Below are 72089 nucleotides of genomic sequence, written 5' to 3'. Positions count from 1 at the left end.
CTACATTGGCTAAGAGGTCATCACGGATTGAGATGTTTTGGCTCAACTTCTGGGGGGCTGTCATGCTGCTGTGTGCACATCCCGCAGTGGCAGCCTGTGAAAAACTTACCTAAATGTTACGGCTGCAGTCCGGATTAGAAGAGTATAGAGAGTATTATACAATATAGAGCAGACAGGCAAAACTAAATAAAATGTCTTGAGCAGAAGGCGAAGAGCTCATCCCTTCTGGGGACAATTTTAATTATATTTTGCTTCTGGGAGATTAGAACATTATTTTCAATTTTATTTTAACAGGAATTTAGCACAACATGGACGCTACACTGCAGATCACAATTACACAAAATAAAGGTTTTTGTTGAAGTGACTTGGTTATTTAAAAAAACATGCTAGTACAGCAGTGGTATAGCCACAGGATAGTCTATCAAATTCTGAACAATAAAAAATAACAGTATTTCAGAATAAATCCAGTATTTATCATTTGTTCTCCAGTGTAAAGCAGTGCTCTGTTTATTTAAATGTGAAAGTACAATAAAATGCTGCCTAGAATCAATAAATAATGGCGATAAATAATTGTGATCTCAACATTGATCAAAAATAATCCTGATTGCCATCATCTTGAAGCCCTATCTACACCCACGCCATGTTTTGCCAGTGTTCTCCTTTCAAACACTACACCATCCCTTCAATATGCAGCATCTCAGCCCCTGCAGGCCCCTCCCAGACGTGGTTCTGCCTTCGCCCCAGTGGAGAGGATCAGCAGATAGACAGACTTGTGTTGACATAAACCTCAGCTGAAAATACTAGGTAAAGTATGGAATCATAAAGCCACCAGGATCTGCCGTCTCTGCACAATGGTGACATTACGATAAGCATTAGCTCTGCAGCAGGCTAATACTGGGCTTAATGCTTGACTCTGCATAATCTATTCTCTACGGTTTAGCCTAGCAGTGGGAACTGGTACAACTCTAATGGGCTTATAAAGGTTCTTCTATTTGCCGTGATAGGCAGTGGTTAAACGGTGGCTACCAAATGTAAACGGTATACTTCTTTGCTGGCCAACTTGGCAAAGCTATGTTGGATCTGGCTGGCTTGCAGGCAGCCTGAATGCACAGCCCAAACATTAGCATGGTTTGTGGCAGAGGTCTCTGGCTTCATTAAATACATTAGTACCTTGAATTGCCACCAACAGCAGTGGCCGTCTGGAATACTGTAGGTCAGTAAAGCTAGAAACCTTTTTTCCCCAGCATATTATCAGCAAAACTGTTGTGCTTCTATAGAAAATAAACTCATTGCTTTAACATTCACATCCATGGCTCAGTATCCAGCCTCATCCATGTCTATCCCTCTAAGATAGAGACAGACTGAAGGCAGAACTCCAAGGACAAGCTTTATAATAGTAAAACAAAAAAGAATCCAATAGACACATGACCTCTGGCAAGTGCAAAAGGTCCCACGACACCACAGCTTGTGTCTGCCTTCACCTGAGCCCGAAAATGATTTCCTTTGCACTTTAAGAGACTGATGTGACTGTATCTGACAAGAAATTTCAAATATCAGCTTGGAGAAAAGAAACCTTCCAAAGGTCGTCGGATAAAAAAGGGAAACATGGCAGCAAAACAAAAAGACAGACAAGTTAAGGGCATCAATATTCTACACCTAACACATCTGAGAAGAAGCTGACAAACAAACAGGTTTAAAGAGCTGTTTACTATTCCACTGTTGAGCCACTTGCAACCATCCAAGTAATGGCCTCATTTAGAAACTCAACCCTGTTAAAAGGAATTATGTTGCTGCCTGACCTCAGCATTGCAACTTACCTGTCCATCTACGTGCCAACCCTTTTTTTGGCTTTTGCTCTTTCAAATTTCCTTTCATTCTTTCCCCGTCTTTCATATCCTTGGTTTCTGGTCCCCCTTTCCCCACTAGCTACTAGACTGTCCCTGGGTGAGAGGCAAGCAAGGGATGAAGAGGAGGGGAGGAAGATGGGAGGGAGAAATAGGTGAGGGAGAATGAAGGGATAGAGAGGGAAATGAATGTTGATGGATGGATGTTGACCGTCAGAGACTCCATTTGATCCCAGGAGTGTTTCAACATGTCTACCATGTACCCCCCCCAATTCTCATTTTGACCCTACACCCCTTTGCGCTTTTTCTTACCGTTTGTCTCCTCATTTACACTCCCTTTTCCTGAAACACATATGGACACAAATGCAAATAAACTGCATGCAGAAATATAATACACACATCTAGAAGCAATTATGTCTGCCTCTCACCAGAAATTAAAGCACAATATTTTCCGGCTGCAAAGCTTGCAACTGGTATTTTGCCAAAGGGATCGTAAAAGAGAGAGAAAAATAAATTAAAAGAAAAGAAAGGGAGAGAGAGAGGAAGAGAGAGAGAGAGAGAGAGAGAGAGAGAGAGAGAGAGAGACAGAAGGGAATAGAGAGAGCATCACATGAAGGAGTTGACCCACCCAATCATCTATTTGCAATACCATCCCCCAATTCACTCAGGGCAAAGCTGCTTCGTCCTCTCATTAAGCAACATTACATCCACCAGTTATTTTATTTGTCTCACTTATCTTTGTTTCTTCAAACACACAAAAACACACACACACACACGCGCACACACGCACGCACTCACGCACGCACACACACACACACTTTGGAGCGCTTCACTTCCTAGAGGTCTTCCATGTGGTTGACAGCGGCAGATGCAATCGCCACAAACACGCACACACACAAACTACACAGCACACACACAAACTACATAGCACAAAAATCTCCTTCACACACACACACACACACACACACACTCACACCCAACAGGCACCAGCACCACCTGCTTCACTGATGGTACTCTACACTAGCCCCCTCCCATCTCTTGCTGCTCCCACAAATGGTGCCTCCACCCAGTGTTTCCAGCACCTCGTCCTGGTATTTAACATTGCTGCAAGCCTCTCCCCGTGCCCCTCACTCCTAACCTAAAGCCCATTAACCGATGCTACCTTTACAGCATCACTCTGCTCAAGCGATGCCGCGCTCCACAAACCCTCAGCCCTACCCCCATCCCTTGCTTTCAGAGAGTGTAACAGGAGGACAGCCAGCTGGTTGGGTAGCGCAACACTCAGAATCAAACAGATACCTGCCACACAAGTATGGAAAGAGATAGGGTTGACATGCCTTGGGATGGTGCATTGCCCATGCTGCGACACGGACCGCTGCAGCTGAAAGTGATCGCGTTTCCTGTTCCCTCCTCTTTTTATCTCTCTCCTCCTCCCTCCTCCTGTCCCTCGCTTTCTGTTCTTCACAAAGCGCTGGGTCTCTCCTTCCTTGTGCCGGTCCCCGCACTCCTATTCGCTCCTCTCCTTCTTCCGTCCTCCTTCCCTTTGTCTCGCTCTCGCTCTGGCTTTCTCTTCCCTCCACTGGAACCTCCTTCGCGAGATGGCTGTGGACCAGCAGCGGAGCTCCTGACAGCACTGCGCGTGTGTGACTGCGAGCACGTGTGAGTGTGTGTGTGTGTGTGAATGAGGGAGTGAGGGAGAGGTTGAGTGGGAGAGCCTGAGTATGTGTGTGTGTGTGTGAGAGAGAGAGAGAGAGCGAGAAAGAGAGGGGCGTACTCTTCAGCAGTATTAGCCTTGGGAGACTGTGCATGCCGGTGCAGGGATGCTCAGCACACAGCTTAGAATGAAGCGCAAATTTTGCCCATGATAAATTCACACTCTCTCACCCACTCTCTCTCACTTGCTCGCTCCATGCCTTATTTCCTCCCCATTACACATGATATTCTCTCTCTCTTAAAGATACAGGCGGCACGCTGCATTGCTGTACGCCTAGGGCACATTTCCTGGTATGGTAATAAAGGGGAGTCCAGGGATATGGTCTTGTGTGGGGCTCAGGAGCTGAGCTAGCAGGGGGTGGGAAGAGAAATGCTTGAAGCATCTACTGTACCAGGAATGGGGGAGGATGGAGCCGGTGATGTGAGAAAGAGAGAGAGAGAGAGATAGCGAGCGAGAGAGAGAGAGTGGTAGGGAGAGACAAGAGTGAACACTTGAAATATTCCCTAGTGACAACAACAGCTAATGATGAAGCTGTGTTGAGCCCCAGGCTAGGTTGTAATGGATTGGCATGGCAACCGCGAGCACAGTGGCAGGTGAGAATGACGAGAAGGACACCACAGGAGGGCAACCTCAGCATCACTGTGGCCTGTGACTCTGCCCTGCTGGATGTTTGTTTGCAAGCATAAATTATTACTCTTGTGAATCCTGGCGACTATTACCTCCTCCACCAACAATCACAATCCAGAAGTGGGGCAGAGCCCAGCGTTATGTCAGCTGGTCAAGAATGCCCTTGAAACACAACAGGGGGGAAATCCATACTGAAATCAATCATGTACAAAACTGTATATAATAGAGAGGGGGGAAAGGGCTACAAGTGGGTAGCTAACGGATGGAGTGAAATCAAGGACGAACAGTGAGGATCATGGAAACAATGGGGTGTTGTGGGGTGTACGAGAGAGTATTGCTGTCAAACAGAGAGAGGTTACTCTTTGCTGTAGTAGCTAATGGGTGCTGATGAATTAAGGAAGTAAGAGGAGGAGGATGAGAGAGAGGGAGAGAGAGTAAAAATGCCAGGAGATGGAAAGATAAAAGAGGATGAAGGGCCTCTTCATGATGAGAGTGATGAATAATGTATGGTCAGGCTGCACATGACTTACACAGCACACTGGCCTGTCCGTCATGTCCAGCTGGCTCACAGGCTCAGGGAGAAGATACATCATCTTGTCAGCTGGCGCCTGTCCACTGGAGCTAAAAGCAAGCAGACAAAACCCTGCAACATTACAATCACACGTTATTTATTTTTAAAGTTAAGGTGAAGAAAGTTTAAAATACTCTTTTCCAGATGTCAGTGCCTAACCAAAAAGCTATAGAAATAGAAACACTGCATCCTAGGTAATAAAAACACATAAAACTCCTGCACAGACAACATGAACTTACACACCCCAATAACAATGGATGGCCAATCTGAATAAAACAGACATGGCTAGTAAAATAACAAGGTAATTCTGATTCTGCTCCAAGTATGTGTTCAGAGAGACGTAATATTAAATGTAAATCTAATGGAATAAAAGCACAAATGCATATTATTAATGTGTGGACGTGCTCGACACATTAATCTGCAGTGTGCTGAACTACATTGTACACTCTGGGTGCTGCACTGGTGCTGAAAATGATTTTGCCCAGCAGGGGTTGGTTACTATTTATAGTAAATTATGCCATATTGAGAATGGAACGTTTCTGAAATCAAATTATTTTAAAGTGGCAACAACTTGTAAGATTTCACTTCCTCTAAAGCCCAAAATGGCGCGTCAGCAGGGGGCTGATTCCATTAATAAATTACGTAAATCACAGGTGTAATTATTTTTAGCAGCTTATTCTGTACTCTCAATACACCAAAAAACTCTCATCATAGAAATTTCCTAACTGCGTCCTAGAGCCAGACTGATTTATTACTAAAAATAGTTCAATATTATTGCAATTGACTGATGCTGAACATGAGATTAATTAAGCTATATTTTTACCTCAGGTTTCCTTTCTATTATTAGTAATTAGTAGTATTAAATGATGTTATAAATTGTCTGTATAATGTACAATAATGTTAAATATTCTTTAGTAAAGTTGTGTGTTTAAGAAAGCAGCCTTCTGAGTACCTTTGCATAATAATCCACATCCACAAAAATTCCCTATACTGGTCGTCATATCGGTAATCTGTTCATTTTTCCTCTCAAATTGATATCAGCGTTAGTGTCCAAATTCACATATTGGTCTGGCACAGCTGCATTTATATCTGCACCCAAATATCTGTTCAGCAACCCAATATCCCATCATCATCATCAAAAAAAAAAATACTATTCATGTTATCTTGCATCAGCACTCCTGCACACTTGCAAGAATATGGCACTCAGGCTCAGTCACAGCTGAAGGAGCCATCAGCTTGGAGCTGCCTTGCTAACCCTTTAAAGCCTCTCACAGACAACAAATCCAATGATGCCTTCAGGTGATCCTGGTTAACTTGTACTGGAGTCTTCCCAGTTAAGTTTTCCTTCTGCTGATTTGATCGTTTTATATTTCATGCCTGTTGTTATACCCAAATTCAAACTGATATGACATTGAAATAACAGGTGTAGCCCAGTGACTTTGGCAAACTTCATTTTTTACAAGCCTCCCTCACAAATGACCGTTGGCAGACAACAGACTCCAGCTTGCACAGAGTACTTTAACCGAACAGCCCAATTTAATTTTGGCCCGTCATCAAGGAACCACTGTAGGCTGCAGGCTTACTATCTGTAAACTGTTGTAAAGGGGAGCAGTGCTACCTACAACTGTAGCATCCTTTAAAAAAAAACGTGTCGCCAGGATTCATTTAATAAGATTAATGAAAAATACAATACTAATTTCATTTATCTTTAATGTGCTGTTAGTATTAGCATAAGTAGGCAGCAAAGAACAAACATTTATTATATATTTGGGTACAACTGTTTACCTCCTGCATCCATGCCCATTCTAAATGTCATTACACCTTATATAGCATGCTATGTGGATATATTTCATGCTGCATATCTGTGTACAACTATGAGCAAACAAACATAACATGCTGCATTAGATCTAATAGATTATCAGCAGGACATTGTCATATTGAGATAATTGCTTTGATCTGCATCATTTGTGAAACAGCATAATGCTGCCTGATGCGTTGTGTAAGAAAACAATATTGGAGATTGTGTAGTGCTGTTGGCCTGTTTTGCCTGAAGGCTTCTATAGTTTACAGAGCACAAAGCTGCTCATTGCAGAGGCGCAACTTGCTGAGTAAGACGCTTTGTTGAGTTGATGAGCACACTCTGCCTCTGTTTTCTAATAAAATAACATCTGCTGTTTTATTGTTAGCTCTGGAACTGACCACATCACAGTGTGAATTATCAGGCTGCTCAATCTAAAAATGATTCAGGCTTTCTTTAGATTGAATTTACAAGTTTTTTGGTTTTTGTCCTGAAAGATGTGGTTTGGTTATCCCTAAGGAGTTAAAGGAACCCAGTTTGTCCTGCTTGTCCTCCTTTCTCTCCATCTCAGCTGTAAGAGCTCATCGACCCAGAAACACTTCGGCACATTCTGTGGCACAATAGATCTGCCCCCGCTTCAGTGGAAACTGGCCATCTGAGGTTATTAGAGGGGGGCTGGGGATGAATGTCAATGGCAGTCTGACGTGGATGCAGTACGACAAGACAACCTGGCTGAGGTGTTCTTAATATAGATGAGAGAGGGTAACTATCATAACACATCAATCATCTTTTAGCCTTCCCTTCACAAAATGCAGAATTAAACACGCACAAACACTAATAGACTTACATGCTCTAATGCTCACAGTTGCTTATGTCTCACTGTAACCTTCAGAGCACTACCCAATGACACTGTACGTTCAGAGCTAGTATGGCATGTAGGATCATCTGGGTACGATGAGAACAGGTAAGAAGTAATGTATAGGTCTAAATGTCCACAATGGACTAATACACGGTGAACCGAGACTGCTCCAATTACACGGCTAACATTTTTCATCAAAGCATTTTAAACTTTGCAGAAATCCGGCAGAGTTACTGCTACTAAAGCACGTATGCCCCTTTGTCCGGTGAAGACAATAGAGAAAAATGATAATGAGATTCAGTCAGCCAGATTCAGTCAGCCGGCTCACAAAGAGCGATATTAAATGTCGGCTATAAAACTGCATTAGACACAGAGCGCGGCACCAGCTATTATGTGGAATCTAGGCACCTCTTACCAGGAGGGTGGGGCTGGAGGGGTGTATACTTTGAGCACATTAGGAGTGGGCATCAGCTTCCCATTGAGATAGATGTGAATTCAGCAAACCACCTGAGGCACAGCAGCTATGCTAGTCAGTGGTATATGTACAGTATATACTACATGAATACTCATCTATATATAGGATATAGCCTGCTCAATATGCACATGTTAATAGTATGGCACATCTGCGTGCTAAACTGGAATATACAGTATATGGTTTGTAGTACATCTGATGTTTCATGGTTTTGTGAAATGAATGATTGCCCTGTTTATGGGTGTGACGGCATGTGGGATCAAACTGTTCTTGTGTCTGACTGTTTTGACATTAAGTGCTTAGTAGCACCTACCAGAGGAGAGAAATAGGTTGTGTCCAGGATGTGAGGTGTCTATGTATCTGTATGCAGCAGATAATTAAAACTCCAAAACTCCCAGCAGCAGATGTAAATCAGAATATGGATGCAAGCATAAACAACTGTACAGCTGTGGCACGAAGGTAAACAGGAATAAAAGAGAGAACGTTAACCTACAGAAACAATAAAATCAGTTGTGTGTAAGACAACAAACATGTTTACATCCCTAAAGCCAATACACATTATCACCTTCTAGAGACTACTGTTTGCCACTATCCAAGCCCAAGAAAACGGCAACAACCGGGAGGGAAATACACTTCAAAAGCAGTTAAGTCCATAACCAGTGGTGAGGTATAACTAGGTACATTTACTCAAGTGTTGTACTCTTAATATGTTTATGAAAGCTGTCCCATATCTGACCAGTTCTCAAGTGCCTTCAATTGAACAGCATAAAAGAAAAACATGGTGCAGGGATTGTTCACACTGACTGCATAAATATCTGTGAATTAGTAAATCAATGGATTGGACCAAAAAAAAGACAAGTCTGTATTGTTACTGGGTAACATGTTAAAATAAAATTTAAAAAAACTTGAATGACAAAACATAGGTAGGCTACCTGTAGTTTACAAAGGTATTTTCATTTTATGCCAAGCCTGTACAAAGTGTAGGGGAGTGAGCTAAAGCTTTTACTGCATCTACATCTTGTATCTGTTACTTTATTGTTTAGGCTACAAAATAGATTTCACAGTAAACAAAAACTTTCAAAATGCGTATGTGTGTATGTGGATGACATCAGCTGGCAGGAAGTTATCAGGGACCCAAGCTGTTGCCTAGCAATGGTATCCCATTGAAAAGGTGTAAAAGTTCCTGATTGCAGATTTAGATTTGTTTATCAAATTTAATCCCTTTGTTGAAGATCTAACTGCCTAACAATATAGAAATTGAAATGGAATCCACCTTGACAAGTAACATTAAGTAGCTATAGGTTTATGCATCAGTTAATGCATTTTATTACTTCAATGCTATGATATAATAGAACTCTGTCAAGGGCAAGTATGCTGTATAATGAGCACTTTTAACGTCACTTTTGATATTGCAGAGATTTCACTTGTGATGGACTATTTTATACTTGTGTGTTGTTACTCTTCATGCATGTGCCATAAAACACTGAAAAACCAGCAGAGCAACTACAAGAAGTTCATTCGCAATTGATACAAACGCATAAGGTGGATACGACAGAGACAAGATCATAAGCCGCCTGCAGGCAGCGTCATATTAGCCTCATAGCTCAACGTCGCCAAGCGCCAAGACACTCATGCACAAATACTTACCATATCCTGGACCTGGAGGGCCACTGTCCTGCATGTTTTAGGTTTCTCCCTGCTCTAACAGCTTGAGTCTAACAATTTCCAAACCTGTGACAAGCTTCAGCTGCTTGATAACGAGCACATCATTAGATTCAGGTGTGTTGGAGCAGAGATAAACCTAAAACATGCAGGACAGTGGTTGGGCAGCCCTGCCATAGGCCATGAGTACTCTGTCAGTTGACCCGAAGTGGGTTTGATTCTGAAAGTGTTGCTTAACGTGTGGAGCATCTGAACTACACCGCCTTATCTCAGAGGGTGCGTTGGATTGTATGGATACACGTCACAGCGTGGACTAAATGTCAGGTGTTCTTCCCTCGGTCACATAAGTAATATCTGCTACACACCATTTAACATAAACTATAAACGTGTTACATGTGTCACAGCTTTCTTTTTCCTGTTGCAGTGCATGGAGAAAATAAACGTTCACATTTTCCCTGGTGTTTTCCTTGTTGCAGTGTATGTGGATGACATCAGCTGACAGGAAGTTAACAAGGACCCAGGCTGTTGCCTAGCAATGGAAGTCTACTCTGTTACAAGTTATAGTCCTGCATTCAATATTTTCCTCCTAAGTAAAAGTGCATTTGCATCACTACTCAAGGTACCAAAATAAAAAATGACTCATTCCCAAGTGAAAAAAATGAACTTTGTATTTCAAGTATATTTATATTTCTGATAATATGTTGAAAATGTCCATACACAAATTGTACTTTTTGTAAATATGTAAAGCTCATACTAGCATTACGCTTTCATGCTAACACTTTTAACACACTTTAAAATAATTTTACTATATTACACTTTATATAAATACATTATACTAAAATACACTTTGAGTAAAAGTTATGTGCACTTACTGAAGTGAACTAATTTTTACACATATTTTGGATATATTTTCAATTGTATGCTCAAAAGTGTTATTGTAACACACACTGAAAGTGTATTTTATAAGTACACATTTGAATATCAACACTGTAATACTAAGTTTGAGTATATTTTAAGTTACATTTGAGTCTAATTACGAAGTGAATTTATTCATGCTAGTACTTTATTTTTATATTGGATTACTGTATGGACAGATTCATGTTTAAGCATATTTAATGTTGCAGCTGGTAAAGGTGGGGCTGATTACAACTATTTTATATATTGCTGCTGGGTAGCTTAATCTAGGCTATATATCATTTAAATCTGCAAAGTAGATAAATGCAGTTGAGGAAAAACTACAGTATCTAACTCCAAAATGTAGTGGAGGAGTAGAAGTAAAGGAGCTTGAAATGTAATAAAGTAAAGTACAATTACTGCAATATTGTAGTAGCCTATAGAGCAACTGTGCTTTGTTACTCCAGCACTGCTGATGGCAACGGCTCATTGGGGGCAATTTGGGGTTTAATGTCTTCCTCAAGGACACATTGACATGTGAGCAGGAGGCGGAGATCCAACCACCAATTCTTCTATAAATGGGTGAGCTTCTGTGCACTCCTAATTTGAATCGGTATTATTGCTCATATGTGAAATCTCAAACTGAGGTAAAAGGGTATAACATTGAATTTACATATTTCACACACACTTGGTAATACATTTAAAAGAGTCCAAACTAATACAATGCGATGGTGACTACATTTATTGGCAAATATTTATTCATATTAAATAATCTAGCATCTTTCTTCAACCAAGACTACAAATTCAGCTGCGTTATGAAATCAAAGAGTTCCTGGCCTCATCGTTCGGCCACTGCCAGTCAGCTGGACAAATCCTGTGTTTCCATGGCGATGTGAAAGGCTGGAGATGACTTGTCTTTATAGAAAGGTGCAGTCACTGGTGAACTATTGCTGTTTCCTTTGCTGTGTGTGGGTGGATGGACAGGGTTTAAAATACCAGCCCAGCCACAGGCGCACTGCTGAGCACCTTCTGTGACTTCTGTACGCCAAGAAACGCAAGTGACCATTAATGTCACACATGCATGCATTGAGCTTGTAGACAGAAAATGTTGTAGTGGACAGCAAATATTCCTGCAGTAAACATGACCAGATTTGTAGATAAATAAAATACATGTACAGATAGATCTACAACAACTGTCTACACCTTGTTTTAGTTGTTTCCTGCCAACATTCCCAGCAGACAAAGATAAAATTAAAAAAAACCTGATAAGAGATGCTGGATGTATATGTGCCTTTTTGTCTACTCCCTCCTACCCTTAGCAATTCATTACCAATATGCTGTGATTGATCGTAAAGGGTGGATCATTGATACAGCTGGTCGATGGCAAACAATGGTGCAGTGCCTCGGCCCCCCTGGGAGGGTGGTCATCAGTGGTGGAGGATGTACGCTTACTTACTTAAGTAAAAGGAGAATTAAGATAATGTCAACACATTCCACTACAAGTTAAAATAGATAGAGATTACATTATTAGATTGTTAAGACCAATACATCACTGCTTAAGCAGCATTTTTTGTAGTAGCTGGTTGGAACTATTGGGCCCTCCAAAGGGTCATAAGATAAAACTGGGGCGTTGTGAGATGATTAATGTGTTTGGAAACAAGAAGAACCAAAATTCTGCCACAAATATGTGTTCTTTTTTTTTTGTTTTTTTAATTTTCTTTAATCTTTGCTTTTTTTGTGAAGTATTGGATGATTGGATTAAGATGCCCTGACCACTGTTTATGTGTGAGGGGTACCAAGTCAAAAAGATAGGAACCTCTGGTCTAATCTTTAAAATTGCATTCAGTTTTGTACAAGCTTATCTAATATTTTAAATCTATAAATCTTAAAGGTCTCATATTTAGTCATTTTCAGGTTCATACGTATTTGGGGTTTCTACTAGAACATGTTTATATTTCAACACTTTGTCACAACCCTCGGCTCGCTTCAAATAAACACATTAATCTTCTTATACCTGTACTCACCCTCTGTTTGAAATGCTCAGTTTTAGCTATTTTAGTCTCTTTTAGCCCCCCATCATATAGTTTTTGGAGTGTCACAGCCCCCACAAAATGACTTGTGTTAATATCAGAATTGATCCATTCAGTCTGATAACATTTTAAAGGTCTAGAAGTAGAAGACAAATTATTTAATCGCTAATGGAAGCCATCCACAGGCTTCTCTCTTGCGTCTGCTCTGTGGGGTCACACGACACAGAAGCAGTGCCGAGCATCCGTGTATTTTTAGATGTGGCAGTTGAACTTGTTTTGGCTTCATGTAGCCCTGAGCCACTTTCATAAAAACAAACGCTTTATACAATTCTCTTAACACATGCTCTGCACTAATCAATGCGTTCAGGGAACTGCACTGTAGCACTTTCTACACAGTATAGTTATAGTTGTGACATCACAACTTTATAGAAGTCCTAAAGGCTCGTTTTAAGACACAGTTTCTGAATATGGGCATTGTGCATTTCTCTGTGGATTGAGGGTTTTGATATTTTCACAGTATATAACACCTCAACCTGCTTTATAATCAAAAGAAGACATGGAAATCAAGTAGCATAACATGGACATAGTCAACCTCAAAACTGCACTTCAGTATATTTCTTGAGTAAATGTACTTAAAGGTAACGCTCCACCACAGGAGGTCAAGGAAAAGACACAATGTTATTGCAAAGAGAGACAATGAAAAGTCGACATCATGGTGGGGTGAGCGAAGGGTTAATGTGCTGTGAAGTCATACATCAAGGTGAGATTTGTGGTTCTGCAGAAAGCACCTGCCAAAGGTTAAGTGTATGGATGAGGGTGTGTGATTCTACATATCGTATTAGAATTATTACAGGTAATTTCATCTTTACTTGACAGTCAGAGCATGTGAGAGACGGAAGAAGGGAAGATGGCAGGAAAGATGTGATGCAGATGGCAGATCGACCTCAATTACAGAGCATCATCTTTGAAATAGAAATATTACTGGAGCAGGTCATCGAGGATCTTGTAATTTCAATATAAAGGGCAACCGGCAGCTGCTGCAAGGTCAAGTCAAGTTTATTTATATAGCCCCAAATCGCCTTAGGTGAGAGTTATGTGTCTACAAGGATGTGATCATATACCCTCTGCTCAATAAAAGTAGCAAGGTGAGACCAAACTGATCTTGCGAGCTCCATTGTATTTTACTCGCAGGTCAGTCTGATAATGTGCGACGGAGAAAATTTGGAGTCGTTTGCCAAGCGAACGTCCAATCAGTGTTGGTTTTGAGGCGGGTTTAAGTGTGACGCAACGGGAAGCTACCATTCATTGTAAAGAAAATGGCGACTTCCAAGGATGAGATGAGCGCAGCTATCGAGCAAGCTACTCGCTAACACTTTTTTCTCTTGGATCCTTCTGTTGGAAATATGGACCGGGCACCTGATATTGTGTCTTTTATCCGTATCTTCACGTTACACAAACGGCAAATATCCTTTCCCGACATGTTGTTTACGTTCTGAGCTTTGCCTCGACACTGTTGGGGGTTCAGTGGTAGAACTCTTGCCTGCCACACGGGAGGCCCGGGTCTGAGTCCCGGCCAATGCGTTGTTTCAACAATTTCCCTCGGGATAAATAAAGCTTCTTGAATCTTGAATATGCTTCGTTGATCTGATTGGTTGATTTGGCCTGTATGTTGTTGATAGACAGATGCTTTATCCAATCAGCAACCAGTATTTTCACCCCTTCCCAAAAGACCTCCAAACTAGAATTCCCAGATGGATATGCAGAGCAAATGCGAATCATGCAGATCAAACCATCTGGCGGAGCCTGGTTACAATTAAAGAGTCTTAGCAAAAAAAAAAGTATAACTACCCTCTGTACCCTAGCGTGTGTGCTCCATGCTAAAAAAAAACAACCTGTATTACAGTACTGTTCCTCCTTCTCCGTTGTCTACTCAGTTGCTCTCTATAAATACATAAGGTGCTGTTTCCAAGGTAACAATTCTATGGAGAATTGGCCACCTGAAATCTAGATATGGTGGAAAAGAGGGGGTAACAGTGCAGGCTCTTTGATTTACAGGAAAAGACCCTTGTCTTCACTGCGTCACCGTCTCATCCAGCTCTGTCCTGCAGTGTGACCCTTGGGATTATCAGTCTTCATCCACCCAATATGTCATCCTAGCTACACCTTGTTCAATTCATTAGATTTTCTATTACTAATAATAAATAAACAACAGTAACACTCACAATAATTGTATCAATAAAGAGCTGTTATCTGGAGTGGAGATCACTCCACCTGTTGAAGATGTTCATACCGCCGTCAAGGCAGAGAGAGTATACTAACACTTCTGGTAAATACTTTTTCCTCTATTGATTATTGGTTTTATTTTCAAAGTATTTACAGGAAGTGTCAGTGTTAGCGTCCTCGCCTCTCAGTGGTTAGTGACAATCACAAGTCTTCACTGCCCTCAAGTGGTTACAGTCAGGAAATGCAACATTACATTACATTTAAAATGATGTCCTGTATATTTCTGTATCTAATTGCTTATGACATTTTTATTTATGTTTGTTGTCTAGACGAATAGCTTGAGTGAAGAAATGATTGTTCATTGTTTTCTAGTTCTCAGAGTTAAAGTCTACAACTCCAATTTCTTCAGTGTAAATGAACCAGATAATTATACTATTGTTGTTCTTTAGAGGCATTGATAACAGTTGCATCCCTGAGGACGTCGAAAACATAAAGAAACTCGGATTATCACCTTGCAGTTGTATACCTCTGCCAACCAGTCAAGCTGCTGTTTACAAAGACGTTGAAGGAATTTAACAAAATCATCACGTGTATTTTGCTTCACACACATCTTCAACCTGGCAGCAAACTGATTTCAAGCGGGGCATCTAAGATTAATGTCACCAATTCAGTGTCACACCAAATGTTTCCCTGTGCGTTCCCAAATTATGGCATTGAATAATGGTCAGAACTATTGTTTTTTTGCAGAATATTGTGATTTCACAGTGAGCTGACCTTTTACCTTTTGGGTATAACATTTCATTTCTGCATCATTTGATCCTTTAACACATTTGTGGGAAATTTTTGTCATATTTAGCATAGGAAGCATTAGCATTTTCCTTTCACCACCAAAATGTAGTCAGTCAGCGAGGAGGCATAAAAGAGTGGATTTCAAAAACCTACTCTATATGTAAAGTACCTTGAGATCACTTTTTTAAAATTATTTTGCACAAGAAATAGAATTGAACTGAATTGAAAAAATGGATGACTCAAAAACATTAATTCATAATGTACTGACCCCCAATTCAATATCTCACCATTAACCACTGTCATATTCTTTACATGAACTTTACTTTGTCTAACTATAGAGATGTATAATAGATATCTCTTTATTGTAGACAATTTATCAGATGTTGGAAGATGAGCGATGACAATAAGGTATCACAGACATACATATGTGACAGACATAGTACTGTGTCATTTGTACAAAACTATTAAAAAATGAAAGCTTTACATCTGAAAAAGGGTTGGTGATGATGTCAAATTAAAAATATATTTTCTTACAAAACATACATTTGTATTTCTTGCTGTATACCAGATAACATGACGTATCATATGAACTTCAAGATACAGTATACCCCAATGTAAAGACAAAGAAAACCCAAAAGAATAGTCTATCGACTCAAACAATCACCAATAGAAAAACAAAAGGGAAAATATTATGACCTTAGAGTCATGTCCACTCTAACAGTTGTGTACAATTCACAATTGTTTTCCTATTAATCGCAGGAGCCTTTGGCATCAGTGTGGAAACTATTCTCTTACTGGGTCAACTGGTGCAACTGACGTACAAGTTATAACTGTGCAGGTGTAGAACTATGGGAAGGGTTGTTGTCTATGGGGCTATTGCAAATTCTGATGGATAAACCACCAATGCCTGTGTTGTGCAGGTTTTTGAGGTTGTGCAAAAAGGCGTCAGAGGGCCATAATGTAAATAACTCCAGGGGAAGTGCCCTGGCTACATACGGGGAAAACCCCATAAAGCCTGAGCCTGGTTAATACAGCGGTCCAGAGCAGGCACTTCTAATTCAACTGTACCATCAGTCACAGCGCTGACAACGTGATTTGGTCAAGAGCATGCATGTCCTCAAGAAAATACAGGAAGGGGCGATCTACGCTCTGCAGGCAAATCGAAAACTGAGCCAAACACAATAAGCCTTTTATAAATCAAACCAATGGGTCCCAAGAGCATTTTACTCAATGACTGCACACATGGCACATCAGCTCCTGCTAAAATAAACCAGGTTGTGTGTGCTTCGCCAGTAACAGCACAATAGAAAATAAAACTGCCAGTAAATAAAAAGACAAGTGGAAGACTCTAAAAAAAAGGCTGTTCCAACAACTGGATGTTGCTGAAACCCCCACACTGCACCACAAAGATGCACACATCCTCCAACAAGTCAGTAGCTAAGCCCAACACACCTCACGTACACATCTGATCAATCTGTCTGAAGTCAGCTGTTGTGAACAAAAAATGTTGAGATATATATATATAGGAATATAGATCCATTACATGGCGTTAAAATAACAACCAGACAAGATCCCAGGATTGTTTAGCTCTTGAGGTTCCTAAAGTCAAAACCGAACTGGAAATAAGTGTTTTTAATTATTGTGCACCCAGAGCCTGGAATACATTTCATGAGACAACAAAGTTGTAGTCCTCCTTCAAAGTTTTGTTAAATGAATTGGATGTTGAAGACTATTAAATGCTTTACATAGTATTACCCTAATGTGTTTTTAGTGTGAATGTGTCATTATCAATACAGTATGTTGTGTGTATGTTAGTGTTTTGTATTATTGTAGAGCCATACCCCTCTGCATCCAATGCAATTTGGATTTTGGACAAACCACTCCTGCCAACTGCTGCTTTCTTGAAACCATTGAATCATAATTAGATGAAGGTGGAGAAAAATGCGTAGTTTTGGGGGATTTAAAGAAGGCTGGGAGCATGACAACTTTGGGCCCTTTCACTAAAAGTTTGAATAGTTTGCAGTTGTTTGAAATGTGAAACTGATATGTTGATTAATGTGCACTGTCCCCGGTAAATAAATGAATGAATAGAATGTTTATATTGAATCCACTAGATGGGGCTACATCCATGGTTGGTTTTTCTCTGAAGATCCAATGAAGTTTGAAAGTACATGGAGTGTTTGCTTGGAACAGGCTCCTTTAATAATACACTGTATTTCTGTCTCCTTTAATCTCTGGCTTCATGGATCATTTATTTCTCATCCACAGGCGTCTCTTGAATGCTGTACTTTAATTTGTTTGCAAGATTGGTGGATTTAGCTGCATAATTGCAATGATTATAATGTAATCACTTACGTGTCTAAAGTGGGGGGAATTCTCATGTTGCGTTCTCCATGGTCAAGGACACTTCAGGATGGATGGATGCTGTCTTTGTGGGTTAAACTTGGGGTCTGGGTTCTGTGAAACCATCATGCTGCTTTAAAAGATACTAGAAGACTGCTGATCAACAGAATGACAATTTATGCAACAGATTAACAGACTGGCTGACCTCAAAGAAACCTCTGACACACAAAAAGATTTGTCAAAATACACCCTGACTATAAAGAAAAATCTCGAGTTGAGGTTGTGATTCTAGTGCGTAACCAGGACGGCAAAAGATGTAAACATTGGTACCCAGGTGCGTTCGAGTTTTCTACATCACAGCAGGTGAACACGGTCATTTCGCAGCCCCGTCCGCCTGGGTGGCGTTACAGTGGGAGGGAACATACAGTAACAATATTGAGGGAATCCAATGAGGGTGCGGGAGGATGATGCCCCCCTCTCTTTCCCAAAGGGCCCTGCCTCCCAGCGGACCACTGGGTCTGGCGGATCGGATTGAAAGTCTGTGTGCATGTGGGGGCGCTTAAAGAGGTGCGCCGACCAGACGGCACAGACTTTCTCCGTTGAAGAATCAGCGAGATGAAGAGCAGCGCCAACCCGGCACCATGCGCTCCAGGCTCCCACGGACCGCCTGCCTATTGCGACTCGTTGCACTCTGCATCCTTCTCTCGCACACTGCAGCTTATTTTGGGTCAGCCGAATTCCTTTTTTTCACATTCATTAATTGCCTCTGCTTTTAACCCTTAGAGGAGATCAAAACATCACAAACTTTAGCCGAATTACGCACGCCTATGTTGTGCGCAAACGGATGAGCTGCATTTGTTATTGTGTTGTTGCGAAACTGCTACAGTTTTGCAAATTGTAATGCTAATTCGTTGCAATAAAACACAACCATCGTAATTTAAGACGTATTTCAACCAAATTAATCAGAATGAATCTATTTTTATGCGTTTTATTCCAGGATCTATTGAATTGGCGTTCTTGTTTTTACAGATTGGTATTAATCAGGAAAACTAAAAGAATACATCTGATTTTTTTCAGATGGCAAGACTGAGAAACAGCGTAAAACAGCAAATAATTCACCGTGATCGCATAGTCCCGCAATTTTTGTAAAAGTTTGAAAAACGCTTTGCATTTGTCAAACGTTTACTTACAACTGCAACTCGCAAAATGTATAATCTCTAACGTGTTGTTTTTATTATTATTTCCACTCCCAGGCTGACAGGTCGAGAACCCTTGGTGTTTTTACCAGGTCCGTTTTCTAATGAATCACCGACAGGCAAGGCCCACCTGAAGCAGTGTGAGCAGATGACTCTGACCCGGCGGCAGAAGAGGCTGTGTCGCAGGGAGCCTGGTCTGGCCGAGACGCTGCGGGAGTCGGTGCGCCTCAGCCTCCTGGAGTGTCGGTATCAGTTCAGGAACGAGCGCTGGAACTGCAGTCTGGATGGCCGGGGAAGCCTTCTGAAAAGAGGTAAGAAGAACATTTCAACACGCTGTACAGTATTTAGTTGAACCGCCTTCCGGGGAGTGCTGGGTTCGAACCTCACACCTTCGAGTTGCGCAGTCTCTACTATGTGTTTTATCTTTATTTCGGTCAAGTGAGACAGGTGCATAACAGATTTTTTTTTTTTTTTTAAATCTCCATCACTGCCTTAGACGACATGCAGTATGTTTTCTATGTGTCCTGCTAAAGTGTCTCTGCAGGACACCGAACTGGGGTCGAATGTAAACATCTAAAACATGTATTTTCATATAAAATCATGTTGATTATCACAGAAAATAGTATTAGAATATTACATTATGTCTGTCTCTTTAAGGATAAAATGAAAAACAAAATCGTTTTTAAAGTATCTGTTCTGACTTATTTTCTTACTCTGTCACTTCTTTTACAACATAGAAAATAGCTTTAACTACTCATGTAGTAATCTTTTTAGCAGCTGGAGGGATTGCTAGTATACGTTTTCCAGTTGTGACACAGCAGCTGTATGTTATTTAAGGTTACAGATACTTTGAGCAAGTGTTGGACCAAAGTATTTGTGACAATGACACCAGGTGACACCTTTAAATCCTTTTAATTTCTGTTCCTTAAGATTTTCTGCACAGTCCCTTGACTCGATACAACGCCTGAAAAAAGTTTTCCAAAAGTTGTGTACTTGAATACCGGTTTCCATGACCTGAAACAACCATTGATTAGCTAAACTGGAAAAAAAAAAAAAAAGATATGCCCATACCAAATCACCATATTGGATATAACTCAAGTCCCCTGAAGGTCTGCTGTGCACAGAGACTGCCTTATACATATGGATATCAGCGTGTGGGAGAACACGAACAGGTCAGCATGGAGGTAATGAGGGAGTAGAAAGCCAAGAAATGTGGTGCGGTGCAGAGTGCTCAAGCCCTGTGGTTATTTTTATCTCGGGAAAGCGCCCATTCCCAGAGGAAAAGGGTGGCATGATTACTAACTTTCATCTGGGAAAATCCTTCCTAGTCAAAATAATAATTAATTGGATCAAAATATACCCTGGTGACGGCTCTGGGTGAAGCAAATAACAGTGCGTAACCAAAATGAAAAGGTCAGAAGAGGAATTATGACACAAGAAAACTTGCAGAATAATGCTGAGGTTGGAGTAAACCCTGACAACGTAGTGAGCTCTTTGTAAACATGTTGGCTTAAAGGCTGTACTCAGTGGCACAAAAGACATTTTGATCATGATTGTAAACTAAGAATGGATCCCTTAAACTATACACAGTTCGGGCTCAGAACACATGTTTTAATTGCCACTCTTGGATTCAAAGCTCTGTATATTTATCTCTTTAAATGTGCCCTAAACACACTGATGCACATTTTAATTTTTTTTTTTACACAAAATGAATCCACCTCCTCTGACGTCTTTTACCAGCATTCAAGGAGACTGCCATCCTACTGGCAGTGTCCTCCGCGGCATTGACCCATGCATTAGCCAAAGCGTGCAGCTCGGGCCGAATGGAGAGGTGCACATGTGACGACTCCCCCGGCATCCAGCATCGAGAAGCGTGGCAGTGGGGGGTCTGCGGGGACAACCTGAAATACAGCACCAAGTTTCTCAAGAAGTTTCTCGGCCAAAAGAGGGTCAGCAAAGACCTGAGGGCTCAAGTCGACACCCACAACATCAACGTTGGAATTCGGGTGAGTGTGAATAAAATTCATCCAAAGGAGTTGAAATATTACATCAAATGTGCTTCAGTGGAAAACAGCCTCCACTTCCCTTTATGGAGAAGTTGCCTCCCGAGCCCCAGGCATCCCAAACATAACGTATACCTGAGCCACACTTAGCTCAATTAGTTGGGCTGCAATTTAACATTACAATTATACCTCTGGCACACTCCAGCGCCATCAGAGGATACAGAAATGTAATCCTCACCTGTATATTTTTCACAGTGCCAGCCAGACAAACGCCGCCTTTATTTGCTGCCGTCATTGGCCTTGGTGGATAATACAGAGGGTGAGGCAGTGTAGCAGGGAGACAAGACGGCTGTGGGATCGTTGGAGCCAGGTGTTCTCAGACATGATAAAGCTTGCTGTGCGGGCCTAAAGAAAATTAAAGGTCTCATGTCGGAGAGAACGATTATAACCGTGGCCTCTTTTTAATATACGAGCAAGCATTTTTTTCCACTTACTGGATCACTGTGCTCTTCATAAATCCACCTAATGTTCATAACCACCACTGTGTAGCTCTGAAATGGCAGGCCCCAGGGTCCTTCTCCTGCAGCTCACACCTAGGTAGAGTGCGTGGAGACAAAAAGAAAAAAACAACAGGAAGAACTTAGGTTCTTATCTCATCTATACTGAGTTAAATGTTTTCCTCACTTTACACCAATGTGGCCGAGAAGAGACCACGAGCCATGTTAACAAAAACATGAAGTGGTTACCCCCCCCCCCCCACCCCCCCTCATCTCTCAGTAATGGTGCTCTGCAGCCCCTGAGGGGTTCATACCTGCAAAGGGAGGAACTGAGCAGTACTTTTCAACCCTAGAAGTACCCTCTGGCTCCCTCTGTATGACCTGTCTCTGGCCCCCTCCAAGACAGCAGCTCTCAGGCTGAGTGATCGCGCTCTCATCCCTGACCATCAAGCTCAGTGAACTATTAACCTACATTAGGGTAAACCGTCGCAGACCACTGCTGCGTTTTTTTGGCACTTCTTGCACAGAAATTCTTATCAATGTTTTCCATGAGCAGGCATGTACAAAGAACAGGGTGGAGAGATTCCACTGTCTGCACTGTTTGTCACCTCTGCCTCGGGCTTTAGGGAAAAGAGACAGGAGAGAAGCAGACTGAGCTAGTTTCAACACATGTGAAAAAAAAAATTGCAAGAGCTGTCCAAATGAGAAATGTGAGGTAAATGAAATACAGCATTCTGAACAGTCCCCCTCAATCCATTATGTCAAAAGTTTTGACTGAGGTGGGCTATAGGCGCATTATCCACAGACTGCAACGCCAAACCCCCTACCCAACCTTCAGGAAACTGTCTCACTCTGTCCAGATAGACCTCCCAGATAAGAGGCAAAGTAATGAATCAAACTCAAAGAAGTGACATCTCTGCTTTTTTCCCCCTCCCTTTCTTTTTTTCCTCCTATCTCAGGCAGTGAAGAGTGGGCTGAAAACAACGTGTAAGTGCCACGGTGTCTCTGGCTCGTGTGCCGTACGGACTTGCTGGAAGCAGCTGTCTCCGTTCCACGACACCGGACGGCTGCTGAAGTACAGGTATGACACTGCAGTGCGAGTGCTGAGTGTCACCAACGCAGCCACCGGGGAGACAGAGCTCGCCGGGCCCCGTCGCCAGAGCCTTCGCACTACTGACCTGGTCTACCTAGAAGACTCCCCCAGCTTCTGCAGACCCTCGCGATACTCCCCGGGTACGGGTGGCCGGTCGTGTGCCAAAGACACCAGTTGTCAGAGTCTGTGCTGCGGACGCGGTTACAACACAGCCATGCGCCTCACCAGCCTTTCCTGCCACTGCCAGGTGCGCTGGTGCTGCCACGTGGAGTGTCAGACATGTGTGAGAGAGGAGGAGGTGTACACCTGCAAAAACACATAAAAGATGATGAGATAGAAGAAATGTAGGCCGTATGCAAAGACTTGCAAAAGAACGATCCATTGGAAAACAAGTGAGAGACACCTGGCAGAAGCTCCTATACACTCTGAGACACTGAGGGATCTCACATCAGAGCAGGTCTTTGCAGATCTCCATCCTGACATGCATGTTATATGGGGAGGAATACACATTAGTAACTTTAGAATATTGCTGGTTATTTGCTAATCACCACCGATTTCATACGCAGCAGCTTACTGTAGGTGCGTTTTCAAACTACACTGCTTTTCTCTCGTTGGATGCACTGAAACTCCTCCACTCCTCTGGGACGGAGGGAAATGAGCTCTTAAAACAGGTACTGGACTGGACTGGACGTCACCAGCAGTACGTCACACCCCATCTAAAGGGAAGCTCTGACAGTGACTTTGTATTGTAACCGCATCGGCCCCCTTCCACTTGACTATTTATTGTATCAGTCATTGTCTGTTGTACTGCTGCTTCACACTTTAACCTTTTTGTTGTGTTGCAACTAAGGCTAAAACAGCCGTAAAAAGGAATCCACCTGTCTGTCTTTCTGTCTGCTGTGGAGAAATTTAAGGAGTTCATTCCCGATTAAAAAAAAAAAAGAAGCACTTACTCTTGCTACATATGATACAAAGTGTATAATCATAGACGTTAGAATAAATGTTAAAGGTCTACATATGCGTTTTAACAGAATCACTGGAAGCTACTGGAGGGTGATATGCATCGTAACATGCATTAACCGAGGTTATTATGTAAAGAAACAAGCTGGGTTTCAGTTGCTCTTATGGAAATGTCTATGGAAATCTCTACATGTAGCCTAATGTGTGCTCAACAGAACAAAGGGAAATACCCCGGGTAATAGTGAGGGAAACACCAAACACTTCTTTGAAAAACAAAAGAGTGAAAAACACTTAATTTCCGAACATACCATTCATCCTCTCGTATTTCTTCTATTTTTAGAAACACCCTCGTGCTATACTTTCAAGTTTAAAATTGCCCGACTGAACTATTTGGTCTTCAAAGTCTCATTTAGCCACATCTTTGTTTCTAAATGCCTTTGAAGTGGGCTAATCATGCTCCTTATTTTCCCAAATTGCTAATCAAAGAAAAATCCCCATGTTTACTCACTTATCCTTGCATCCAAGACAACTCTCATGTGTCCATGTGTGCAGGTCAAAAGTACGCGTTGCACCCAAAAGGTTTATTTTAATCGGCCAGTTTATGTTTCTTTGAGTGATTCTAAACTGTATATATGATATGACTATAACTCATATCAGGGCTCCAGGCGTATGACAATGTGGAATTGTAATTTTCTACCTCACTTCATCTTTTGGCAAATATCAGTAAGATTTATGAGCTATGCAGAGTCCTGTCCATTACATTTGTTTTTATCATTTTAGGTATTTGTACAGTTCTTTTTGAATTTGGTAACACATATCTCCAGATTTCAAATGTTTTTTTTTGCATTATATTCTTATTTAAAAAATAAATAAGATTAATAAATGGACATAAATTTGTAAGAGCTGTGTGTTTGTTGTGTCTTGTTCAGTTGCCGCAGGCGGTCGACCTCAACCGTGCCTTCACACACTCATGCACGCACACTCCACACGTAACAGGCAGGCGAGTGCCATACACCTGCCTGAAACTCCGCGCCCTGCATCAGTTGAGCAAAACCACTTCCTGCTGATACTGCCCAGCCCTCCTTTTCATCTGAAAGGACTGTGGTCTCGCTGCATCACCTTCAACCGCCCCGTAAAAAGGAGAGGAGCGTGAGTGGGTGGAGGGCACGCATACAGGTGTTGTGCCTCTAGCCGGCACACACAACCATGATGATAATCATAATGACGATGATGACAAAGGTGATGACTCAGAAGAATGCGAGCGTTTGACCCCCGGTTCACCAGTAGAAAGTAACGTCGTGCTGCCCCCAGAATGACGATGAGAGCAGTTTACGTGCTATTATCCGTGAATCATAACTTTCCACTCATTTGCAGGGCATCAAACTGCAGCATACAGTGGGCTATTGTATGAGGCATTAATCGTGTGTGTGTGTGTGTATGTGTGTGTGTGCTCTGGTGCTTTTGATGTTGCTCTCTAATTACTATGATTACACATTATTATTCCTTATTAGAACATCAACCAGAGACCCCAAGTATTGCAGTGAATTATAGGATGATTTCAAAAGTTTTTCTCACAGGTTCAATGACCTCAAAAATCCTTAGAATGGATATACAGTATATTATATTGTTGGAGCCAATTATATCTCTCAGTATGATGAGTATACTGCATGTCTTAGGGGCAAGAATATGCCACTTTTGTGTAAGAAAAAAGGGATACAAATATGAGATGAGCCACTCAATTTGGGGTTAGTAAGAAAGGCTGAAATGTTTTCCTCGTCAAAAAGGAAACATGTTAGAGAAAGTGTTTTTAAAGTTACTTTTTTAAGATTCCTAAATTGTGATGATTGCTTAAAGCTTGAGCACTAAAAGCTTTATCTGTCCAATGAAAACCATGCATCTACAATTCTGGCAGTTCTTTAACTTTTCAGATAAATAGACGGATTAAGTGTAAATTTATGGGTCGAGAAACTCTCACACTTCCAAAGTTAAATACACCATGTTAAAACCCACTGGACTGGCTGACAAATACATGGTCACAAAGCTGAAGACGAGGCTATTTTTCTAAGCTTACGAAAAGTTTTCATTTTTGAGGTACGTAGACAGCAACAATATGTTTTGTTTGTCTATCTAATAACAGTATTTTATTACCAATATAAACCTATGCCTCAATATTAATTTCCCCTCTTCGACAATAAAGTTGAAAAAACTTCATTTCAGTGATACATAAACGCGTCAGCCGTCAGGTCAGACGAGTTCATATGCTGAGACTCTACTGACTCACTATATTAACCGGTCATATTATAATATTGCGGATCAATATTTAACTTCATTTAACCGTGCATTTTCAAAACGCTGTGTTCTTCTCAGCAGAGCTGTGGGATAAGAGAGCGGAGTGTGTCGCAGAGAGCAGGGTGGACCAGGGTTGAGATATTGAGGGACATAAAGGAGAAAGATGAGGATGGAGGGATGAGAAGGGATAGTTTGTGGCCCCAGGAGGCCTATCCCCTGCTGCTGCTGTTGTTGTTTTATAATGAACTCCTAAAGCCTTCATTTCCCTCACTACTCTGAGTGGAGGGGGTTCAGCGATGGGGGCTGCTGAGTCCACAGCCGGATTCGCACGCACAAGCCCTGAGGGTGGCTGCTTTGAGCGGGGTGGGGGGTTGGACCGAGCAGGGGTGCAATATGCAAGCATGTGTGTGTTTGAAACAGTCCTGACAGCAGACAGGTGAGGGCAGAAAGGTTTTTGCATATGTGTGTGTGCATACTTGCCATGTGCACACCTGTGGTCACTTCAACAGGAGTGATATGTGAGTGTGTGTTTGCAGTTGGGTTTTCCTGTGCGGGCCGTCTGGCCTGCTGTCTGCTGGAGCTTCTCTCTCTGTCACCCTGAGACTCTGAATGACATAGACAATGTAGGGTGACGCTGGTGGTAACACTATCTCTTGTGTCTGCCTAGGCCTGGTTCAGGTAAAGGTTACTATGCTGGGCTGTGCTGCAGCAGTAAACTGCACTCTGATGGATGAAGATGAATTGGCACACCATCCAGGGGCTGAGGCATTTTTTCGAGATATGTATTAGATTTGCTTGACTTGGCATAAAAAAAAAAAGATATTATCCAAAGCAAGATACATAGCTTTCGGGTTTATACATCACTCATTTGTGTAAGAACAGTAGATGTTAACCGAAGCGTTGAAGGCTTGGTAGATACTTTGCTCAAGGACACAAAGCGCAGTCTCGTCCTGTAATCGGAACCTCTGAGCCTCAGGTCAAACATCTAAACTGGACGAGACTTCCGCCTTCTGAAGAGAAGGTGCTTAGATAGCATCAGTGCTGGGCCTAATCCCCACAAACACCCTGACATGGCACATAAGAGTCAAAATAATGATGAAGAGGATGAGGAGGAGGAAGAAAGTGGATTTGGTGCAGAAAAAGAGAGAGATAGAGTTGTGAATACAGCATGGGGTAGGAATTTGGAATGTGAAATGACTAATGCAATTGCTCAACCCACAACAAGAACATGCACTGCCTAGAGCTATGACAAGGCTGAGTGCATACCTCTATGGGGGGGGTCTAACGCAGAGGCTGGGGTGGACTGGTGGATGGTGGCTGAGCTCCTTACAATGGATGATGAGACACACGGGTGTAGAGGTGGTGTATACATGCATGATGGTCAATTGAGCAAGCAGCAGGGTTGAAATGATGGATTTTCACCTGACGACAGAGAAAAAGAAATATCAGAGCAGAATAGATCTGTATTATAGTATGCATAGGAATAAAATGTAATACACCTAATGTAAACAGACAGTTCACTAGTTCCAGAGTCTAGCCTGTAAACCCGGAGTCTTCCTCCTCAAACAATGATTAGGCAGACAGAAAATTCCTCAGCGTGTATTTTGATAAATACATGTATTTTATCCATATGCAATATAATTATTTTAGTTTAACTGACGTGATATTTAGAATATTTCCACAGCTTTACCTTGCCCTTCAGACAGTCCTGTTTACGTTTATGCTGGGGGAACTGAAGATGCTCTCCTCAAAGCCACCAGACTCCATTGACAAGAACAGTCATTGAACCTTGCAGAACACAGGAGTTGCTGGTCTACCGCTCCCTCAATCATTTAAGTGTCTGAATGTTATTGTGAATGTGGTGTTTTAAAGGGTTAGGACTAAGAAAACGAAACAAACAAACTAACCGGTGAAAATATTCCGAACATAGCTTACACTTTAAGTGTTTTTGATAAAAAAAAATTTGAGGTGGCTAAAATACGGGTAGCTGCTGCCCCCATCCACCGCAGTACATTGCTTAGCTTTCATGCCAGTTCTCCTGTCTAGTACCTAACAACCCCACTTTTAAAAACATTTTAAGTCTTTATTTATTATAGTATTATTTGATTCACAAATCGTTTGCTTTCAGCTTTACAAAAATTATATAAATATTGGCAGGTTTTCTATCTTTCTATGACATTCAAGAAATATCTTTGGGTTCTGGATTGCAAACACCTCCCACCCACTTCTGGGAAACTCCTGGGGGAGGCTGTTCCCATGCGGCTCCACAGAAACACCTGCAGCGCAAACGGCGGGGTTTACATTGCAGCTGCTGTGATAGGACATGATAACACCTCATGCACCTTCATAACTGACTCCCCATGCTCAATATATGGTACTCCTCTGCCTTTCTCTCAGCTGCAACACACACACACACACACACTGACCTCCATTACAACCGAAACAATGCTTTCTCAGATCAACAATATCCAACTGAGAAAAACACAGATAAAGGGAAGAGCTATGTGTTCTCTCAACCAGCAACATTTCTAGAAAATCAGTCTGGAATGCCGTCTGTGATTATTTGTAATATTTACATCCGCACACATGTGTGCTGTCTTTATGTCCAAGAGTGCTCTTGCTCATTAAATCATTACTGTCATTTAAAGGTTTCTGATTCACAATAATGTGCAATCAAAATGTATTACCTTTTGAGCTCTGCAAACCGCACACTCCGGCTAACTGACACATGTGACTTGATCACGCATTGTGGTTGTGAGTGGGTGCATGATGCATGACTATGGGTAGGAAGCTGTCAGGCAGGGGAAGCCCAGCGTTAAGCTCCGTGCCATGTTGCTGTTTGTGTTCCAATCCTGGCTGAGCTGTCATCCAACCACAGGTGGACGGCATCTCTCATCCTCAGAGGTCTGGATGTCACAGGTGGTATGGCCACAGGGCTGTATGCGTGTGTGAGTGTCTGACAGCTGTATGATCACTGCATGCTCTTTGAGATCAGACAAAATAAAGCCGGGGGGGGGGGGACAAGAGCGGGAAACAATGATGCTGATCACCTTCTCTCACTGGGAAAGGTAGCCTACCCTTTTCTCTACTCAATAAACACAATCGCAATGAATGCCAAATAAACGACTTTAAATATTATAACATTAAACAATATCAGTCAATAGCGATTTAATCCAAATAACACACAGACAGGGACAGATTATAACACAACAGGTAACATAAGTGTCACATCTCTCTGTGATTCTTTATGGTCATTTTGCGTTTTGTTTCTGCCGTTTTGCGTCTCTGCGGTTGTTTTACGTCTCTTTGTAGTCATCCTGTGGCTCTTTTGAGCTGTTTGGCAATTTTTGTTTGTGGTTGTTTTGCATTTCCTCAGTTGTTTTTTGTGTCTTTGTAGTTATTTTGCTTCACTTTGCTGCTGCTTTGCAGTCATTTTGTGTCTCTTTTTAGCTATTTTGCATCTCTTTGGGGTTGTTTTGAGCCCTATGTAGTATTTTTGTCTCTTTGTAGTCATTTTGTGTCTCTGCAGCCATTTTGCATTTTTGTCTGTTGTTTTTTTCATCTCTTAGTAGCTATGTGTCTCTGTAGTTGTTTCGCTTTTGTTTTAGTAGTATGTCTCTCTGTAGTTGTTTTGCATGTCAAAGTTTGTCTCCTTTTAGTCATTTTGTGTCTATTTGTGATTCCACTTCATAAAAAGGTCCTCATACGAACAAGCCAAAAACCTATCACCTTCTTACTCCGGTAGAATCAGATCCCAGGGGGGGCTGTGGTACCCCTGTGGCCCCGCCTCTGGCCCCTGTTCCCACCAGAACCCACTGAGACACTGGGAGCTTATGAGTTCCCCCTGTCATCTCTGACAGGCCCTCATTTGCTTTCATTCAGCGTCTCATCACGGCTTCAAAGACGAGTGGATCATCTCCCTCGGGGGGAGTGAGAAGATCAGTGTGCCTTCAAAAAATGACTGGTATCCAAAAATTGTTGACCCAAGGCGATTTTGCTCCTCATAATTGGCTTCTTCACTTTGTCTGTCTTGGGCAATCATAGGAGAATTATGATGTTTTATATTGCCTGGAAAACATCATTAAGTATGTCGTGTAGAAGTGATTCAATAACACATCATTTTCTCTTGATGATCAAAACAGTGTAATTGAGGGGCGTAGTTATGGAGTACACAGAGTGCTTTCTTCCTCTACCAAACAACAACTCTGCTGCCATGTTGTCTAACCAGGACAGGGAGACTGAGCCAGCGCTAAATTTTGTTTGGTTCCAGCTGGAGCCCCCAAAAGAGCAAAGCCTCGCACCAGGAAATAGCATTATTTAACGATCCAGTGAGGCGACCACACACACACACACACACACGCGCGCACACGCACGCACACACGCAAACACACACACGCACGCACACACACATATATACAAATATACTTCCCTTAATATTTTGTGCTCACATAAATCTCATTCCAAGGCTTTAAATTAGTCTAGATCTGGATCCACGTCTGCATTAAAATACACATTAAGCTTCACAATCATGGAATTCACATGTTTCTTTTTATGTCTTTCTTCATTCAAATTAGAGTGCCTATGGTAGAATGTTACTCAAAAAAAGCACTTCAGTATAATTTTGATGTTCTTGTACTTTACATTTCCATTCTACAATACTTTATATATCAACTCTACTACATAAGGGATATTTTATACTTTTTTACTCCACTACTTTTGTTTTAGTTACTTTTCAGATCACGATTTTCTATGTAAATATGTGAACCGTTTCTAAAATATACTTTATAGATTAAACTAACAAATAAATACTATAGAAAGCTAGTTCTCCCAACATTATATTTATAACAGGCCTATATGATAATTCCAATACTCTAAACGGGTATGCTTTAAATAAACGTTGCTGATAATACTCATGTACTTTTACTAAAGTAAGATTTTGAATGCCGGGCTTTTATTTGTAATAGAGTATTTTAACAGAGTGGTATCGCTACTTTTACTTAAGCAAAAGATCTCAATACTTTTCAACCATTAAATCTTCTTCTACTGGATCTTAACCAAAAACTAATATCTAACTCTACATCTTCCTTGGTAGAGGTAAGAACTGGAAAGACCCATAACTTGCATATGCGTGAAACTATGGCGGTGACAAACTAGGTGGAACCACGTGTGCTTTCTCGGTCAGTCGGAGTGGCGTGACCGCGCTCCACACCTGGAGTCTGGATTCCAGTTTGTGCCCGTGGTGCTCAGGTGTGGAGAAAACCCAGTAAGCTCATCTCATCCTTTCCTCAGGGCTGAAAGATAAAGGACAGACAGAGAGAACCCCACGACCTTGAGAGAGTGAGAAAGACGGAGAGAGAGAGAGAGAGACAGACAGACAGGGAGAGTAAATGTGCCTTATGTTCTGCTTGGAAATAGTTTGAAGGGGGGGGGGGCATTTCTCCCTTGCTCTACTACGTTCCTCCTCTGAGCAACTGGTTAAAGCTGTGCACATCCAACCACTGCCCTGGGGAAGTGTTATGACAACCGAAAACGGTGAACAGCGAGAGCAAGAAGTGGCATGAACAGATCTCAAGGTTTCTGACATGTGGGGGTGGGTGAAAAGGACCTCTGTTGAGAAGTCTCTAGCCTGGAGATACAACCATCAACTCAAGTACCATCAGGCAGCCACGGAAAACTGTCCGCACTGAAGTAAACACTGGCAAACAGGAGCTTGTAATAGTTCACTGCACTAATTAGGTTAAAGGATGCTTGAATTTGCTTTGCTTGCTCCTGTTCTAATTGATTCTCCACTCCCATATTAGTAGCAGACAGTGAGGTGATGGAGGGTTGGAGCGAGGTGATTGAGATGTGGTTTTGTGAAAGTGCCAGGCAGCGCCCCAGGATGATTCTCTTCCCACTAAATCACCAAGGAACTATTGTGAAACTTTCACAGCTTCTTCTGGGAAATCCAATCATGCAGCATTCACACAGTACTCACAACTTCCCAAACAAACCTGTCTCCTTTCCTCAGACACGGTGATCTGTGACTTACTGAAAAGTTCGATATCATTAGTTTTGGTGTCTCTGACCGCAGGCAAAGAAGGAAGCCTGTGGACGGACAGACTGGAATATTCCGACACCTATCTGTGGAAAAAAAGGATATACTTATTAGACTGAATCAGGGTGAGCTGACAAAAGCTAGCCCCAGGACATGTTTCACAGAGTCTTTCCTGCCACATGTCTACTTGTCAACAGATTATACTATGCTCTCTTTGGGTAGGGGAAAGGATCTCTGCCATCACACCTGTCAGCTACTACGTTTGAGAGAATATCAAATATAATGGAAAATATAGCCCGCAGCCTAGATTTAAATTTGAGAAGTTTAACATCATTTGAATAACCTGTTGAACGACATGTTGACTTGTCCACAATGGGGTGTTGTTGTGGGCCACCATACCTTCAGTGTGTGCATGTCATTCAGTGCTAACATTTGGTGTCATGTTTCTTGGTGATGTTTCACAGCATTTAGGATTTAAAGCCAAAAAGAACAGTTGATAAAGTTAAATAAAATGGAATTTGGATGTGGTTTCTCACCGATTGTCTGCGGTGTTGACACCATGGTTTCTTCAGCAGTTTGTTCGTGCCAAAGATCGTTTATTCAAAAACAAATCATATGACACGCGTGCGATTAAAATGTGGGTACTAATTATGGCATTTGTGAGGGGTAATATACCTTAGAGATGGTTTTACTTCACAAAAATGTAAAAGAAATAGTCGCTAGCGGAGCAAAAGTTCAATTGCAGATATGCAACAATATTTTCAGTCTCCAAAACTCGAGGCGGAGTGAGTACTCTTCGTTTATTTCTCCCTCTCTCTTTCAGGTGACGCAGCAGATCTTCCGCTTTCCTATTATTATTTTTTATTTTTTATTTTTAGCATTATCATTATCATTTTACTGTACATGTGGTAATACTACCCTCGTACCCCCTTGTATTGTCTATGTGTACGTCTTATTATGATTGTAATTTTTGATGAAAAAAAATAACCAACTGACTTCCGCTTTCCTATTTTTTTTCTTTATTTAAATATTCAATTTTTACAGAAAGTGTCAAACATACAACAGAACACATGAGAGCTTTTCACATTAAAAAAAACAATGAATAGAAAAAATACACAATACAGCAAGGATCTAATATAAATTTAAAGTAAATAAATAAATAAACATCGTCATGTCAATACATAGATGTATGTAATAATCTTTGTTCTCATAAATTACATATCAAATCATATAAAAATACATTTTCATAGTTGTCTAAAAATGCTGCATTCTTTTTGACGAAAGCTAGGGACCTATAAAGTGAATTTAATTGAATTTTAAAAATGAGAAAAGGTTGGTTTGGAGGCTGAAAAGTTTTGCTTGTGAATAAAATATTTAACAAATCAAATGAAAAAAAGAACTAAATACTGAAGGCACTTGTCCTTATTTTTCATAATAACATATAACATATGTAAGGTAAAAGCAGTATGATATGTTGACATGGGGGAAGAAATAAAAACACAAGCGCTGTCCACATCCATAAACTTTGAAATGAGGGAGTTAACAGGATATATTTTGTGAAGAATTTTGAAATGAGTTTTTTTTCTTTGTTATGAATACAGTGTTTTGTCAGATCTGTTTTGCTTTTGAATGGTATCAACATGGGCGAGAAATGTAAAAATAAACATATAAGACAATTTTTTTTTCAAGACAAAAAGAGATTTTCTCCACAAGGAAAGTTTTATTGGCACAAACACTGCGTTCATAACAAAGAAAAAGAAACTCATTTCAAAATTCTGCACAAAATATATCCTGTGAACTCCTTCATTTCAAAGTTTATGGATGTGGACAGCTCTTGTGTTTTTTAGGGGCATGGATATATTTTTTTTAATGTAATGTCACAACGCAATTTTGGTCGGACTTGTGTTTTTATTTCTTCCCCCTTGTCAACATATCACACTGCTTTTCCCTTAAAGATGTTATATGTTATTATGAAAATAAGAACAAGTGTCTTCAGTATTTCGTTTTTTTTTTAATTTGGTACATATTTTATTCACAAGCCTCCAAACCAACCTTCTCTCATTTTTAAATTGAATTAAATTCACTTCTAAATCCCGAGCCTTAGTCAAAAACAAAAAGAATACCACTTCCGCTTTCCTATTTCCGTACACAAAGGCTCTGCTGATGACGTGTACACTCCACTCCCGTTAGCTAGCTAGCTGGCTAGCTGAGCCACCTGTGCGCATAACGGTGTTGTAAATAAAGCGACGTTACAACGCAAAGTGAAACACAGCGCCTGAACTAACCGCAGAATATGGAGACGCTTTACCATCAGACGAACAAGTAAGTGTGTTAGTCTTCTGTGGGGAACTGTGTACACTTTTAGCTTAGCTGACGAGCATTATTTCCCTGTGATTTAACTTCAGCTTCAGTTAACTGCACAACACTTAAATCATCACAGTGGGGCTCATTGAATAATAAAAGGTCCAGTCAGCTAATCGTTGAAGTTCCCTAAATGTTTACCGGTGTCGGTGTTGTGCCGTATTCAGCACCCCTGCCGTGAAATGCACCCCCTGGCATTATAGGTGATATTCTGGATCAGAAGGCTGTTGTTTCCACCTATAGGAGTAGTTTATATACAGGTAACCACATTAAAAGCACACTTATGAACCTATGAATCGCAAGAAAAGCTGGGATTATATTCAGGAAACGCTGAATCAAATATATTCAACTTGCTCAAAAGATCCATTTCATTCATTTTGTAATTATGGCTGGGGTATATTTCCACAGAACATACAAAAAGGTGTTGTTTTGTGTTCGCTATTATCCAAGTTTGTGATTTTAAACTCTTTAAAATAGTTTAAAGACTGTAAGTAACCAATGTTCTGACCGTTGTGGGTTACCTGTATATAAACTACTCCTATAGGTGGAAACAACAGCCTTCTGATCCAGAATATCACCTCTAAATATCACCTATAATGCATTTCAGGGGTGCTGAATACGGCACAACAACATTATAAACAGCTTCTTTCCCTCTGCCATCTCACTACTGAATAGCTGATCTGTTGTACTACCTCCTGCATTTAGTATGTTCGTTCTGTACATTTGTTTTATATGTGTATAATTGTATTTAAGACCCTACTTCATATTACATATATGTATATTGTATATATACCCATAACTTACTGCATGTGCCTGTCTATTTATTTCCACATTACATACATGCAGTATTTTATTCTACAACTCCTCACTCGGGGGGAGGAGGAAATAAAGAGGACAGAAGGGGAGGAGTGGTGCATTCATCTACTCATATATACCTGGACACTTTTCTTCTTTTTTTGGGCAACAATTAATCCACCACTTAGGTGCAATAATGTAATCTTACTGCTCATTTCTGCCATATACAGTCATATATATGTTATCTTATACGTCTCTCTACACATATCTGATGACATTTTCTACTTAATATATATTAAACTAACAGTTTATTCTTTACTGTCTGTTGTTTAACTTATATATTTAACTAAGTGTTTATTATTTAACTTACTACGTGTCCCAATTTATTTATTTTTACTTATGTGTACTCAGTGTCTATATTGTATATGTCTACCTGTCTGAGAGCGTGAACACCTACAAAAGTAAAATTCCATGTATGTGTGCATACTTGGCTGTTATAGCTGATTCTGATTAACGTTGTGTTTTATTCTGGATCAGGCAAATCCAGGAGGTGCAGTCTCTTATGGGAAACCTGGAGAAGACGGATCGTCAGTCAGTACACTGTGAGTATCAATCACATTCAGCTCTCCCTCTGTTATCATGCTACTAACCATCAGTGTGTTACTGGCACCTATGGCAGGCGGTTTTAACATTTGATAGAATCGCTACACGGTTGTGTAGTGGTTAGCACTGTCGCCTCACAGCGATGGTTCGCATCCCGGCTGGGGCCTTTCTGTGTGGAGTCTGCATGTTCTCCCCGGGTCTGCGTGGGTTTTCTCCGGGTTCTCCGGTTTCCTCCCACAGTCCAAAGACATGCACGTGTTAGGTTAATTGATGAGTCTAAATTGCCCGTAGGTGTGAATGGTTGTCTGTCTCTGTGCGTCTCTGTGCCCTGCGATAGACAGGCGCCCTGTCCAGTGTGTATCGCGCCTCACGCCCGAACTCAGCTGGGATCGGCTCCACGACCCCGACCCTGACAGGGACAAGCGGTTGAAGATGAATGAATGAATGAATGAATATCCATTATACCATTTCTCCTAGTCAAAATTCTTATTAGTCAGAATGATGATTTCAAATATCCACAATGACATTCTTCCTATCTACAATTGTCATTTTAGATATCCACAGCGTCATTCATACTCATGTATATTGGGCTTTCGATTCTAGATATTTACAGTTACATATTAGAAATCTAGGATGAACATTCTGGATATCTGTAATGTAATTCTTACGAGTAAAATTGCAGTTGTACATATCCGTAATGACAATTTTTACTAGTCAGAATATATTTTGGATAGTTAAAATTAAACTATGGACATCTTGAATGGTTTTTCATTTGGGATATCAGAAATTAAAATTATGACTAGTAACTATTGGATTGCAGATATCTAAAATGGGAGTTTTTCCTAGTAAGAATTACATTACAGAAATCCAGAATGTTCATTCTAGATACAATTACATTGTAGATATCTAGAATTGAAAGCCCAATACATGTGAATGGCAAAAGTCATTTTTCCGTGTGAGAATGATGTGGATATCTGAAAGGGCAATTGCAGATAGGAAGACTGTCATTGTGGATATATGAAATGTTCTTTTTGACCAGGAAGAACTGAATAACAGATATGTGCAGTTCACATCCAGTCTAGCTATCAAATGTTAAATCCGCGTCCATTGAACTGCTTCTTTAGAACTATTCGGCACATAATTCTTGTTATGGCTGCCACTTTGATATAATGAAAGGAGGGGAGGTGGTGTCTCAGTGGCTGATTGTTTTCTTTGGTCAGTGCCTGCTCAATCAGTCATGATCCATGCTGGTGCCAGGACAGGAAGAAGCAGTGGTGGGTGCAGTGACAGAAGCTGGGAGGGCTTCTTCCAGATAATGGTGGGAGCCAGGCAGTAGACAACCCTCCCCCTCCTCTCCTGCCCTTCCCAAAATGATGCATTAAATTGTGTTTCAACCCAGAGGAGGGTATATACTAAGCCTATTCTCTTACTAATGAGAGAGGGTCATTCCTTTTTGGTCACACTGGAATAAACCGGTATCCACAGTCTCAGCAACATTAAAAGTGAATGAAATTTGAAAGTACTAAATCCCAGTTTCAAACATTTAACAAGTTTGCGTGGTCATGCTGTCTTCCTTCCTACAATCATACCAATTATCTCTTTTTCTTTTCTTTTATCATTCAAGTGTTAGAGAATGAACTGCAGGCTAGAACCGACCAGATCTTCAATCACTTAGAACGCCTCGAGATCCTGGCCAGCAAGGAACCACCAAATCGCCGCCAGAACGCCAAATTGTGAGTTTGGATAGACTCCGCTGATGGTGACGCCTTAAACCCCTCTGCGCTGACAGGGATGAGCCGTGTGTCATAAAGTCACAGGTCAGGGTAGAAGATGAGACGAGCAGCTCTGTCCTACCCTGCGGCGACGTGGCTCTATAAAAACATTTCCTCAGCGGCCTCGTCATCACCAGCATTCCTGCTGCATTGGGCAAAGACTCATTTCTGAGCTGGGTAAACAGGCCTTAGGGGACACGGTACACCCCATCCCACATCACATCTCTTAGTAGAGCTATAGTGGGGTCTGAGTGAAGCTAAGGAGAGGAGACTGTGAGAAAATCTTCATTCCAACCACATGAGATTTGAGAGGAAAAAAAGGGTTATCATCAGCCAGAACACTTACAAATACTTTGAACAGAAAGTGTCATTTAATAAATACAGGAGGGGAGCGAGAGAATATTTTGTGTTGTTTTAGAGATTCCTTTTGTCCACTTGATATTAAATTTAAATCAACTGTATTATTTTCCTTCCCTCAGGCGAGTGGACCAGCTTAAGTATGACGTTCAACACCTTCGGAGCGCCCTGCAGAATTTCCAGCACCGACGCTACGCCAGAGAGTCCCAGGACAGAGAGAGGGAGGAGCTCATGAGCCGTACCTTCACAACTAACGTAAGTCAAGTACTTTAAACAGGGTTGGAAGTAAACTGCGTCATACTGTTGCTACAGAGCTCAGGTTGGGCCTAATGAAGTTCACTTTATTGGGCATGAATCCAGCATTCAGAGGTCCAAGTCTTCTGATAAAAATGATAGTGATAGTGCTCCGTAAACTTTGACTCTTTGTCTGTTTATCACAAGATACTTTCCTCAGTGACACAAAAAAATGTCTCAAGCTGATTAATGAAGGATTAAAAAGAAGTTTGTTTTTGTTCAATAGGACGCAGATACCTCCATCCCCATTGATGAGACCCTACAGTTAAACAGCAACTTGCACAACGCGCACAGAGGCATGGATGACCTCCTGGGGAGCGGCAGTGGCATCCTCAACGGTCTCAGAGATCAAAGATCTACACTGAAGGTACGTGCATATGATTTAATACGAGAAAATATCGAACTTTTTTGTATCGATAAAGGAATCCGTGCAGAAGGTACATTCCCTGGATAGCTAGAAGTTAAATGTATGTTCCCTGACCCAGTTCCTGGTTCCCACATCACAATAGCCTTATTGTTAGTGTGTATTATGCTCAGCTAGAGGGTGAGTCCTTGTTTCCAGGGAGGAGATGGTCTTCCTGGTTTTGCTTCAGGCCTCCTCTTATCAGGGTGTGTCTGTTGATCAGCACTCATAGCCTGGTTGTCTAGCCATGAGAAACTTCTGACGGAGTGGCGCGTCAGGGAGGGCGTTGGCACTCCAACGTCTCCCTAAGTCAGTCAAATTAGTTTCGATAATTACAATGCTGTTATAACATAATCTAACACACATGATCACTACTGTTTATATGACTTTATTTCCGCTCTCCGCAGGGGACCCATAAGAAGATGCTGGACGTGGCCAACATGTTGGGGCTGTCTAACACAGTGATGAGACTGATAGAAAGGCGAGCCACCCAAGATAAGTTCATCATGATCGGGGGCATGCTGTTGACCTGCGTCTTCATGTTCCTGGTGATCAGATACCTGGCCTGACAACCTTGTATCCACACCTGAAGGTTTTGATCAGTCATGGACACTTCTGCACCTCATCATCCCTCGTTATATGAAAAGTGGCAATTTAATTTTTTAACATCAGATTTGAGTTTTTTTTTTAACTGTGCCATCATAGTTTATATTCGACCAATTAAATTATTTTGGGTACCTGCAAAATGTTAAGGTTGAAGACCTTAATTACTTTCAGTATTTTTTTTCCCACTTGCCGCTCCAGAACTTCGCAATAGGTCTGCTGTTTTCCTCAATTACTGCCACAAATCCATAATCTATTTTTATTTTATTCAAACCACTCTGAAACTGTAAATCACTTGTGAACTTACTTGCTTTTGTTTTGTTTCTGAATCTCAGTAATGTCAGCATAATTCTGCCTTGTTGGTTCATAGAGAAATAGAAATACTCACAATGTTCCATGTTTAATTCCTTTGAAACTCAAGAATACTCCCTGAAGAACCTTTTGTTTATTGATGTACATAAGCAACAAGCATCTGTTCAGAGAGACAATGGAAGCAGCAACTGTTTGTATAACTTCTCTTGGATTTTAGCTTGGGTCTAGTCTCACTATGTGAGTGATTTAATTCTCTTAATAAACACGTTTCATGTCCTCATCAAATGACTCTGCTGGTGACAGGGACAAGGTTCAGTTAATACTAAGGAGTGTTGACTCTGCCATTGATATGCTTTTTGTGGATTTATTGCTTTCACAGGTCCATTCGAGGCAACTACGGCGCCATCTAGTGTTTCATTTTCAACACTGACCCCCTGTGGGGATTGCTTGACTGTTCCAAAGTGAAGTTGGCGTTTCTATTCTTGTGACTGCTGATGAGTGGTTAGAAGACCCAATATTCAAATGGAAGTTTAATTAACCCCGCATATTATTGAAAAACACACATGAACTCAAGATTTTATTTGCTGTAACAGTGAGTTTTTAAAAAATACAGGGTTGCTACTGTTGACAGATCACCATCCTTTGCCATCCCAGCCCATGTTAACCGGGCTAATTTAGAAACAAGCTTGATAAAATACATACATGTTCCATCTTCCATCCATCTGGTCATTCTGCTTTTACCAAACCTCTAAACTGTTAATAGGTTAATCTACAGCAGTTTTATTTACAAAATTACACAAAAAGCAAAAACAGCCCTTCTTTTGAAGAGCATTTTGGAAATAATTTAAAAACAGAAAAATACAATTATTGCAGTATACTACAATCTTATTGTTACATGATGCAAACGCACCATCTCGATGTACAGATTTTCAGTGCAATTTATTCAGGTGCCACAGGGAACATGAGCTTTGCCTCAGAGCATCAGGGAGGTTTAAGCCCCTACATCGCATCTCCCCTCACTCAGAGAAGGGGGTTCTTATGGGACAATGCCATACCGATTTACACCATAGCTGTATGGTGGTCATGGTCATCATTGATGGGATTTTTCACATTACACACTGATATATGTACACGTTACTGCATTACAAATTGTTTGAGACCAAGGATCCAATACAGAGCAAGTAGTCATATGAGAAGATAACCAATATCAGTAAATATGAAGTAGTTCTTCTCTGAAGGGTACATTACAGAGTCAAAGCTATTTGCTTACCACATACTCCTCCTCCTAACATGATTCTGCTCATAGCTTTAGCCTTTATGTCTGTATTTGGCTGCAAAAATGAACTATGAATAATAGGTTTATGTGGGGGAAAAAACTCCAGTGGTTTCTCTGATAATTCAAAAACAAATAGGTGGTGTTGATGTACCTTAAGCTGGAATATAAACCGGTGCTGAGGAAGTCTCTTTAAATGTATGCCGTTTTTTAAATTCTGGACAAAACTTGAAAAAGTACAACTCACAAGCCAGAGGGAAATGTTAATGTCAATTATGAACCCAACAAAGGCAGAACCACTTTGTGGCTACACCGTCTGCACTGTGTTTGTCAGTAAAAGGAAGTAGTAGTTTATTGACAGCTTCCTGTCTCACTGCCTGCATGATGCTGCAAAGACTTCATTTTAAAATCCTGAACCAAGCTGGTTCAGGTAAAGTCTTTCTTCAGTAACGCTGGGTGCTGGGACTATACTCCTTCATTTGTATCAATACTCAAGAGCCATGGTTAGGTGGGTGCTGGAGGTCCTGTCCTGAGAAGATTGGGTGTAGCAGAGGGTGGAGTTGGAGAGCTGCTGCTGCAGCAGCCTGTGAGGGCCGTTGTGTGAAAAGGGTAGGGTAGAGGGCTGCATGGGGTACATGGTGGAAAGATAAGGGCGTGTGGTGAAGTGCAGAAGCAGGGATAATATGTATAGGCTGACCAGAGAGGAAGGCTGTGTGGTGAGCAGGAATTAGCCCAGCATGTCCTAGTGAGTGTCCCAGAGAATGGCCAAGGGAGTGGCCCAAAGGAGAAAGGGAGATGGGTGTAAGGTGGTGCTGGGGAATGTGGTGTACCTGGGCCAACTGGGCATGTGCAGGGTGTGGGTGGTGGGCATGGTGTGGGTGGATGCCCATGGCTGCAGCAGTGGCAGCATGGTGCTGCAAGATGGCATGTTGCACCGTGGTGATTGATGTGCCGGAGGCCATAGACACAGTGGGCTGCTGGATGTGGATCTGTTGTAGGGCTGGGGGAGGGGGAGCTGGGGCTAAGTTGGCAGCTGCTGCAGCAGCAGCGGCAGCTGCATGTGCAGCAGCAGAGGGAAATGTCTTGACCTGCTTGGCCATAAGCTGCTGCTGGATGTGCTGCTGTGCAGCCTGTTGTAGCTTGCTGTATTTCTCCATTTCCTCTGGTGTAAACGTAATGGGCTGACTCTCTAAAGGAGCCAGTCCATCCTCCTCTGCTTCCATGCCATCCTCCTCCAGGTTGGGTGGTGGGTAAGCTGGGTAGGCATGCATTGGAGGCTGCTGCTGCATTTCTGGCATGAGAGACTCCATCATGGGGTTCTGAGAAGGGTCCTGTCCCGGTTCTCCTTGGTAATGGGGCATCGTCATGGAAGGCTCCTGTTCAAACAAGGAACGGGCTTCTTGGTGCACTGGGGCTTCAGTAGTGGGATGCTGTGTCTCCTCCTGCACCACTGTGATCTGTGGGGCCTCCTCAACCTTCTGGATCGGCGGAGCTGGAGGTGGAGGGGGGAACTCTCTTATAGGTTCTACCAGGATAACCTCTGGCTCAGAGCACTTCCCTGCTCCTGATTTCTCACCCTCATCAGGTCTTGTAAGAGGAAACATTGGTTTCTTCCCTGCCTGCAGTTTACCAAAAAGCGGCAGCATGGCTTTGTTTCCCAGGGTCGGGGGTAGTTTGGGACCAAAGTATCCCTGTGGTGGGTCCTTAATCTTAATTCCAGATTTTGTTCCTGTGGCAGAATCATCAGAGCTTTTTTTAGACTGAACCCTCTCCAGCAGCTGGCGTGCAGTAAGGGTGTTTTTCTGTTCCCCTGCGTCTCGGGAAACCCCTGACCTTATAGACTGCGAGCTGGATGAATGGGTGTTGCGGTTAAGGCCTCGCGTTGAAGATGAACGTGGAGACTGTGAGCGGTAGATGCAAGAGCGATTGAAGTCTCTGCGTTGTGCGTCACTGTCCACTCGAGCCCTGGGGCCTCGACGGCGAGGAGAGCCTTTGGTGGAACTGGAGGAGCGGCTGGCAGTGCTGTGGCTACGGCTGTAGCTGCGCCTCCAGGATCTTGCACTAGTGCTGCGGCTCCAGCTACTAGAGCTTCTTGAGCTGCTCCGATGGTGCCGCCGGTGCCTCTTTCTGCGGCTGTAGCTGCGTGAACGTGAGCGGGAGTCTTCTGAGGAGGAAGAGGAGTACCGATGTCTCCTGGATTGTCTACGTCCCCGGCTTCCCCTCCGCTCATACTCAGACTCTGACGAGCGCTTGGAGTGCCTCCGTCCACGGCCCTCTTTGCTGTAGTCGCTGTAGCTGTCTGAGTAGCTGCGGCTACGGTGACTGTAGGCGCTGCTGCCTGCTGAGGAGCGCTCAGAGCTGCTGGAGTACGAGTGACTATGGGAGGTTTGGCCACGATGCCGCCGCCGACTACTGCCCCGTCTTTCCCCACGTCTTGAAGAACGGCTGCATGACCGCCTTGATTCCTCACTATGGTGACGGCGTTGTTCTCGAGGACTTGATCTGTGATGACGTGAGCGCTGAGCATTAGAGCCCCCTTCCTCTTCACTCTCACTGCTGGGAGGTCTACCTGGACCAGGACTCTTTTGGGCTGAGGTGGAACAGGAGGCACTTTGAGGTGCACTGGAGTCAGTCTTTTGTCGCTTGGTGCCACTGTGCTCCTCTGAGGAGTTGACCTTGTCAGTGCCTTTTCCAGCTCCTCCTTCCTCTGCACCAGACTTGCAAGGCACTTCCTTTGTAGCACGTTTCCTCTTCCCTGGTTCTGCTCCTGTATTTCCCGTCACCCCTCCCCCTCCAGTTGTCAGCTGAACAGAGGAGACCACAGCTTTATCTTCTGACTTTGGTTTTGCTTTTTCCTTTTCATCTCCTGCTGCCTCATCTTGATCTGGAGCCTTGTTTTTGCTCTTCTTCCGTTTGTGTTTTTTCTTCTTTTTGGGCTTCTCTTGAGTTACTACCTCAGTCTCACCCTCTGCATCCCCTTTTGCATCCTCTTTTGCGTCCTTGTCTTTTCCTTTGCGTTTTGAGTGCTTTGCAGACTTCTTATGCTTCTTCTTTTTCTTTTTTTTCTTGGCACTACTGCTGCCAGTTGCCGGCTTTTGCTCAGCACCTTCTGGTTGGCCAGGCTCTCCCTTCATCGCTGGCTTGTCTTTGTCAGTGCTGGTCAGAGGTTTAGTAGTTGTATCTACTTCAGCTGTTGAAGCAGCCATCTCTTGACCCTTGTCATCAGACTCTTGACTAGGCTTAGTGGACTTTGCCACTTTTCCCCCACGTGCGCCTTTGTTGCGAGACAGTTTGAAGTCAAAGTAGAGGGGATTACAGCTGTAAGACAGGGAAGGATGAGCTTTTGTAAATTCAAGGAGCTCAGAGGGCCACTGCAAGGTAGTGCTCTCATCTTTGCTCAGAACTGGGAAGAAGGGACCTGTGGGGATTTTAGGACCGGAGTCGGAATCCTGAGTTTCCTGTGTGCTCTCTGCTTTCTGTGTAGGGGAAGTGGGTAGCACGGGAGCTGTATCTGCTGCGATTAAAGAGACATCCTCCGTCTTCACTTTAGGCAATGGAGAAGTTGGCTCTGGGTCAGGGGATGAAGTGACATTATCTTGTTCTTTTTCAGCATTGCACTCTGTAACGTCAGGCTCTGTAACGTCAGGCTCTGTAACGTCAGGCTCTGTAACGTCAGGCTCTGTAACACCAGGCTCTGTAACGTCAGGCTCTGTAACGTCAGGCTCTGTAACGTCAGGCTCTGTAACGTCAGGCTCTGTCTGTTCAGAACCATCGTCAACCCTTTTCTCCTCCTGCCCATCTTCCTCGTCTTCGTCTTCCTCTTCCTTGATCAGACACTGATCAGTGGCCTTCATAAACAGCAGAAACTGGAAGTGAGGCTTTACCCTGCAGTGAGCTGGAGGTATATAGTGATAGTACTCCGGCTCCTGTCCAGCATATCCTTCCTCTTTTTTCATCATCATCTTCAGCTTGTTGAGAGTGGAGGCTAGAGAGGCTCCGTCATCAGGCTGCTGCATCTCTTCTGTCGCTGCCACACTAGCGCTCTCTCCGCCTTCACCTCCTGATCCTGCCTTAGGGCTGTCTGTGCTGCTGCCACATGTCTCCTCTTGCCCTACAGCCTTTTCTCCCTCCTGGGTCTCTTCGTCCTCCATAGCCTCCTCTCCATGATCAGCAAACACCGCTGCAGCTGTCTCCAGCTTTACTGGGGCTTTCTTAGCAAAAGAGAAGGACACACTGACTTTGGATGCCCCACTAGGAGTTGGGGAGGAGGAGCTGTTCTTCCCCATAGAGAAGCTGATGGTTGGACCTGGCTTCGGGGAGGCTTCCTCACTTTTATCTGCCAGTGATCCTTCCTGAATACAGTCTGTCAAAGTAGTGTTCTCTGGCGTCATATCCCCATCTTCTGACTTCTCGCCATCCACAGCCACTGTTGTAGGTTTGAACATGGGCCCACTTCCTGGGGTACTAAACACAAAAGAATGATAACAATGAGATGTGAGATAAACGCTGCCAAATGAAGAAATACCAGCTGTAATTGCAGTTTAACAGGATTGCTGCATGCTTGTTTTTGTTTATCATCACAAAAGGGCATGACAGGGTCCTGGCAGTCTTTAGTATCAGGATTCAGTTTTATCAACTAAAAATAGTAATTCAAATCCAGCCAGCAGAGGGCACTCCAGGAATAAATTCTTACCGGTCCTGTTGTTTCCTCTGCTCAGCCAGCTCATGCAATCGGCGCAGCATCTTTTCTTGCTTCTTTCCACCTTTCCGGGAACGGGATGACACATTACGAGCAAACTCTCTCTGCTTCAGCTCTTTAAGCCTCTGCATTACACAAAAGCAAGACATTGACAAGACAGGAAGAGGGAAAGCACATCAGGATCTCAGAAAAAAGACAAAACACAGATCTCCATGAATAATGCAAGAATTGATGAACAGTACCTGCTTGTGAGCGTGGTCATAAGAGTTAATGTGGTTGTCAAATTCCTGGTGTTTGGTGTACTGTTTGTCACATAGCTCACAGTAGAAATTGGCTCTCAGGTCTTCCAGAGCCTTTGCAATGGCTTTCTCCTTTTCCACCTGGTCCTATTATTGATTGGAAATACAGGAAGGAATGAGTGACTGTGTTCAAAGAGTCAAAGAAAATACTTAATTACAATGATAGAGTCTCCTGTTTCCTTCCACCTTTAGAAGCCCTACTAGTAAAGGTTACAGAACCAACACTAATCATTAGAGTGATACAAGGCTGAAGGGCCTCACCTTGTATTTTTGTCGCAGTTCTTCTGTGTCCTCCTTCTCCACTTCGAGCACTCTTCTTTTCTCTGTGGCATCCTCTGCATAGTCCAGCTAAAAAGGACAAACACAGCAGCTGCAGCACTCGCAAAAAAAAAAAAAAAACACTTCTGAAAAGGGAGCAGTCTAAATTCCTCTTAGATGCCATTCACATGTTTAATACACTAATTGTATAAGCTGTTGGCACATCTGGGCTACAGGAGCTATGATTAGTCAGTTTTTTGTTTCTTGTGTTTTTTCCTACATGACGACTGTTTTAAGTCCAACTGAAATCCAGATGAGGAAAGGGACTAAAATCTCTCTCCACTGGCCCATTTGTATATGGCATCTATTCATCCTTTTCAGGTGAGTGCTTTTCTGGCCTCCACCACACTCAGATTTGTCTGTCAGGCGGCCAGTTGGTAAAGCGTGATTGACAACTAGTGTTTTTGTTGTTTGTTTTTTTTGCTGCTCAATAGTCAAATGGGGTGGGTGCTCTGCAGCTCATTTATGGGTTTTCTGCAGCACTGATCTCTCAATGAACTACGGTTGTGTTATAACATGTACTTTATTTTATATACAAGTTAAACATTATGGTGGTGAGTGGTCTATGGTGGATCGAAGACCACTTTGGGAATAAGTGTTCTATGTAATACTTTTAAGTGCTATCCTATGTGTTTATTGTGTCAGTAATCATTTACTTGTTGATGTCAAAATGCCTTAAACAGTTGGGCATTGTGTGTAGCAGCAACTGAGAAATTTAGAAAACTGCCTGATGCTTCAACTATGTCCTCATTAAGAACAACGTTAACAAGTCATAGGGATAAAATAAACAGCATCTTACCTCCATCTCCATCCGTCCCATCCCCATGACATCATATTTGAGGATGATGGGCACAGGGTCGGTTCGTCCTGAGGGAAAAGAACAGAGAGAAGACTAGGTGAGATTTTGAGACAGGGACTGAGGGCCAGCTCGGAGACAGCCTGCTTTTAGAGCATAGGGTGCTGGGGTTAGAGAATTTTGCCTTGAAGTGCAAAGAGACCAGAAAGCTACAGTGAACCAAACACCAGCCATTCTCACAGCTTACTGCGGCCACAAAGTATAGACCAATTTATCTAAACTTACATTTGACCAGGCTGCTAATTTGTTTTTCATATTAGTCAAATTAGCTGTAATTACTGCTTTGAATGAAGTCAAGGGCAATAGGGCTGTTCAGCGATGTGTGTTACTAGAGAAAGATAAAGTTCAAGTTGAAAAAAGACTGTCAGCTTTAAGCCAATACGATTTCATATCTTTTCAGTGTAGTTGCGTAACCCACCAGCCCTCCTCCACCTGTTCATTGCTGCTGTCCTGTTAAACCAGAATGCCAAGTTTATCAAGGATGCAACCGCTTTAGGGGCTGTGTGTGTGTGTGTGTGTGTGTGTGTGTGTGTCTGTGTGTGTGTGTGTGTCCTATTGCATCATCTCTGCCTGCAGGCTGGCTGACCCTTGCAAGCCCCTTCCACTGTCCTGAGGTCCAAATCTGTTCCCTTGTCCCAGGCCCCCTTCCTCATCACGACTTCTTCCTCTGTCTACTTAAGCTATGTTACGTAAGCTGTGAAAAGAGCTAGATCGGAAGGAAATTAACTGTAGAAAAATAAACAAACCAAAGACAACCAAAAAAAACAGAATGAAACATTAAAGATAAAATATATAAAAATCAAAACTACTTTGGAGATTGACACAGAATTGCTTAATCCACTCATAATCAGCCAAACAAAGCAGAGAGAAAGACAGAGTAAAATTAAAAAGGACACAAGCACTGAACTACAGCAGAGTGACGTCACAGGCCAGGTATCGCCATGGTGACAGTGCAAGGGATGGGGATACTTACCTGGTAAAACATAGGTATGGGTAGGGGGGGAAGGAAGGGGTGGACAGACAGACAGATAGACAGGGGGATTTTCAAAACAAAAAGGCATAAAAAGAATTTGGACTAGTTCTGCTGCTCCTGTTGCCAGCCAGATACAATAATCGATCTTACTGATAGGGATTATCAATTCAGTTTGGTTTCAGTTTTTTTCCTCCCACATATTCAAGTTAGTTCTTTTCTCATGAATCAATTTTCTATGTATACCATTGGGCATATGGAAGAACAGCAATCACTGGGCTCACCAATGTACAATCAAAGTTGAATTGCTTAGATGCCTGCGCCAAGTAGGGCCAGTGGTTTCTTACAAAATTTGAGCCAAAAATATGTTTTTCTCTATTAGAAAGAAAAACCAGATGGCTAATACAATAAATTTGCCACTTCCCAACCAACTTTGAGCCAAAAAAAGATTTATAACGTACTAAATACTACCGCTTTTGGCTTTCCTTAAACTATGAATTTATTACTTTAAAACATAGCTAATTCCTGGCACATTCTTACCTTTCAGGACAAAAGGAAGGTAAGAGCTTTAATTGATGTTAATATGTGTAATTCCTGTGCATTCCTTGAGTAATTTAGTCATCACAGCCCAATGACATATCAATTCTGAAATCATAGATGCATGGGCATTGTAACATATATTGGCCTGCCTGGACTCTCAGTCCCACTGCAGTGTCTGTCAGCTGGGTGTGCTTTTAGCTGCAAATGCTGATTGCATAATTTTTGAGGTCTTATTTGACTCAAGAAGTTAGAGGACTGATTGTGTAATATCTAGATCACAAGACTATCTACTGATAGACGTGTGTTCATGCTCTTTACCCTACAGCTGTAGAGACGTGAAACCAAAAAACGGGTTGTTCGACAGCCACTGCAGTGGTCTGTCTGAATGGAGTCACAAGCCAGGCCCAGAATTAAAGATTAACAAACAATTACAGTCATCCCAAACTATCACCAATCTTTAAAACACAGTGACAATACTTCCACATTACCCATTCCAGTGGAAAAGAAAGGGACCAGACAAAAACAATGTGCATCTAAATCACAGGGCGTGAATCACAAGGTTAAAAAAAAAAACTGAAAACAAACAAAATGACAATGTTCTAAGAGTAATACAATGCATGATAATATACAAGCAGCAGAATGATGACTAATAGAGAGAATTGAAAGCCTATGTAGCATTGGTGCTCTGATGAGAGGAAAACAAAAAAAATGGGAGAAATTAAAACAAAATTAAAAAAACAATTCAATTGGGGGATAAAATAACATTTACCACTAAGTTTACCATCAGCACAACATGGGCAGGATCAAATCGCTGTAAAAAAGAAACACCAATTGGTTAAGCAGGAAGATTGAGGCACATAGAGAAGGGAGGGTGGGGTTGGGACTGTGGTTGTGGGGTTTAGGGGGGTTTATTACCAGAGGGGCTTCAGTGTGTCACCCCCCACCCCACCCCCCAATCCCTTCACTCAGGGCTAGATGCTTACAGGGATTTCCTCTCACCACTCTCTCCCAACCACTCGTCCCAGTCCCCAGGCCCCTAGCCTGGCGTTATCTTGCTCTCTCAACCAGAATATGCCCCACAGGTACCAAACTACCACCCCTTACAAAGTACGACCCAGGTCCTGTATCCCTGTGTCAGTAAAAACTTTCACCGAGCAAAGAAAAAAAAATGAGAAAACTCCCTTAGAGGTAGTTTTGGAGGACCTGTACTACGTGAGGGAATTACTAAAAGTTTACCTCTGACAGATACAGGAAAATCTTCCAACAAAGTCATGAACCGTGGAGTGTCTGGTAATCCCCCCACCCCCCCTTTTTATACGTGGTCAAATATCTACTCCGAAATGATAGATGCCTCTAGGGACAACCACCATTTTCCCCCATTTGAGCTTTTTGCCTCGAAGATGCTTGTCAGCCCAGTTAGCAAATCTCCCTGAGATTCTTTCATTTCCTTGCTAGCCTACAGCCAGCAAGCTTGTTTGGGATGTGCTTAACCCCAGAAAAAGTGAACACATGACACACATAAAATGTACCTGAGGAAAGAGCCAGCAAGGCTTTGAGCAGTGCTTAGAGCGGGGTCTGCATTGCTATTTAGCAGCAGATTTACCAAAGTACACTTAAAAATGTGAACTGCGCAACTATCTGGAGTGTTACATTTCACTCTATAATGTGAAAGTAGTAGCTCAGTGTGTTACCTCCAACACTGCTTAAAGCCCCAGGTGAGTAGGACGGATTGAGGCAGGCAGGTGTGCACCTCTGGGACAAACATGCTGTGCAGGAGGGGCAAAGAAACAGGGGGAGGATGGGAGTGTGTAGCCATGGGGACAGAGACATTCACGGTGTAAAAGGGTGGTGAGATTTTCCCTGTAAGTTGACTCTATGGCCCGGTCAGTAACAGACACACACACACGCACACACATCTCAGTCCCACATAATGATCACACACATACACACAAGTTTCACAGGTTTGGAGGTAGAAACAGGCAAACAAGCAGAGGGGGAAAACTTATCTACTCTGCAAGCCATTCAAAGTCTGAGCCGTGGTTACAGCCAATCAGATACCCGACAGCAGCAACGGAAACTCAAAAGAGGAAAAACAAAAATCTAACATACGTGGAGATGATGATTCTAAGGGATGTGATGGAATCATGGATTCGTAAATCTACCTTGATTTAAAATGGATTTTTGTTCTTTGTTCAAATCGAAGCACTTTACTCTTTGTGCAGATCGAAATAAAGGTTTTAGTGATTATGAAGCAAAGAGGAGGAAGCTGACAGAGGCCATTAGCCTACGGTACACTGTAAAAGGGGTGTTACATTGAGGTCAACTGCAGAGTGGGAGAAAGAAAACACACCCACACATACACACATACTGACATACAGAGGGGATCCAACAAACCTTACCTAAAAAGGGGCAAAAAGGACAAAAGAAGAATAAGAACAAAGTCAATACAGTGAAAAACTTAAAAAGGGGACACAATGCTTTCACTTCAAAATTCAAAAAACCTTCTCTTCTTGCAAGGAAGACAGGAAAGAAGAGGAAGATTATAATGATTATCCAGCAAACTTCAATGTGATACAGGGGTGCAATTGTGTTGTGAGCCTACTCATAAGTGCATTTAGCAAATCTGAACAGAGATAGTGGGCTTCAACCAAGGGCCATTAATTCCTACACAACAACTGGACACGCTTTGCCGCAGTCTCATCTGCCCACAAAGCAGAATGCTTATATAACCACACATCAGTGGTGCCAGCGGCAAAAACAAGAGCACAGTCAGCCCCTGCAACTTGTTCTCTCCTCCACACATCCTTATCACGTCAAATAGATTGCTATTCAGCTGTTCAAGGCCAGATGGAAATAAACAATGATGCGCATTGCGCACCAAACACTAAATTCAGAATTTGCTGCTGTGTTGTTACTCTCCATAAACTTGTCAGCCTGGCCAGAATGAAGCAGCTCCCTGGTCTACTCTGGTCCCTGGCCACCGTCAGGCCGAGAATACCTATGAGACGACACAGGGAACCAAGGCCATATATGTACATGAACCAGAGGGGCTAGGGCAGCCACGACGCAGCTCAACAGCCAGTCATCAGGTCTGTGTCTCTGAAGGGTGGCTCACGATACACAAACGTCTAAATGTCAGAATACAATATACCGTATCATGGCTCTTCAATCAGACAATGTGAAGAGCAAATATAAATAAAGATTGAAGCAATTTATAGCGATACCTGCCTGTTGGACTATTTCCATGCTAAGGCAAATAAATCTGATACCACACTTTATATGTATAAATGACTTCTCAGACAACACTAAAACACCAAAACGGTAGAAAAAGGGGACACATTTCTTCTTCCTCCTCCTCTTCTTCTTTTGGTCAGCAAACAACTAAATTAAGCCCCAATAAGGACACATCTCAGCAGGGTAAACCTCTGGTCTGTCATCACCTGCTCCAGATGAGCATGTATACACTACTGTATGTTTCTATGTAGCCAAGCACACAAGTCAGGAGTTCTCATAGACCCAGTTTCCTGGGTCTGTTGCCTGACAACTGAAAATCTCATTAACTGAATCACAACCACGAGGAAGCCACTGACTTTACGAACAATGCTGCCTACAAATCAAATTTAAGCAGCAAGAGTCTGGGCACAGATAACTTGTGTCCTTTTGGTTTCCATTGTGAATTAAAGCAACTCACTTTGCTAGCTCTGCAAAAGCCACTGTGTGTGCTGGAGACATTGTGTGTCTCATTAAAATGCTTGTATTGAGTATGTTACTGCTGGGTTTACAGGGAGAGCAATGCACTTGAGCAAGAGTTGCAATTGAGAAACAAAGAGAAATTAAGTGGATGAAAATGACTGCATGAGAGGTATAGAAATTAAAGATCTGAGGTTAAAATGGTATGGACTGAGAGGATAGAAAAGAACATGGTGGAGGAGGTAGACAAATCTAAATGCCAGGAATTAGTGTGAAAAAAAAAAGCTCCATTCTAAGCAAACTGCAAGGACTCATTGTCCTGCCAGCGATGGCATCACTCATGGACAATGCTATACACCATCCTCTTTGAAAGAAGTGAAGAGAAGGGTGAGGCTGTGAGGAGTTAAGAAAGTTAGAATGATAAAGATACTGATGAAGAGAGAAGAGATGGGGAAGAAACAGGAATTGGATCAGTGGAAAAATGTCAAGCTCTGCACCACTGCCTCTGAGCACAGCAAGGTCAAGCTAATGAGGTGGCGACGTTAGCCAAAACCAACCCACACACACTCAGCTCTGTTCAGCCTGCTCCCTCTTACAGCAAGTCAATATTAAGTGGGCCACCCAATTACAGATGTCTCCAGAAAGTAAACCTTCTTTAATACAGCTTCGTAGTTGAAAGCTTTCTACATCTTACAGAGTTAATTCAATGTGCAGAGCTTAAGGAGCATTCTTCTGGTACCACTTTCACTACACTCAAAAAATCCTGGATCTTAAAATAATGTGATGTTAACAGATTAAATGCCATTCAGATTACATAGATTTGGACAGACATTGCAAGTTACCGTCTAGTGTACCTTGGTTCTGGATTGGGTCCAGTGTCATTGCCACAGGGAGCCAACTGGCCCAGACAAGGCCATGAGCTCTCCTCATTATCACTTCTGCATCACTGCCCCCGATAGAAAATACAAAACCCTTGTCTCAGAAGAGAGACAACATTTAGTTCCTGTAGTCAAGCTATAAACCAGGCAATGTTAGCTGATCAGAAGATGTTTGTTTCTAACCAGGGGTTCAGAGTAGGAGCCAGAGAAGTCTAAAACAACTTTTTCGCAAAGCTGGTTGGCTAAAACAACTGGATGTGGACAACACTCTATCCACTTAGATTTTGAAGGGGAGGGAAATGCCAATGTTAATCTGAATTGCTGTAGACTAAATGCATAATTGAAAGACAAATAAACGCTACACTTTCATCTCCCAACCCTCCATGGTCTCTCTGTCCTCAGTCTTAATCCGTTATATGGCTTTAGGAACATTACCCTCCAAGTTTAAGGGAACAGCAGCATGAAAGCGAGATGAACAAAGTCTGGTAAGACGTTTCGTTAAATAAAAATAAATTTTACCCAGCAACAGACAAGGGGAAAGATCAGAGAAAGTGAAAACAAGAATTGCTGATACAAAAAGACCCTGGAAATATGAGGGGAAAGAAAATGACAGAGGGTGGTGGCTTAGTACCACCACTTTACATTGAACATATGTGCGCAGAAGAGTGAGTCCTTACCCTGCATTGTTTTGCCAAGACCTTGCCCCAACTTCCAGCCATGTTTCTGAAGCAGCCGGTGTCCAATGTTATCCTAGCAGAGAGAACAGAGGAGAAAAAAACCAAAAATATTCCAATAATAAGAGGAGCTTTTCCCCGTTGGGTACTGATCAAAAAAACAAACAAAAAAACAAAACAAAATAAAACACTCAGATCACGCTATCATCATCATCATCATCATCATCAGCACAACCACCACCACCATCACCATCATCATCATCATTATCGTCATCCACATCACCTACAGAGTGTAATATCAGTTTCTTCCAACACAAGGATTGGTAAGGGTGGTTGGGGGTCAGGGAGGGGGATAGAGGGTGGGAGACTGAAAGGAAGTGTAGGCTTTCCACTAATATGAATAAATGAGGCTATGTGTAGATAACCCTCCTACAGTAGGAGTACAGGTTTTTTTTTAGTGTTTTTTTTTAAAAAGGCAAAGAAATTGGGCATGAGCATTTCTAATTTGTTGATGATAAATATAACACATCAAGTCACATCCACTAACTGAGAAAGGGAGTGGGAGAAGGGGGGGCAATATATGTATCACACACGCATACATATATGAACCACTACAGAGCAAGATCTTAGTACACAAAGAAAAGTGACACAGAACAGGTATGGAAATCTTGCATTAACAAAACGAAGACCAGAAACTCCAAGCTTGCTGTGATTCTGTAACCATGACAAGGGGAGCACCATGAAACATATGCAGCTGTTACAAAAAAAATATATAGCAAGAGGAAGAGAGGAGCTAGTGGGCCTTGGATTACCATTACAAGGCCCAGGGTGGACAGAATGTGCATGTGTGAGGGGATATGTGGGTGTGCAGGTGAAGAGAGGGAGACATTGTGTGCATGTAGCCCCGTTAGATACACTAGAAATGGCTATTGTGCATGTTTTCAGACACCTACAGCATCTCTGGTCTTATCAATGGTCTTGTCTCAAACATGTGCAAACCTTTGATTTTAAACTATTATTAGACACAAATCTGTGCTGTTAGCATGCCTCTATTCTGATCATTCTCATAGATATCATTAGTATTCATAAATTAGAAAACATACTTTACAAGCTAGATGGCCTCCACCAAAATGCAAGGTAGTTTTTAAGCCAGTATAAGATCTAATAACTGCTGTGAGGCCATCACCTTTGAAGTATTCATTTTCTGCTTTTCTTATATTCTTAATACTAATGGTTGCTATGACAAAGTATACAAACACTATGCATGTGGACAAGATCAGGCAATTGGTAATGAATCCAAGAGGCAAGAGAGGAGTGTGAAAATATACACAACAGAAATTTCCAGCACGCTCTGGGGTCAAATGTGCATGTTTGAGACTGTTATATCACTAGTATGGGTCAGCAAGAAAACAAAAACATTAAGTGAAATGCAAGACTGTCCCACCACTACACACTACAGTCATCAAGCACAAATAAACAGGAAACAATGAGATTTCTTAATTAAGCAGTGTTTTTCTGTTGTGATTATAACTATTCCAAGCTTGTCTAACATTCACCAGAGTGCTGCATTCTAACAAAGAAAAAACATAAAAACAAAAAAGGATATTTATAATCACAAAGAGATTGACATCGACTTTCACAAACAGAAAGTGAAGGGTTGGAACAAAACAGCATGCAGCTTTTTGTTAAAGACTTTTAACAAAAAGGATCGTCGGTGTTAGTAGCGCACTGTGAATGGTACACATACACAGGGGTGGGATGGGCTAGGGTTGGAGGGTGGGTTAAATAAACTCCAACTGTGTTAGTCCCAGGTGGATCAGGCACAAAGAGGAAGGTGATGGCTCAACAGGACTCAATTAGTTCTCTTTGACAAAAGAGGAGGTTGTGACAGGGGGGCAGAACAGAGCAGGCTGAGCCATGGTGTAGGTGAGTTTCTGGGGTGGTGTAGGTGAGCTGGGCTTGAATAGGTTAGTGCATGTGAAGGGGAGTGGTAGTCACACACACGGCACACACTGCATCTCCGCCAACTAGGTCTCATTTGGCATAATTTTTGTCAACCACTGTTTCAGAGCTAACTGTTGCCTCCCTGTGCCCTATTTAACATTTCTGGAAGAATAAAGAATACTAGAATAAATATATCAAAAACATCTAGCTGATGTTTACCGCCAAGAGAGGCTAAACTGCTTTACTTCCTGTTTCTGTTGAGGCTTGTTTTTATTTTCACCTCCATGTCATGGATTTATGAGCTGTACTTACTCTGTGTGACAGTCAGATCCATTTGGCTGTGGGATGAGATAAAAAAGGAATCTGCGCTGGGCCTCATATGGTGAGAATAGAATTGGCGGTAGCCTACCTGTATCAACTCATAACTGGGCCATTAAAAGCTACATCAGCATGCACAAGATGTCACTGCCTGGCAGTTCTTGGACATATCACAAGATAAACTGAAGAGATTGAATGGCTGACAGGGTGTGTTGCCTCTTGCCTGGTGGATAACATGTCCCTTGACTTCATTGTGTAGGAAAACACTGCAGAATATGCTGCAGTGAACGCCTCCCCTCCCATCGACATTGGGTATGCTTCTGTCCCTTACTGCAGTATTATGGTGCAACACTCTACACATGAACATTTATATTGATTTGGGGGGGGGGGGGGATTAGCTGATCTATGAGGCTTCGAGAAAGAAGGAAAATAAAAAATAAAATGCAATAAACTAGCTGTTGAGAAATACTATTGTTCAGCCTATACATAATCCCTGTCAGCTGATTTGTTTATTTTTCATCATGAAAGTCAGAGAACTCAGACCTAGGGCTGTATAATCTAATGGTCTGAAAGCTTAAAAAGCACAAGACTACCTTAAATTAAACTTTCCTCTTACAAAGCTTGCACAAGCTTTTTTTTTTTTTTTTTCTCAGTGAGATTAAAAAATACAATATTAAATACAAGAAGGGCAGGTTGGATGAGGCACCAGTAGCAACTGCTGACACTAACTAAAGAGATCAGTTCAAAATGGGCTCTGCAAAGGTTAGAGGGCGGAGATGAGGCGCAGACTGTGTGTTGAACAACAGATGAGTGCACCAAAAGAATAGACAGACGGACAGATGAAAGCAACGACGGCGAGTCCAACAGCAGTGCAAGTGGAGTGAAGGCATTTCCATACGAACCTGGCTTTAAAATACTGGGCTGTCAAAAAAACAGTCACACGTGACACAACGTAAGAAACCAGCCAAACGCTTTCAACTGCAATTCTGCTAGCTTCTCTAAAATCTCTTAAAATGCAAATCTCTCTCTGCTTTTAAACAAACATAATACTGTATACAAACATAAAAGGTAGGCATTTCAATAAATCCACCAACTATCTGTTAATACAGGAGAAAGAAAAATAGAAAATGTTATCCAAACAAAAGAGATCTACAAGAGGGGGTATTTTTAAAATTGTGCATTGTGCCGTCATCGGCACAGTGCATTGCAAAAGATGGGTAAGGGAAGTGATATGCAGGGGACCCCACCTAGAGACCTCAGAGTATTTAGGTATTTAGGATTCTTTTTGCTTCAGTCTAAGCAGTCTTTTATGCATGTACAGTATGGGTGTGTTTGTTTGGCCCTGTCTGGGTAAAAAAATGGATGTTACACAGAACAGGCATATTAATACACCTAAGTGACTAAACCTTATTCAACCCAAATCACAGATGGTACAGAATTTTCTTTGGATGACCACTCTCAAAAACAGATCTGAGATTTGACACATTCTGTAAAGAGAACTGACACAGACCGTTCAGTGATCGGTCTTGCAAAAAAAGTGGGCTGCTGCAGTAACTCATCACCCTGTCTCGTGTCCCTGAGGAATCTATTTTGGCATGTGCTGGTGGAGGACAGGCCCTGCTGTCTGCTCCTCAGAAACTCTTGCAGCTCCCTTGTGTTTGGTGCTCTGTACATTCCTGGGCAGTCTCAGCTGTTGCAGGTGTGAATAAATAAACTGTCTGAGGGCATTAGGAGCCAAAAGACTAAAACAGAAGGCTCCTGCTTGTAAAAGGAGGTGAAGTGTGGATGTGTCAGCTTTGAAGTAGTGAGTGTATTAAAGATTTCATTAACCAAGTGATGGGGAAAATGACAGAAGCAGAGTTTGATTAATATATACTATTTTAAAAATACATACTTACCTCATAATTCCAATTCATCATCTGGAAGTTTATCAAAGTATAGTTAAGTTAAAAACACTGGAGGCCAAAGTTCAAAGGGGTCGCCAACGTCTTTAAACAGAGACTGTAACACCCATTGAATTTGAAGTTGTCAGACTGACACAGCCTAATTGTTTTGGTTAGTTTTATCTCCACTCTGAATCCACTGCTGAAAAAAAGAACATTTGGAGGGCCTCCGCAATGACCTTGAACCCCATCACCCCTGCTGCTCACTGGATTAAGTATGGTCCTAAATGGAGAGCTTGTAGTGATGTAAAAAATGTGGGTCAGGATTTTTAAAGGCTTGGGTTTGACCTTTTCCTTCAGTTCTTCTTCATGCCCAACACGTGACAGAAGACTAACAGTTAATAGTGATAAACAGCTGTGCAGAATAAGGTCTGACTACAATGCAAAAGGCTATACACTTGCACCAACACCTAAAATGTCCTCTTTCTGTTCCACTTAATGTAACCACAGTCCTGGTGAACTTCAGTAACTGTAATAGAGATAATTAGTAATGACTACAACTTGGATAAAAAGAAACGGACAATACACTATTTGATAAGACAAATCTTTCTGTGGTCTGAACATGTGTTTCCTAGATTTCTGGTGTGTATGTGTAGTTTCTGTGGCTCTGAGGCTGCCCGCTGCATATCGCTCTTGGATAGGGTCAGGAAGAGGAGGAGGGAAGGTTGGAGGGACCGGAAGGGGGCAGAGGACATGGGAGAGATGAATCTGGGAGGAAAATTGTAGTAGTGATTAGAGACAGAGTGTTGAGATAAAATAGTACTGAATGCTACCAAGTTAACACATGCAATGCAAAAACAATGTTAGAGAGAAAGAGAAAAGACCAAAAGGGAAAGACAGAAAGTGAAAAAAGATCCCAATAAAGTACCACAGACCTCTAGCTGCCTATAGATCACACACAATAAGTGGCAGGGGAGGGGCTCTGGGAAGCTGGGCCTAAGCATTGACCGACAGATCCCAGGTATAACACTTGTGGACAACTGCCAGACGTCTGCATAACGGAGGACTGTGTACCCAACAACACGGTCGAATTGTGTATGTCATGTCTGTGTTTTAACATTTAATGTAACATTTTTGTTTTGCATTTTAGTGTTGTTTAAGGCTAAGCAGGTGTACCTACATTCCTTCAAGTGAGACATTTGGTTAGTTTGTTGATGCATGTTGCCTTTCAAACAGGAACTGTCATTTGAATTATGAAAATGTACCCGTTGCAACGACAGGAGTTCCCAAATCCTTTACAAAGTTTTAATTGGTGGCAAACTTTCATGATTACTTGCCTGTGGATAAAAAAGCCTGCCACCTTCTTCTTTGGGCATGCACTTTCCAAAGATAACATGTAAGGTTTATATTACTATTGGTGACAGTGACAGTTGACGGCACCTCTGATGTGGCCATTTTTTCCATGGATGTGTGAAGACCTGTGTGATGCTGCAGCACGGCCCTCAGTGCCCCTCCACAAATAATAGCGCAGGAGCAAATGAGCCACTCAAGCCAGGTAAGCAGGCCACCTCTCTCCCTTTCTTATCTTCCCCTCGACCACCCACACAGTGGCATGTCTGTGTGCCTGTGTGATCGTACATATAACTAAGCCAGGATATGAAATTTTATTCTTGGTTCACTAGATTCTAGCTATGTAAAACACATGTTCAGACTACAAATAGGATCAATAGTGTGAGAAATAATGAAAATAAAAATAAATAAATACTGGACAATTACTTGTGTGCGCACATGCATCTTTTTTTTTAGATAAAACAGCGAAACAAATTAAGTTCTTGACTGTGGAATTAACTCAAAGAAAATCATTTTGTTCTGTTATTGTAATAAAGCTTTCATTCTTTTACATCACAATTTCATTATAAGCTGCCGTACTGTATAACTGCATAGTATCTTTATTACTCAAAATATAAGGTGGCTGAAAATTGGCAACCATATTTTCGGTTTCAGCAACCAAAAGCTGATGCCTGGTTAACAATGTGGCAACTACTTTTAAAAGTTAGTGTTGAGCCTTGCATGATATTCAATATATAATTTAGTTGTCCTGCAAAATAGCCATGTCAACGGTTTAAATATAACTCGCATTCAGGATAAAAAATACCTTTATTTTTAAAGCTTTTGTCTGTTGAATGCATCTGTTTCAGACAACTACACCATTATTTTAACCTGGTTGCTGATCCTATCTGCCCACAAAGCATTTGGGCCTGAAGTTTGGGCCTGCTCACCACAGTGCTTCAGAGACAGAGGGGGGGACGGAAAGAGTGGAAAAGACAGAAAGAACAGAGCTGCCTGCGCTATTATCTTTGTGCCTCTTCAGCGAAAAATGCAGTCCCAGTTGCACAAGCACCATGCCAGCACAGAATGACAGAGGGTACTGTACACCGAATCACTGTGTAGTAGGGAGGGAGCGAGAGAGAAATAGAGGTAGAAAGAAAGAGAATAGATGTAGAGTGTGACAGAAGTGAAACAGAGAGAGAGAAAGACAGTCAGAGAAGCGTTACAAGGACCCTAAAGATAAGGAGTAAGAAAGCAGAGCGTGCAAATACAAACCGGGTCATTGCTGCTTAGCTAATAGGGGCCAATTCGCTGCAGGAGAGAAATGTCGAACACCCCAAGTTGTGTACAATAAGATAACTGTCCTATAGACACAAACACTAACACATAAATTCTAAAGCTACATAGACACACACTCATTCAAAACACAAATGTAGCCATTCACACCATCTTATGTGCACTCTTGTTTGCTAAATGGAGTGGAATAAGCACTGCCCACTTTTTATTAATATATATATTTAAACCACTGCAAAATAATCATGAACGTATGTGTATATTTATATAAATGTAATCTCTAAACCTAGTCAGGTTGCCATTCAATGAAAAGCTGCACTGCAACATGTGTTTATTCTTGTTTAAGAGGGTTTCATTTATGATCACAACCCTCTGAATTAATTTTAAAAGTAGTGAATCTGTCACTCAAAGTGACTGGCTAGGTAATTCAACCATACAAATATAACAAGAGTACAGGGCTCTGTACAGCTACCTCACTAGAATCAGCTATATCCAGTGTCCAGAATAAAATCTTCTCATTACCAAAAATGAAATTCCTTCTGGAGGAGTCTTAAATGGATGAACAGCTAGTATATTTATAAAAAAAATAAATAAAAAACAGCCATTAATGACAGTGCTTTATCCACTCCACACTTTCAGAGTCATCTCATCTCATAGTGCTAAGATGACTCAACAATGACTAATGGGACACTGAAATAATATCAAATGTTTATCAGTAAGCTGTACATTAACAGGAAGATCTAGCATTTACGTAATCATTTTAACTGTCACACAGGAAATGGAGTAGGCAGAGGACATTGGAAGTGGGAGGGACTCAAGGGTATTAATGGGCATGAGACAAGTGATTCTACTGGTTAGGTGGCGAGTGTGTTTAAAAAACACTGGATGCATCTACGTTGACAGAATGAATGGAGTAAAAAAAGATGTAGTTTATTCCTCCCTGGACCAATCATCCACTCTCACAGCTGGTCCAATGGTGCAGGATGATGAATGCAGCCTTACCGATTCGATGGGCTTGTCCAGGGACGCCTGCTCCAGCTCCAACTGGCCCTCTTCATACTGGTCAAAGTGATTCCCACCCTGAGTGACACACATTTAAAAGCTTACTTTAGAAAAACGTAATATCATGCTTGATTGGTTGAAGATCTTACAGAATTATTAATCAGTTATGTCAATTTTTAAGCAAATCCTCAATATTCCAGACAGTTATTTGCTGCTTTGCTCGCCCTTGTATAATAAAAAACAAAGCATCTTATAATCATTAGTTGGAGCCCTAATTGGTACAATCACAGAAAGAGTTTCTGAATCCATTAAAAGTATTGATAACATGTTCTTAAAATGATACAATTTCTGTCAGCGCTAGCACCATAAACTGTATAAAGATGGACGATATGTCTCCACTTCACTGTACTGTACAAAACTAAAGCCAAAATATCCTGGCACCACCATCTTGTATTCCCACCCACATACCCGCCCCGATCAATCGTGACTCAGTTACAGCTGTCAATCATGCATTTCACCCCGGTTTAATAACTAATTAAATCCAAACTTATCAGAAAAATTAAAACTTTACCATAAGTCAGTGTACAGTGTATACAGTCTATAGTCAGAACAGCCAGCGAGTGACCTGTCACTATTTTGTATGCCATGGACTTTTTTTTTTTTTTTGCCATGGCATCAAAAACGTTTTTGGACATTTTAAATTCTGGGCATCGTGACAACCTTACTCCATAGCATCAAAGCATCAACAGCATTTGAAAACAAGACACACTGACTGAGTTTATATTCATCTCTGTGTTTCAAAACAATGAGACAGCATTGCGCAAGAAGGCGTCCCTACTGTCTGTCACTAGCACTGAATAATAGTCAATTACACAGAATGAGCCACACACAAGCAATGCTGCATTGAATAAGTTTCGTAAGAACTGTCTGAATATGAAGAAAAAACACCACAATAAAGAGTAGCATAATAAGATAAGCTCCATGCACCAGAGGAAAGAACTACACAGAGCAGGTACACGTGACTATGAAGCCCCTTTATTGCCTGTCATTCCCTCATAAACCGCCCTATTTTCCAGTTATTTGAATGTAAAATAGGCTTCAAGTTGAGATTCAGCCTATAATATAACTACAAACTTCAAATGTTTTAGGTTATTTAAAGCTATGATTGAAATTATACTTGACAAAGTTGATTTCCATCTCTTTATTTCTATAAATCCAGGAGTGATAGTACTGACGGATAACTTCCCCTTTAGGCTATTTGTTGTCTGTATTTGCAGCATAGCTTTACTTATACAAACTGAGCATTTATGTTTTGAATCAATGTGGGACAGAGGGTGAGTAATGGGCTTCACCCCAACCAAAAGGAGTATGTTTATAGAGCAGTTTCTGCTTGGAGACAGATGGCTTCATCTCTTTAGCAGCAGAGGAGAAATGAAGGTCATGTTTGTAATTCTGTTCTCCCCTGACAAATTAACACAAGTAGAAAACACAAAGATTCCAAAGATAGTCCATCATAGATTATTTATTGGAAAACATAATCTAATGCTAATCTAAATACACACAATATATACAAGGTTTTACTTACCTGTTTAATTTAAAAGATGGAACATACACAGCATGATATTTAATTGCCTCTGTCTATATCATTGAGGACTTTGTGCGTCACTGTATAAATATTCTACAGTCTACAGCGACAGAACTGCATCAAGCGCTACTGTAAAAAGACAATGCTAACACGAGCTGGGCCATGCAAGAGGTTTACTCCCAAAAGTCTCTAGGGGAATCTGTTTTTTGCAGAGATAAGCAACTACTCAAATCAGCCCACAATAATGAGGTGATTTGATGCCACACTGACAATCATTAATTCAGATGAGACAGAGGAGGCCCTCATCAGCATGAGTGAAGCCAGGGATTATGAGGAGAGATGCAGAGGTAGAGCAAAGTATTTATTTATGATAAAATCGATGGCTCCCTGCTCTCCAACCCGCTATCACTAGTCATGCTGACTTTCTGCTCAGACCACTTAATGTGCTATCAGCACAGCCCACACCCACCACAATGACTTCTTATTTTCACTGCTGCTTCCGCATCGCCCTGCCTCTGGTACACAAACACCACAGAAATACTGCATAAAAATATCTTCGCTCCCTGTCCTCTGATGTACATTAAAATAGTAAATTGAAATTTGCTCTACATGAGTGAAATTGATGCTCCATACCTCACATTAGGAAATAAGAGTATTACTCCTGGCTGGCTATGTGGATGCTCATAAATCGCCTGTTGTGTTCCTGCAACTCAAGATTAGCTGCATGCTAAAGCTCCAACAACAACAACAACAATGTAAGTCAATGAACGGACAGAGCTGTTGGACTGGTTGTGTTGTGGATGTAAGGTAGAATATCTGTGGGTGTTTACTGCGCCGTGTTGCTTGGCAGCAGGCTTTATTCCATGGAGTCAGAGAGAAACTTTCTGAATACTGAGCATATGAATGCCTTCGCAGCAGATTTCACACACAGCGCTCCTCTGTGCTGAGCTGGAGCTGACCTCAAGAGATTCATTCAGATCACACGGCAATTCACTTGTCACTGACACAAAAACAGAATACTGAGTTCACACACTGGACAGCAACACAGTGGGTTAAGAGAAAAACACACAAGACATTTCCCATGCAAGTACACATACTTATACCAATAATGGGCTTCAGGGAATGTCTGAAATTTGCCTATTTCGCCATATCATGGCAAAAAGCTGACTGCTTCAAAAACTAACAGCTACAGAGTTTGTAGCAAAGTCTATAACTATTCTTAACAATAACAAAAGATCCATCAAACCCAGAGCAGCACTGGTTCCTTGTACAAAAACACTTGCCATATTTTTAATTGGGACATAAATGGCAGAAGTAAATGCTGTCAGAACAATGCAATAACAAGAGGCTGGGTTGGTGTTCAAATGATTCATCTTATTCACCTTCCTCTGTCACTGAGCATTGCTATTGGTTCAGCAAATCTCAACTTCCACAGGGTTACACCGCTGAAAATGATGAGCATCTCTTTTGGACACCAGACATGTTTACATATAAATATTCAAACTCATGGTAATACCTATGTTTATACAATACCACAACTTTTCTAATTGGACAATGTGATGTGTGAAAAGATGGTTCCCGGTAGAAATGTTTTGAAACTGTTGGATAAATGTCACTCAATTAGCATAATTGGGAACATCAGCCCCCAGATAATCCAAAAACTCTGGAAGACGGTTTTATTTGATAAAAACACAAATTACGGCACTGATATTATATTGCTTTTGGGACAGCATGTGCAGCAGAATGAAACCTGCATACATAGTCAATTAAGATGTAGACTTGTACTGCCAGTTGGTAGATTAGCCAATAACAATTATGTAAAATAATTAAAAACAAAACCTGTTGGTCAGGTGGTGTAAAACACCTAATATGACTGATTCTGGGTAAAGCAAGGAAAGTATAATGCAATCTGAGAAAAATGGAAGAAAATAAAAGAGCTATCAAACTACAAACAGGGAATAGTTATAGGCCTATTTTTTCTAATCAGTAATGTGTTGGGCGTTTACTGGGTGTGGTCTTAGATCACAGATTGGCAAGTGAAAGACACACAGTTCATATGGGAGTTGTGAAATTTAGTAACACTAGCATTACTTATAAGAATGTACTTGATGAACTTCCTTGAAGTCATACCAGTTACTCTACTTTATCCTCAATGTACAATGAATATACCCCGTTAGTGGTGTGATTTACTATGTATCCCATTACAATATGTATGGACGTATGCATTTAATCTGCTCTGAAACTGTATTGTATGTGTATGTCTATGATTAAAAATTCTGATGAATAAAAAAAGCAAAACACTGGTATTACTGTTGTAATTGTCATGTCGCAAAAATAATGCAGTACATGCAATACTGTGCAGTAGAGACATTTATTTGTACGGTTAATGGATAACTTCACTTTAACACTTTAAAATAACTTAACTTTTCAAATAAGAACGCCTTGCTACTGTTTCAGTTTGTTCAGGCTACTTTGTTTCCAGTGAATTATTAACTCGCATTTATTAAAGAAACTAATCAAGGTGAGCTACATTAGAAGTCTTACAACAACAAAACAGCAATGGAATTAGTAAAGTTAAGGGAAAAACAAGTTATAAACAGTTAAGGACAGGTTAATCTAAAACGTCAATCGACAACTAACTTAAGTCTTTGGTCTCATATTTGTAATTTTGTGTTTTTTAAGTCTTCTTAATTTCATTTCAGCTGATATTTCTTATTGCTTGCTCATTTTAATGTTTGGGTCTTATTTTAACAATTTAACCATAGGAAGCGCTTTGTGATTTTGTGTGTAAAAGGTGCTATTTCAAATATACTTAGAGAGATATTAATGTAGAATAACATTTCATGCCATCGAATTACCTAAATGACAAAAAGTTAGCTGGCTTGGTTAGGTTAATATAAATAGGTACCGTCTAGCTGCATTGGTTTTGTTCTAACTAGTTGTCAAAATGATATAACCATTTGTTGTTAGTGCTACAATTGCCCAATGTGCGTAACGTACAAGTTAGCGACATGCTAGCTAGCTAATTCATGCTAGCAAATGTCGATAAATAACGAGACTACCCAAGGTCACTAACTAATATCTATTTTTGCTGTCGCATGGTTAAAGGGGCTGCGTAGTATGCATACTGTTACAGCTCATGACCCGTGTTAGGAGCCAACTATAGCACGTAAGGGAAATTAAATTCAAAAGAGCCGCAGTGCACTAGCCGTTAGCTTAGCTAGCTTGCAGTGCTAGCAAGTGACATCTAGCACCGAAATGCACGATGTACTGAGTAATTTTACAAAGCTGCCCCCTGACGTTTTATTCCGCATTTATGTAGTAAAACACCCAGACATTGGTAAAACAAATATATATATGCAAAACGTCATTCGTCTAACATGCTTTACCTGGAAATCACGCTCTTCGTTGAACCTAGAAAATCTGTCGGCCATTTTCTGAACAGAGCAGCAGCTTCTCTATCGCTTCGTCTGCTGCTGTGTGTCCCGACAGACGCGCGCTGCTGCAGCCCCACTGATGATGTGCAAACGATCCGGTCTCCAATGTGAATTGACCTTTCAATAACCATTTGCACAAAGATGTTACAGTTTTACCGTTGGGAATGGGTTGCAGCTGTGTTCATACTGTTATGTCTTTAGTTAATTTGCATGCCCAGAGATAATTTGTATTTAAGCATATTATGGTCTGCTGACCATTTTCTTTATTTTTTAATTTTCTTTTACAGTAAATAATGAATGTAGACTGGATTGCACACTGGGATAAGCAGGCAACAGCCCAAAGCCCCAGAACCCCAAGGTCACCAAAAGGGTGTCACTTGTTATTTGTTCATTTGATTGATTACTGTACTTTACTGTAACTAACTTACTTCAGGAAGAAAGGCTGCTACACTTCACTGTACTTTACTGTAACTTAGTTCTGTAGGAAATGCTGCTTCATTTTTAAGTAAATGCTGCTACATTTTTAACACTGTTTCAAATATCGCTCCTTATCACTTATTTAGTTTGTACTTATTTTATTTCAATCTGCTGCTAAACTGCACAGTGCGTATTGTTGTATATTGTATATACCTACGCTTAACCACAATGTCTGTTGCACTCTGTCACACTCAGTTATTGTTTGATTTATTTTATGTTAGCTTTATTTTATTTGATTATGTTAGCTTATCGTCACTCTGATCCTTTCCCATCTTTGTATTGAAACTGTTGCACAATAATAAAGCTTCTTGAATCTTGAATTGCTTCGGAGAAGGAAACATGACTTCATGTAGATGAACAAAAATGTAGAAATAAATGTAAAGCATTTATTTGTGCATTCATTTATTTATACATTTATTCATGCATGTATTTATTTATTTATTCATTTATTTATTTATTACTGTATTCATTTATATATTTCTTCATGTATCTATTTATACATGTATTTATTTATTCATTTATTTATGCATTTATTGAGACTTAAGTCATGTTTCTACCTCCATAAATTGCAGATTTGTCTGGGAGATTGCAACACATAAGCAGGTGATACTGTCCTAACATTTCACAAAGCCAAGCATGAGCAATAGTGAAATCATACATAAGATTTCCACACATGGCATGATTGACAAACATCATATATTATGAGGCCACATGTTATCTTTTAGGGTGCCTGCCCTGCGATGTGTCCTTATTGTTATAGAATAGTATCTAGAAGAGCAATTGTAGTTCTCCTATCAGTCCATCCAATTTGCATCTGAAAAATTCTGTAATTCCTTGTTTTCATAATCCCTGCTGCAAACAAATGCTTGTCAGGAGCAAAATGACAGACATAAATCCAGTCCTGTTACTCTTCTTGCGTTGTTTAAACAAAATTTCTTCCATGGCTTGCTTTGAGAGTTTCTTGGCTTTAGTTCAAATTCCAGTGTCACGACAGGGAGATATATCCAGGGATTTTACTTGGCATTGAAAAGGGGAAATTGCCAGATCATCAATATCTTCTTTGGCTTCCGTTCACACAACACTGACGCAAAACTTCCAGCACATTTCTGTATGAAGCTGCCTGAATTACTTACATTATGTCCATGTTGACATAAGTAACATTGACCTATACATTTTAGTCATGTGTTTAGGCCTCTAGTCAGTATTGATGAACTAAAGGCATTTTTAAAACCATGTTTGTTTTGATAGATAGTCTGGTTTACTATGTGTATGTAAATGTTCTTTAATATCTGTCAATCTTTTGGAATAACTCCCAAACAGTGATAATTGGTTTCACACCTAATACTGACTGCAATATGTCCTCATCAAAATTTGATGAAGGCCTAAAAAACACATTTTAATGTTTCATTCATTTCATCACAGCCCTAGCAAAACTGCTATAAAATCTGATCTGGTTTAATGCAACAAGTTGAGAAAGATACAGTTTAGTACCAATAGATGTCACTATTTGGCTAATTCACAAGGCGCCTGGTGAATCACACTGCTCAGAGAGCGTTTCCACAAACAGTTTTTTAATGTGTGGCATTTGGTTTCAGAATCATTATTCCTCCCACCCTCTACAGTTACAGTTGCAACATGGTTGGTCAATTTATTGTGACTGATTGTGAGTGTAACTGTGTTGTGGAGAAAGCATTATGCTTATATATGGAAGTGATTCACTAAAAATCAAATGTACATACATGTACTATTTGATCCCACATATATAAGAATGGTTTCTAGCTTTCTGTGAAGGTCTCACGGAAAGTTTTCCAACCTGGGGGTAGGAGATGAAGTGGAAAATAAGTGCTACTAAAAAGTACATTTTTATATAATTTTATCTAATTTCTTCAGACATTTATAAATGTTTCTAATAAAATATAACTAAACTAAATCAGTCCCTCTTTGGTTGACCTGGAGACATTAATGTGCATTGTATTTGGTTTCACAAGTAGACATGTTTTAAGCAGGTAATAAGCCAAAAAGGTTGGGAATCCCTGGTCTAAATAATGTTTTTCACCTTGAAAAGAATACTTCAAAATCTTTTCTCTATAACGTACGAGAGTAACAAACCATATCATGGAAATATCAGTTTCATAAAAATGTATAACAGGGCTGTTAGTAGAGTCCACTTTTTTTGAAGTCTTGCTATTGTCTTGGACTTGGGCCTTGTTGAACTCGGCTATGGTAATGTTGTTCCTGGATGCTGATTCAGGGTAAGTTGTACAGAACGTTGCCTAAATTCTCTGCATTGATTAGTTTGATGTTAAAAGATAGGCCAGTCTTGTTTTTAAATCCACCCTGACTCCTTAATCACTACACTAGCATTGGGAATACATTATTACCTTTTGTGGTCTTGAAAAGGACTTGATTGCCTTTGGACTTGCGGTCTTAATTGGAGTCGATTAAGTTGGTCCTTACTACAGCCCTGCTGTATCAGTCCAACTAACCACATCTGAAGTCATAGGCAAACTGTGAAGTTTAAAACACAGCATGACTGGAACTTGAACCCTATGCCTACATGTCAAGTGTTGCCCAATCAAACATCATATACTCTACTCAATATATGACAACATTATTATCAGTCTCATGAATCTCATAGAGCAGGTTGGGTTGGAGCACCTTCATAATGTTGCCCCGGATATAAATAGCCACCTTCTCTCTTGTGCTGACAACATTCAGGTTTTTATGGTCCAGTGGAATCACACTGACTTCATTAATGCATCTCTTCAAGTCTGTCACATTCATGACCATGAGTGAGATAATAAGTATTTCCATGCACTGTCAACACCACTTTATAGTTGTGTCCATCACCATTGGGAGTGTTGCATTTTCCATAAACTATTTTATTCCCCAGGTGTCGCTCACCAAGGATCCAGTCATGGTCAGTACCTGAGAGAGGGGTGGGGAATAATCTGCTGAGAGCCAGAAAAAGAGTGGGATGTAAGTATATAGACAATAACAGCTGACCGAAATGCCTGTCAGTATTTCATAGCTCCATCCTGTGGTGAATCTGTGTCAATACAGTGTACTGACATAGTGTACTATATTAGTGAAATGTACAGTATGATCTACACAGCGTGGTAAAACTTCTCAGTCTAGTCCATTGAGGGATCATTATTCTAGGAACAGACAGCAAGCACACACCGAAAAATTAAGCCAACAAAGGATGACAGTGGGTAGTTACAAATCAATCTATCAGACTTCATTTGAATGGCACTTTTCATACTTTTGAAATGTAACACAAAGTGCTTCACACAGTACAGTCACTCCTACCCCTCATACACAAAACAGGAAGGAAAAAAAATCCACATACATATACATACATAGACACACTCACATAAAATCATTAATTAAAACAGGAACTGAGGAAACACTATCATTAATCCCATAAAATCTATGGGTAAAGTACAATAAATAACTAGATGAATATGTAAAATAAGCTTAATTAAAATCCAGGTTAAAAAAAGGTAGATTTTGAGTTTTCTTTTAAAAGTATCAACAATAGGCTATCTGCAGTTGCCCTCGGATCCTCAGGACAATAGTGATAAAAGATAAAGATAATAAATAAATAAAAAAGAATACATTAATAAAACAATAGAAATCTAGCTCCCATGCTAGGTGTAATTTCTTCAATGTATTGCTTAGAAAAAGTCTCTTCAGTTGGCATTTCCTCCTCTGCTTCTTCAGGAAGTGATCTGTGTCAAATTAAAAACAGGCGCTTAAAGGAAATACAAACACTTCAGCTTCAAATTAAAAGCACAACGTGCAATCATCAAAATGCAAACATTTTCCTAAAGCTCGAGTAGCGCTATAATATCACCAGAACAGCAAATCAATAAACAAATAGTGACATAAATATCCTGCATCGTGATAGTTTGGATGCCGATATGTTCAAATTAAAGTTACAAGACGCTTATTTTGAAAGTCGAAGGAAATGATCATCGAAGCTAAACACTGATCTGGTCGCCATCGGCCGACGCCTACTAATTGGAAGATCGGTAAGTGTAAAATGTACTGTACATTAATCGTTAAATCGACTAGTTTAAGAGGGGTTACGACCTCGGTCTTTTCTGCTGTCTTTTTAGACAAGTTTTAGAAAAGTTCGACTTCTGAACGTGTGTCGAAAACGATCCAAGTTATATGTGAAATGGCGGTGAAAGTGGGTAGAAGGAAGTTATTACACAGTACACCGAGGGCGAAAGACACATTAGCGAAGAACAATGCAGCTATAACGGGAGACAAGGTGTACTTGAATATAGCATTATATGTCGTTTGTGACAATAGCAAAACACAACAAAAGTCGACAACACTGTAGAAGTGAATGTTACTGTGAGCTTGGCAGTAACGGTAATTTACAGGTCACCCAACTTTTCTTCAAAACCGGTCTGGCGCCTGTTGAAGCCAGATGTCTGTGATTAAAACAACTGTTGCAACGTTACTCCAGCATGTACTTTTTTTCAGTGCTTCTTCTGACTACTGGATGCTTATTTTGTTTGTTATGAAAGTCTTATGGCGGGATTTACTTTATGTAAAAATGACTATAACATGAAAGTAAACGTAAGAAGCATGTAAGTAGTTAAAATAGTGCAAGGCAAGTTTATTTGGATAGCATTTTTCCACAACAAGATCATTCAAAGTGCTTTACATGAAACATTAAAAGCATAGGAGAGAAACACATAACATTACATTTAGATATAAAATTACATTCAGATAAAATAATTACAAATTAATAGTTGTAAATATGAACACAAACACATGAGAATACAAGAAAAAGGTGTGATTTTTGATCAGATTAACCTTTCTATTTACTAACTGTACCTAGGCCCCCATAAGAGTAGCTTTATGCTTATCATGTTGTCTTACATTGATATATTTCACGCCATTATGGCTCTTTTCTGCCTGATTGATATACATATATGCTCTACTAGATTCATTTATTTTATATAGAGTAGGTCTATGATTTACAGAGACCCAACAATTCCTCCTTGAGCAGCAGCAAGTCATACTATCTATAATAATAATATTAATAATATCATATACATTATTTATCCAGCGATCTTGTGCACACAGTGGCAACGAAAACCTTCCTTTTAAACAGGCAGGAATGTCAAACAGACCCAGCTCTATAGGTATCTAAAATGGTGCAAACAACTATGATAAATATGTAACACATAAGAAAACAAG

General features: G+C 41.2%; 3 protein-coding genes across 9 annotated transcripts; 2 read left to right on the top strand and 1 right to left on the bottom strand.

Annotated features, from left to right (window-relative positions):
• The first annotated feature begins 18280 nt into the window (after positions 1–18280).
• On the top strand, positions 18281–24360 carry wnt9b (wingless-type MMTV integration site family, member 9B). Its single transcript, XM_083931664.1, has 4 exons — positions 18281–18553; positions 19080–19333; positions 20763–21028; positions 22482–24360. Exons 1-4 carry the CDS (start codon positions 18468–18470, stop codon positions 22935–22937), a joined length of 1062 nt encoding a protein of 353 aa, XP_083787790.1. The 5' UTR covers positions 18281–18467; the 3' UTR covers positions 22938–24360.
• A 9726-nt stretch (positions 24361–34086) lies between these two features.
• On the top strand, positions 34087–39617 carry gosr2 (golgi SNAP receptor complex member 2). Its single transcript, XM_083931826.1, has 6 exons — positions 34087–34223; positions 35595–35659; positions 37285–37393; positions 37912–38044; positions 38310–38450; positions 38894–39617. The coding sequence occupies exons 1-6, from the start codon at positions 34195–34197 to the stop codon at positions 39053–39055; spliced, it is 639 nt and encodes a 212-aa protein (XP_083787952.1). The 5' UTR covers positions 34087–34194; the 3' UTR covers positions 39056–39617.
• Positions 39618–39965: 348 nt separating this feature from the next.
• Positions 39966–66421, bottom strand: gpatch8 (G patch domain containing 8). Of its 7 annotated transcripts, XM_083931348.1 has the most exons (10): positions 66342–66405; positions 61368–61445; positions 60348–60383; positions 56763–56781; positions 53602–53674; positions 46790–46857; positions 45934–46020; positions 45616–45759; positions 45368–45498; positions 39966–45138 (listed from the first exon to the last, which is right to left on the bottom strand). In XM_083931348.1, exons 5-10 carry the CDS (start codon positions 53606–53608, stop codon positions 41166–41168), a joined length of 4410 nt encoding a protein of 1469 aa, XP_083787474.1. In that variant the 5' UTR covers positions 53609–53674; positions 56763–56781; positions 60348–60383; positions 61368–61445; positions 66342–66405; the 3' UTR covers positions 39966–41165. The 7 variants fall into 7 exon arrangements, with proteins under 7 accessions (XP_083787474.1, XP_083787473.1, XP_083787478.1 ...); XM_083931347.1 differs by lacking the exons at positions 56763–56781; positions 60348–60383 and having other exon boundaries at positions 66342–66421; XM_083931352.1 differs by adding an exon at positions 49126–49167 and having other exon boundaries at positions 53602–61445; positions 66342–66413.
• Positions 66422–72089: the final 5668 nt, after the last annotated feature.

The sequence above is a fragment of the Echiichthys vipera genome, assembly GCF_963691815.1.
Source record: "Echiichthys vipera genome assembly, chromosome: 17".
Classification (NCBI taxonomy): Eukaryota; Metazoa; Chordata; class Actinopteri; order Perciformes; family Trachinidae; genus Echiichthys; species Echiichthys vipera.
This window is presented reverse-complemented; position numbering and strand designations above follow the sequence as displayed.

Coding starts and splice junctions, on each gene's coding strand:
- wnt9b (XM_083931664.1), top strand. CDS start 18,468: ATGCGCTCCAGGCTCCCACGGACCGCCTGCCTATTGCGACTCGTTGCA. Junction 19,334..20,762: donor GGGAAGCCTTCTGAAAAGAG/GTAAGAAGAACA, acceptor GTCTTTTACCAG/CATTCAAGGAGACTGCCATC. Junction 21,029..22,481: donor ACATCAACGTTGGAATTCGG/GTGAGTGTGAAT, acceptor CTCCTATCTCAG/GCAGTGAAGAGTGGGCTGAA.
- gosr2 (XM_083931826.1), top strand. CDS start 34,195: ATGGAGACGCTTTACCATCAGACGAACAA. Junction 34,224..35,594: donor CTTTACCATCAGACGAACAA/GTAAGTGTGTTA, acceptor ATTCTGGATCAG/GCAAATCCAGGAGGTGCAGT. Junction 38,451..38,893: donor ATCAAAGATCTACACTGAAG/GTACGTGCATAT, acceptor CGCTCTCCGCAG/GGGACCCATAAGAAGATGCT.
- gpatch8 (XM_083931347.1), bottom strand. CDS start 66,386: ATGGCCGACAGATTTTCTAGGTTCAACGAAGAGCGTGATTTCCAG. Junction 45,760..45,933: donor AACTGCGACAAAAATACAAG/GTGAGGCCCTTC, acceptor AATCAATAATAG/GACCAGGTGGAAAAGGAGAA. Junction 45,499..45,615: donor ATGACCACGCTCACAAGCAG/GTACTGTTCATC, acceptor TGTGTAATGCAG/AGGCTTAAAGAGCTGAAGCA.